The sequence below is a fragment of the Heterocephalus glaber genome, unplaced genomic scaffold, assembly GCF_053883595.1.
Source record: "Heterocephalus glaber isolate CG9 unplaced genomic scaffold, H.glaber_assembly_v1.0 deba00000281, whole genome shotgun sequence".
NCBI classification, from domain to species: domain Eukaryota; kingdom Metazoa; phylum Chordata; class Mammalia; order Rodentia; family Bathyergidae; genus Heterocephalus; species Heterocephalus glaber.
The window spans coordinates 30,806,744-30,867,691 of record NW_028258139.1 but is presented as its reverse complement, the minus strand read 5'-3'; the positions used below and the strand labels follow the sequence as shown (position 1 = coordinate 30,867,691).

The window sequence follows — 60,948 nt, the reverse complement described above, 5'->3', positions numbered from 1 at the left end:
AATTTACTATATAGCCCAGGTTGGCCTTGAACTCACAGAAATCCTCCCGCCTCAGCCTCTTGAGTGCTGGGATTATAGGTGTGTGCCACCATGCCTGGCAAGATCATTTAAAAAATATTTTTAACATGTTATCCATTTATAAGATGTTAAGATCTAAAATTACAAGATGGCATGATAATGAGTCTGCTTCCTGCATGGTGCCCTAGCCCACGGGTTACCCTCCTTTGTGCAGCAAGAGCTGAATGGGGCCATGGGAGCTGGTGGGAGAGGACGTCTCAGCAGGGAGCCAGGGAGGAGTGGTTCACACTGCCAAGTGTTTCCAGGAGGGTAAATTAGTGTCAGTCCTCAGAAGGTCACAAAACTAAGTGCATACTCAAAGCCTTTCTTTTTCTCTTCTGTTGTTGTAAGAGTACACAGAAAGGAGAGTGCCCCGAGTAAAGTGTGTCTTGATTTCAGGGCAGCAAATGGCACAGGCCCTCATGACCCAGTGTGGACAAGTGGAGGAAAGGGGCTGCTAAACTTGCAGCTGGGTATTTCCAGGCTTGTGCAGCTACAGCCCAGCAGTGTGCTGACTCAGGCTGAGAGACTTGCAGGTGGATTTGTCCCTTGGTCTCATCTTCTTTAATCAATTTGGCTGCCAACTTGAAAAAGCCCACAGGAAGTATACCTTTTCAAATCTAAGACGAAAGAGGAACGACAGAGACAAGATCTCAAAATGTTTTGAAATTTGGAAAAGGGATGGAAACTAGGCTAACAATGCACCAGGAATGAAACTGCAAAGCCCTAAATCTAGGTTAAAAGAACATTCAGTATAGGGAGAGCCAGAACTTCCGGACCTTTCTGTTTACAGGGAGCACCCTACATTTAATTCCATGTTTATGCACGCATTAAAATAATCCACATTAACATGTACAAAGTGTGCAGGAGGGAAGGGAGTGAATGGCCCCGTCGGGCCAGTTCTGCCTCCTATGTTTTGATGTCCTGGAACGCTTCTGAGGATACAGAACAGGGCAACGAAGGACTCAGACACTCACGGAGCTCCTGGAGGTGCTTAGTGTGGTTAGCAGAGAAAGGGCACAGTGCTCGAGGGCTGCGAGCACTTCTTTGAAGGGCAGAAGTGTGGAAATGAGCTATGTCGTGTGGCTTCTGGGCTCAGGATCGGACCAATGAGGAGAAAGCACAGAGAGAAGGCGCTTCCCTCCAGAGCTGTGTTCAGCAGTGAGCTCCTGGCCTTTGGAAGTTGATGTTGCTTGGAACAAAGCAGAGCCTGGATGACTATCTCTTTGGAGATGTGAAGGAGGCATTTCCACCACGGCCTGGTCCCCCAAGGGTGTGGGTGTGTCACATAAGCTCTCTGCAGCTGGTCCCCCATGGTCCCCTAACACAGCTCTTGTACCATCTGCAATTGCACATCCGATCACGCTACCCCGATATCACTGGGGGCTTCCCTGCCCTTGGAGATCTCCCATGGTCTCTGTGATAGTGGGCTTCCTTCCTGCTGCTGAGACCTTTGCTGCCGTCCACCCTGGCAATCTGCATGTGAGGCAGCAAGTGTTGGGAGAGCTGCAGACCGGAGGGAGGGGTGGGACCAAGGCCCAGCTGAGGCTGGAAATGAGTTTAATAAATGGAATGTTCAAAAAGGAGAGGGTAGGGTTAGGAGAAGCAACACAGGTGGGCGGACGCAGTAGCCAGGCCTTGACACTGGGGAGCGACAGGAGGCAGCATAGCAGCTCCTCAAGATCTCCAGCCCGAAGCAGCTGTTCCTGGGACCGCATCAATTTACATGGCAAAAACAACTTTGTAGATGTGATTTACAGAACTTGAGATGGGGACACGACCTTGGATTATCCAGGGGAGTTGAGTGAGGTACACATTGCTGATGCTCTGGCATCCTCATTGGTGTAATACAAATTTTATTACATAAATTTTCAGACTGATCAAATATAGAGAAAATACTACCAGGAATCTTCATTTACTCAGGACTCAGATCAATGATGGTCTGTTGAATGATAATAAACAGGGGAGACATATAACTAAATATGTGTTTTGGGACGATCTTTAGGGCGGCAAGTGGGTAGCTTGGCGGAGCTCAGCCAAGAGGTGAGGAAACACACTAAGCTCCTCTTACGAACTTGTGGGCAAGTGATGCTGCAGGCTCTAGCTGGGCAGCCAGGGAAGAAAGGACAGGGCTGGTGAGGGAGATGCTGAAGAGCAGAAGTGATGGGCCAAGCACGTCTCCACCCTGGGCCTGTGTTCCACTGAATCGAAAACGCTATGGGTTATAAAATGTGGGAAGAATTCAAAGATATAAAAATGAAAAAGAGTGTTCATCTTAGAACTGGTGAATTATAGCAGTCAGTTCTAGCTGGAACTGCCAGCCCCGAAGCACAGCAGTCCTGGCCTCACCTTGCATTAGTGTACAGCAGAAGCAGGGTGTGCCATCCGGTACCCTGGCGTGCAGAATGAATTAATGAAGTCCTGCTGTTCTTCATCAAATAATGGGTGGGGCGCTCTGTATGGTTGGGGACTTCAGAGGAGCCTCTCAGTTTAACAAAGTGCTGCCCAGATGCGATGATACCATTTACGAAGCCACAGTCATACTCAGGTTTGTGGCAGCCAGATTCTGTTTATTTAACAAAAGCAGACGTTTTTAGTGGAGCTACTAAGGGACCTGCACGATGCTCCCTTTTCCAGATTTCCTGGGTTTCCAGAGACAGCTTGGATTTCACAGGCAGATGGAGCTCTTCCCCACGTTTCCTCTGCGCTGACAGACTTGCCAGCCTGTAATGCAGGGCACAAGTGTCTTGTTTGGGAGCTGGGACAGTTGTATAAACACTGTGGCCAAGCACAGGTGGCCCAGAACCCACTTGGAGGACCCCAAATCGCCCTCTGGATAGTGTGGCACCCCAATCAAACCAGCCAACGGGAGAGAGCCAGGACTCTGCTCTCCAACAAGAACTGGGTGCAAGGCTGGAGGATCAGCATATACCAGTGAGCCTGTCTGAACCCCCGACTCCAAGATGGAATTTTGCCTTTTCTAATTTGAATTTGAATTGAAAATTTCATGTGAAAAAAATCTAGTGCCAGACTTCTGTGTTGCAAGTCATTTTAGGACATTTTGTCAGTTGCTGTTTTGGAAAAAGTACTGTACCTTTTGCCTCTGCATTCTCAGAAGGGCTTGGAAGGACTGGCCCCTCTTCACAGGGGATAGTGTAGTGAGACAGCCCAAGTTTGGATCCCAGTTCCACTGTGTGTCCCTGGGGAAGCCCCTTATCCTTCCTGGGCCTCACCTCCCTCCGGCAAAACAGGAGGGCTAAATAGTCCCCGTTGAGTAGAATTTCAATACAATCAAGCACTGATCATGTTCAGAATGGTGCTTCACTATGCAATGGAAAATTAATGAAAATAACTACAGTATGGAACACTAACAAGTCTTCCATGAACTGACAGACCTGTTTCTACATGATCTTTCTCATTCACTATTCTCAGCAGTCCTATGAGTACATGCTATTTTCATGCCCATGTTACAGATGAAGAAACTGAAACACAGCAAATGGCTCCAGTCCATGTAATTGTTGTGTCTCTGCTGAACCTGTGCATATTTGATTATAGAAGAGTAATTACTGCTTCATAAGCCTGGGTCTCCCCACAAGGATGTGTGTTCCTCGAATATGATTATGAGCTGTCTCTTTTGACTTGAGAGATCTAGTGCCAGGCACATGGCAGGTAAGTAATTTGAATAAATCGGAAGCAGCTTAAGTCTCAGTTTGGAGTGTAAACATGAAAAGATCTTATTCTTTTTTCAGTACTGGTTTCCAACCACACTATAAGGCCCTTTCTAGGCTCCAAAGCAATGGCTTCCCCCGATGACCTTCAGGGCAAATTATGCAGCTATCCAGCTCCTCAGACACACACCACTGGGGATTGAACCCAGGACCTTGCGCATAGTAGCAAAGCAGTCTACCATTGAGCTACATCCCAGGCCTTCATTTAAAAAAAATTTGAACAGGATCCTGCTAAATTGCCCAGGCTGGCCTCTAAGTTTTGATTTTCCTGCCTCGGCAACCAAGTAGCTGGGATTACACACATGTGTCACCCTGTCTGGCTAGGAGATACATATTTGACTCAGGTTTAAAAAATGTTTCCTGTGTGTCGGTTGGAGACCACTGGTTTAAACAGTAAGCAAAGACTCTTATTGTGGGGGTCACTGACTTAAGTCATTATGCCTCTCTTCAGAGACAGTGAAGGCTGCATGGTTGTTTTTGTTTGTTTTTCCTGTCTTACCACACATAAAGCCAAACCAGACAGGAAGTGGACCTGGTGAATAATCATAACATGTTTCTTCTTGCTCCGTGTTGAGCACTTTTTAAACCACACTGAATGGATCTAGCCAGCCTTGACTCAGTTTCTCCTCACGGCAATTCAATACCGTGGACACTGTCATCATGCCCATGGGTGTCAAGGCTTGGCACATTGCCCAGTGCAGCTGGGAAGTGGGGGGTGGGCTTCATATTCTGAGTTCTGTCTTTTGTTTTTTGAGGCAGGGTCTCCCTTTGTAGCCCAGGCTGGCCTTGAACTGGCGATCCTCCTGCCTCAGCTTCCTGAGTAGTGCTGGGATCATAGGTGTGTGCCACCATGCCTGGCTCTGTTTTTGTTTTTGATTTTGCTATCAGGGATTGAATTAGGGAACTTTTGCTTTCGAGGCAGGCAGCAGCACTACTGAGTTAAATCCCCGGCCCTCTGTTTTTGTTTTTTGATGCTGGGGCTCGAACTCAGACCCTTGGGAATGCTAGGCAGATGTTCCACCACCGAGTTTCAACCCTAGCCCCCGAATCTGAGCTCTTAACCACTGTGCTATGCCGCCTCTCTGAAGGAAATAGGAGCCCCTTGGAATAATTCTGAAATTAAGAAATAGCTAACTGGTGAAATGTAATTTAAACAACTGAATACAAGTTTTAAAGAACAGGAAAGGGAGAGCCACATAAACTTTCATGTGGCCAAGAATGACTGTTGTGCAGTTTATCGTCTGCCAAATATGATTTCTCAGGATGTGGTTGTCTGCTGGCTGCCTCTTGTAGCCACTAGGTTCCGCTCTCCTCTAGTTTTCTCCTTTGCCCTTCTGCCCTCTGGAGCCTTCTTTAGACCTTCCTTACCCTTGTTCTCTTTCTAGGAGTCTGTATCGGTCAGGGCTCTCCAGAGAAACAATCAAAATTTGTCTCTCTGTATCTGTATATGCAGAAATACATATATATATATATATATAAAATATATAAAATCTCTACAAATATATCTAGCTCCTATATCTATCAGTATATATATATTTTATTCCTTAGAATCAAATTTCTTAAAGTATTTTATTCCTTAACATAAGTATTTTGCTCTATTTATAACCTTTCTGTCTGTCTGGCTCAACTCTCTGTATTTACGTTAAGAAACTGGCTAATGTAGTTGTGGGACTGGCATGCCCACAGTCTTCATGCTAGCCCGGCAGACTGTAGATCAGAAGGCTGCAGATCTTTCTGGCTCAGTCCAAAGGGGGCGTGGAGGAACATTCCTTCCTCTCTGGGGGATCTCTGCATCTTTCTCTTGAGGCCTTCAAAAAACTGGACGAGGCCCACCATCTTCTGGAGAGTCATTGGTCTTCTCAAGGTTTATTGGTTTAAATGTTCATTACATCTAAAAAATACCGCCTGACTGATGTTTGGCTGAACAACTAGGCCACAGTACAGCCTAGACAAGCTGACACCTAAAACTGACTATCACAGAAGAGCTTGAAGGGAGCGGGCCCATTTGGCCTTGGGTAAAGTCTTTAGGCTTTGGCACTAGGACCTGAGGGACAGAGAGGGCTTCATCTGTCCAGACCCCAGGAAATCTGCAGTGTCTTGGGACCAGCTGGGGGTGACTCTGAGATGCTGGCTCTGGTCAGCTTTTGGGTGCTGACTGGGGAGGAGGTGCTGCAGTGCCCAGGGTCTTTGCCAGCTGCTCTCAGCTCTCAGGCTCAGCCAGCTCTGAACTCTCCCAGCACTCTGCACCCGACTGGGCCCTGGAGGCTGCGGCCTTCGTCAGAGGAGACACATTTTCTTGCTGCCTGACCCCCACCCACTCCACGGGGAAATTCCCGGAGGGGAGGGTATGAGTGTGCACTGGTGAGGGGCTGCTCCAGATCAGGCCACGGATGCCGAGACCATGCTCATGGGGAATCTGCACGCTGACTCAGTGTCTCTAGGCCAAGAGGATGATGGCAGCTTCCATGAAGCCTCTGTAAGGCAGGAAGGGAAAACAGGTGCCTAACGTTTGAAGTTCCACAGGTCCAGGGGTCAAAGAAAGTCTTGCTGCTGGATTAGGCCGTGCAGACCACAGTGGCTTGCTCCCTGCCAGAGCCTTGCCCACCTGGGCTGGGGCCGTGCAGCAGGGCACAGGTGGGAACTGATGGGAAAAAGCCTGTGGGGTGGGCTGGGGTGGGCTGGCAAGAGGAGCTGTGTTAGCTTCCCATTACTGCTGGGACAAATGATCACACACAGAGGGGATGAAACAATGCCAAACCGTTATTTTAGTTTACGAGGTCAGATCCGACACAGGTCTCACTGGGCTAATGTCAAGGCGCCAGCAGGACTGCTTCCCTCCTGGGGAGCCCAGGGCAGAATCCTTCTCACCTGCAGCCATGCTCACTCCCTGGCCTCTGGTCCACTTCCCCGTCTCTGCAGCCATTCTTCTGTTTCCCTCTTCCCAAGGGCCCTTACGACACTGAGCGCATGCAGACAGTTCGCGATAGTCTCTCTATTTCAAGACGCTTAACGAATCATGTCTAAATCCCGGTGGAGTTTAAAACATTATCTCTAACTGTTCTCATGCACCTTTTCTGTCATCTTCTAATGGACAGGGAGCAGCAGGATCAGGGTGTGCTCCATGGTGAAGGAGCCAAGTCAGCCAGCCACATGCGGGTAGGAAACTGAGGAAAGTACAGCTGACTGAGAACAGCACTTCCTAGCCCAGGACATAATCATCAACCCTCCCTGGACTTCAGCTGGGTTAGTTCACTTGACCCTCACAACCAGTAGTCAAGGAGACGAGTCAGAGAAGGGTTACGGTGGCAAAGGTCACACTGCAGGCAAGTGGCAGGATGGTGATCTGAACCTTGTACCAGCCGTTTCCTTTTCCTGGAATATTCTTGCCCTAGTTCTTCTGAGGCTGGCTGCTTACCTCACGCCTTCAACATCACTTTCACAGATCCATTCACTCAGCCTTCCTTAAGCAGGTTCCTCTTGTGTTCTATACCTCAGCTCTTGCTTATTCTTTTCATAACACTCATTACAAATTATTCACTTGCATTTTGGGGTCTTTCTAAGTTCCATTAAGGCAGGGCTCACTTCTGTCTCGTGTATCACTCTTTTGCTCCCAGTGGTTTGTACAAGTCTAGCATGTAGTAAGTACTCCATAATCGCCCACTGTGTAGATTCACACTGACTACAAAATTCATTTTTTCCTAATCACTGTATATACAAACAGTACACAGAAATATCCCATCTAACTGAAATGCTACTCTGGCTAGTATTCAGCAATAACCTTATTTTCTATGTATCCCCAGAAATTTTATGACACTGTAAAGGTAACAAGTTTCTGAGAGAAGGAATAGAAGTCTCAACAGGCAAAAATGAACATATTCATTATAATAGAAAGTTGATTTAAACTGACACACACCAAAAGTACACCAATGTGTGTTGTTGGAAAAACATTTATTGCAATTCAGTGTCAAAAAATTTTTACAAAAATATGCCACTGTCTGGTACAAACAACTGTAAAAATCAGTTCATCATGCAAGAAAAGTGTGCAAATAATTTATACAGGACTAGCTCACACAGTATTAAATACACATCTCTGCATGTAATTGGTCTAATCTTATACTTTCAGGTACGATGTTCAATCCTGTAATAGTTCGTACATTAAAGCCTCTAAGCTTAGGGCATGGACTGTAATATACATGCCCTTTAGCCAGGTGACTGGCACTGGGTGGGGTAAAGGTGGTGCCAAAGGTTCTCAGCTCAGAGAAGGGACTGGAGCTTTCTGTTTAACAGATTTGTGCATCACTAACTAAACACAGCTACACTCAAAGACAAGAAAAGTCAAACTCCAAAAATAATGTAGCAGACGGAGCTTCAAGAAGTGCAGTTTGGAGCAGCCACCCATTTTTTTGCCAAATGGAGCAGGGCCTCAGTTTTGAGAAATTTGTTGAGGCCAAGGACACTTTGAAAAACGGCAGCGGACAAAGTCACAGTGCAGCCTCATGGGGTAGACTCATTGCTTGGTGAAGACGAGGCTGGGCAGAGAATGTCCACTGCAGTCTCGAAGCTCAGGTGGTGATGGAGGAGACAGGATGGATGGAGTGTGTACCTCAGTCCAGGCAGACAGGAGCTGCTGCTGGGTATCATCAGAACCTCCGTTTCCAGAAAACAAGCACTGCTCAGCTCTTACCTTTTAAAATAAGGGCCACCTTTGTGATTGAGTACCCAAGGGAAAAATGAGTTCGTCTAAATATGCTGTGTATGTTAGCACGCCAGGTGTACTCACCAGAACGCTGTGCTCACGGCAGAGTCACAGATGTACAAGGGTTAAGTGGTTCCTGACTCGGTGAGAATCAGGCGTAATGGCCAGATCTCCACCATGAGGCAGCCCACCACAGTGAGGACCCTGAGAAGAACCGCAGGAGCACAACCTGGCCTGTCCGCAGCCTGCCACAAGGTACTCGGTGATGGGTGACAATATGGGGGCTCAAGACGCCCCAGTTTCCCATTCACTCTGCCACTCTGGACCAGTGGGGCCGAGGCACGCCCCAACACTAGAGACACGTCCCCATCTCGTGTGAGGGCAGTGTCAGGTTCTACCCTCTCTGACCACCCTTCCTGGCCTGCAGTCAGGGGTAGAAGTTTCCTCCAGTTGGAAAACCACAGCTGTTTCACCCTCCTGACCAAACAGAGAACACACCTACCCCCAAAAATCAAGTTTAAAGGAGTTATGACCTTGTTTGCTGGAACCATCAAAGGCCCAGGGTGTCTTCAAGAGCGGTTTCTCTGCCTGTGGCTAGAGGTCAGGGTACTTCTGAGGCCCGTGTAAGTACTAACAGCACTTCAGGCCAGCATCCAGTCAGACGAGGTGGCTGACAGATACGAATAGCTGGAAACAGATTTTAAAACCCCTCAACCGATGTCAACATAGAAAACGATGGCAGAGTTTAGTTAAAAAAGGCACACATAAAATCAGTTAAAAATTTCACACATAAAATACAGAGTGTTTGCATAGCAAGAAGTTATTATCCTATAGCCTGGAAGAAAAAAATATAAACTCAGGGGCTTCTTTTATAATAAACCCTGTATCAAATGTTAAGACAGATACACTGCTGAACATCTCTTCCAATCATTTAAATTCCTTGTAAATCTGACAACTGGCTTACACAAAAGAAATTTCAAGCTCTTTCTGTTCTGTACAAAAACGATGCCAGCTCCCATGAGAAGCTTCGCGGCCCCCAAAAGATGAGCACTGTGGCAGTAACACGATACAAACCCACTGTCTTACTTCATAGCTCTGAGTGGAATCTACTCCTGTTGAGATTTTTGCAGCATAAAAACTAACTCCTTCAAGGCCGGGGATTTAGCTCAGTGGTTCTGATGCCTGCCTCGCAAGTGCAAGGATCCAAGTTTGATCCCTGGTACCAAAAAGAAAGCTAACTCCCTCAAGTCACTTCGCTATGAAATTATCACTGTCAAGTATCAGCTCACCACTGGGGAATTTTTGACCTGGTAACTTTTTCCTTTTTATCACCCATTCAACTGTTTCATTTGCTAATAGCAACAGCATTGGGGTGATGTTACAATCTCATTTAAAATATCATTGGAGTTTTTTGCTGGATCTTGCCATAAAGTGAGCTCTTCTAAACTTTATATATTCTCCTTTCCACAAATGGTGGGCATTTGTCTGAAGAGACTTCACACTTACTTCCTGTGAGCCTTTGAGCTGGGCCAAATTGTAGCGTCTCTTGGATTTGCGCACACAGCTTGGTCAGAACCCTTTCTCTGGGAGTGCAAGTTCCAGCACAATGGACACTAACTGCTGGTTCTGCTTCACTGGTGTAAGATGGGGCTAGGCCGGTAAAGTAAAGGGTACGGCATTCTCCCTCTTCAGCAATTTCCGCCGTCATGCCCTAGCTCACTTTTACACTTCTTGTTCTGAGATAGGACTTCTTGGTTTTTTATTTTTTTGGTTTATTTATTTATTTTTGGTAATGGGGATTGAACTTGGGACCTCGTGCTTGCAAGGCATGTGCTGGAACCATTGAGCTAAATCTCAGGCCCCAGGACCTCTTTATTTTTGTTTTTTAGGCCCGGATGTCCTGCATGGGTTTGCCAATAGGAAGAATTCGGTAGGTTGTTAGTGCCCTGTGAGCAAGAACCTTGTTAACTCACTGTGCTTACATATACTTAGATATGAGGCTTTGGCCATGCCGCATGGACACCACACAGCTAAACACACACTCTGCCTGCTCTGCTTTCTCCACCTCCCCACCCAAACCATAATGTTCCGTTCCCTCTCCATCTCCACCTGCCATTTTCTTCCTTATGCTCCTCTTCCAATGAAAGAGACCTACAAATGTTGGTTTCTTCTTTTTCATCCTTAGAAAATTTCCTTGACTCTTTCACATATCACATCCACTAATACCAAAGAATACGGGGAGAATCTGCAGACACCATCTTGGTAGATATTTCAGAAAACTGTGCCTCTATCTCTTGGGGTGGGGTCATTTTGCAAAGATGCAGGTTGTTGCTGGGTGGCGGGTGTGATGTGAAATGTGTTTGCTGCTCACACTCTGCGGCTGGTTTGCCAGTGGCTTTGTGCTGACAGCCCAAAGCAGCAAGGCTTCCGGGCCTGTGAACCCAGAGGTGCTACCATATGGACCCTGCATCCCCTGAGCAGCACAGGGGAGCAGAGGTCATGAGTTGGTGGGAAAATGTGAAAGCCCACGAATCCCTAAACCTAAAAGCTTCCAGAGCCTTCCATGGCAATGGCAGACCCAGCTCTGTTATGTACTGTTGAGAAGTATTTGAGAAAATCTGAAAATTATAAAAGTAGCTTTCTATTTAATAGTCTATGCCCTGAATTCTCAACATAAAACTGAGTCAGGAGAAAAACCAAAAAAAAAAAACCACACAAGCTTCTTAGCTATGACAATGGTTTGTGGCCTTCCAAACTCAACCTTGTAAAACAAAAACTATTCACATTTCATTTTTCTCATTAGGGACAATTTAAACTCAGTTTGGTTTTTTTCCTTCTCAGGGGAATGGTCATGAAAGAAACACCGAGAAATCCTGCACAAATACTGCGAAGTGAGGAGCCTGGAGAAGCGTGCTTCTCCTCAGAATGCTGACCTGGGGTGTTGTTAGGGTCCTGGGGGACTGCGTACCACTGGCTCCCTCTTTGTTTCTGCACATGCTCAGCCCTCTTTCTCTCCTGCCCAGGGGCACCTCCCAGGTCAGGGCTTAGGGTACAAAGTGAATGCAACACCAGGTTCCTATTTCATGCCAAAGGCATGCAGGGTGGAAACTCTGGGGACATAAACCAAATACAACTGCAAATCTGTGTACATTGTTGTAGAAAAGCAAGTCTATAAAAAGTGAAAAAACATAAAAACATTCCCACCCTCTTCCAGGAATAGCTGATAATTAACTCATTAGATCCTGAGATTTCCTTTCTTCCACAGTGATCTGCTAAAATTTGCCTCACATGATCCCCTGGGATCTGCATGTTTTAAGTCTGTCCTTCTTAACTATCCAGCCCTGAAGCAAGTTTTAAGATGAACTCATTTATCTTACCTCTCTGACCTGAACTGCAGGCTTTGTTTTTAATCACCCTTGCAAAAGGCCCTAGCTCATGTTGACTCATTTTTAATGTCGGACTTAAAAGCAAGCTCCTCAGTTCTTCACCCTGCCAAGGGGAACAGCAGCTGGCAAAATGTTTTATTTCCAAAATGAAAAGCCCGCCTCACCAGCCTCAGCACTGGGCTCCAGTCAGTTCACAGATACTGCTTATCCGTGAAGATGCCCAAGGAAGCCAGGAAAGCCTGGAAGTCAGACTGGAAGAAGGAGGTCCTCACATCTGAGTTGCCTCATTCTGTTTTCTGCAGTATGGACTTCTCCAGAACTGTTCTTAATCAGCCTTCTGTTTTCCCAAATGAGCTCCAACAAGAAAGGAAAAAAAGGCACATACACTTGTCAGACTGTTTTAGGAAGGATCAAACTCCAAACAGGGCCCCCTCTGCCTAAAAAGGAAGTCTGAAACAAGATGAAGATTGCTTCCAATATCCTTTCCATTTTAAATCACTTTTTATAGTGATAAACTTACAAGAAACACAGACACTGCCTACTGGGTAATGCACACTGTCGGAGAGCACTCTATGCTGTGAGAGGTAGACCATTGTGTGGCATCTTCATGGGACGAGGCCTTCGCTGTGCACTTCAGCAGGGTGCTATTTCTTTGCCTTTTCAGCACACACACAATCAAAACCAAAAGCCCAGGAACTTCTCATATGTAGTTTGTCTTTCTTTCTTCTTGTTTTTTGTCTAAACAAATTTTCACATTGTAAACAAAGAGCGTTCTACCTTGTATTTGAGTTTTGCCTATTTCTTCCTAGGGAACAGCTATAAAGGAGTTTCTGTGAACTTTGAGAGAATTCCATTTTCATGGTTGACATAGAATTCTTGCCCTTATAGTCTTCCTGGTAAATTGTTAGGAAAAGTTTATTTACAGTATTTCTGCTTTTCCATGCCAGTTGTGAAATTAACATTCTTAAATTCCTGTTGGCAAATGCACCGTTCCCTCCAGCGTCCTCGGTGACTAATCTCAGAAGTCTCATGCCAATGTTTCGCATGTACACTGTTTACAAATGAAGTGTCCAAGCTCTGTGCTCCTAGCCATCCAGCCAGCAGGGCCCCTGTGAAGCGCCAACACGTGCTGGGATCAGAACTTGAACAAGTTGATAAAGTCCTGGGGTGAAAGGGAAACGGAGCAGCTCTCTGGGTTGTTGGCTGTGCATGGATGGTCAGTGCCCTGGAAAGGAAGATTCTGGTCAGGTTTGAGTTTGAACCAGCATCTCACAAGGCATTGCCCAACTTTAGAACAATTCTGTCAAGAATGCTACAGCATGGAGAAACTACAGAGCTGTGTCTGCCTGTGTACTACCTGTGCGCACAGAGCTAGGAGCATCCAGGGGCGAGGGGCTACAGAGGAAAGTAAGGAAAGGAAGGTCTTTCAAAGTCTCCTGTCCAGGCCCTGAAGCAGTTTTACCTTCTCCTAGACCTGGGGCTGAGGTGGGGAAAAAGCAGGAAAGGGTCTGACTTCCTACTGCCACCACTGCAGCTCATGGGGCCTGGGCCAGGGGTCTGTGGCAGTCACCCGTGACACACACCTTCCAGGAGAGGATGTGACAATGTCTGCAAAGCTGGAGAGTGTCTTCATACTGCTCTTTCCTTGGGTAACATCGGATAAGCTTGAAATACATCTTCTTCCAATCCAGCTGCCCTTTGTCTGACACAATTAATCGCTTACGGATCTAAAAATTAAAATGAATAAAAATAATTGCAGGAGAATTTATCAAGGGGATGGTTGGTGGGTTTTTCTGATTCGGAGAAGGTTCACCCTTCTCCTTTTAAAAATCTCCATAATAGCCAGTGAGGAAAACTGTCAAGATCCACAGAAGGGTGCTTTCAACTCTCCCCAGTTACACAATGGCTTTTAAACAGTCTTCAGGTGGCTGGTGACATCTCCCTAGTGGCCTCTACTCATTGTCTTGGATGGTCCTGTAAAGTTTAGGTCATCTCCGTTAACTACTTCAATCTTTTCTCTGCTATAGAATTGAGTGATTATTTCCAGAGAGACACAGTAAGTGCATGGCAGTGTGTCTCTACTGTGTATTTAAATATCAGTAGCTTCATAAGCAGAACCTACTGAATTCAAACACCTGTATAAAGAGATTGGAAAAACAAACGCAAAGCAGCATGTCAGGAGGGAGCAATGCTGGAGCTGGTGTCTGTTAGGTTTTAGACCTGGACGGTTCCCCCAAAGCCTCCTGTGCTCAGAGGTGAGGCTTCTGGAAGGGGACTGCATCTCGGTGTGCTGTGGTCATCAGTGCTGAGTTTGTGTTGAGCGTGCGGAGACACGGGGTCACTGGGAGTGACCTGGAAGCATGCATCTCCCTCCCTGCCTCTCCCTCTGCTTCCTGGCCACCATGAGGCTAGCAGCTTTCCTCTGCCAGGCCCTTCCACCATGCTGCTTCTGCTTGGGAGCCAGCCAGCCCTGAGCTGGCTCTTCTCCTTTAAGTTGTGGATGTAGCGTATTTTGTCACAGCAACAGTGTCTGAAGGTCAAAATTGAAGTTCAGCACCTGTTACCTCGCCTGGGAAGCTGCCTCAGTAATGTGGATCCCCTCTTAGCCGTGGCTGCCTTAGATTCCTCATCCATTTAAAGTGGGCATGACAATACCTACCCTTGCCCAGGTTATGCAGACCCAATGAAATAATGTCCGCTAAAGTGCCTTCACAAAAAGGACCATAAAAATGGACATTTTTTTAAGAAAGAAAGGACGCATATCTATTTGTGAATTTTTTGAGTTGCAAAATATGATTAGGCTAAGAATGCAAGTTTTTTTCATCAAAACTACCTGAAAATTGGTAAAGTGTGAGGTCCTGAGTTTGATCCCCGGTACCAAAAAAAGAAAAAACCTACCTGAAAATAAGAAACCACCTCACTCCCTCATGCAGAAATGCCTCAGGCCAGTGGTGGTGAATCTGTGGCACATGTGGGGTGTTTGTGTCGCTGAAAGCTCTAAAAGCTTCACCATCACTGCCTCAGACTGTCCTTCCAGGCACGCTGAGCAGGATGCCCTGGAGCAGGGCGGAGAAGGAAGAATTTCGAGGGGGCTGCTGGGCCCACTGACCTGCCGCTCGGAGAAATGGTACTGGCAGAGTCTCTTCCACAGCAGCCGGTCCTCGCTGAGCACGTGCAGCTCAGGGGCCACCTGGCCCAAGCTGACCAGGTCACGCCCATCGCTCAGCCTCTGCATGATGTTCAGTTGCAAGCACAGGGGCAGGTCGGTGAAGGTGAGGCCTCTGAAGGCAGGCTGGGGAGAGGACAACAGGTGGGGGGTCAGAGGGCAGCCGTTCTGGCCGGGTCTCAGGACGGCCTGGTGAGGCAGGCTCTGAATGGGGCTGGAGCGACGTCCTGGGAGCCACACAGCCTGCTGCTTTCACCCCAGACTCTGAAATGGCGCCCGCTGCATTCTTGTGCTTGGCTAGTTTACCGCTCAGGTGTGAGATGTGTTCCCTTCCCGAAGGGTCACTCATGCGAGTGCCCAGCGGCAACCGCCTCCCATCTCAGGGTCCCTGTGACCCAGAGCCTGCCATGCAGGTTTGCTCGCCAGCGCCCAAACATGCTGCAGGTCCCCTCTAGTCCCTGGACCCGGGCAAGCTGCGCCTCTAAGAGCCCCTTCTGCTTCCTGAGTTCCCTTGGCCTATTTACTGCACTTTCCTGGCGCTCCTGGCACCTCCCAAAGACACTTTCTGTAACACTCCCTTTCTTTCTTATGCAATAACACCTTCCTAAAAGAACCCCGAATGGAATACCACTGCTGGAAGTTAGGGTCCTCGAGGGCAAGAACTTTTATTTTGTTCCACTGCTGTGTTCCCAGCTTCCAGAAGAGTGCTTGGGGCATAGTAGGCACTCAATAAATATGAACTGAGTGGAATGAATGAAACCCAAATAATTAAAAAGGCAAAAAAAGGAACAACACGGAGATCCTGGGCTGCATGTATGTTTCTGCATGTGTGGTGTGTATGCATGTATGCGTGCATGTGCGTACATGTGTGCCAGCCCAGAACCCACTGGCCCAGCCCTACTATGGCCTACGCTGGAGCTTTGGCAATGAGCTCTTTAGACTGGCAGGTCCCAGAGACCCAGCAAGCCCATCTGCACACAGGCGGCCTCAGCAGGGGTGCTGACGTGTCTGGAACGGCACGTCCTATCTGCCACAGACAAGACCATGGCTCCTGGGACTGTAGACCCGTCCTCCCCTGCTACTTCTGGGTGGGTTCTCGATTTTGGATGACTGACATTTTTAGCTCAATGTTCTGACACCTCTGAGAGGTCACAGGAAAAAAAGCATGTAGGATGAAAAACTTCCCCTTAGCTCAGGGGACATGCTCCTCCAGATTTTAGGTAGAGAAACTGCAGCAGGCACATGAAAGGGCAAACACATGGAGGATTCCAGGGCCACTCAGTCCCAGCAGTTACCTCTGTGTGTCCTGCAAGGCAGGACTGGCACACGGTGGGAGGAGGGACCATTGAGAGGGACTGGAGATGACACAGGAGAACAGATGACACTGGATGGACAGGCGGCAGTTGGAGAAGACGGGTCTCAGTTTCCTGAGATCCAGAATGAGCAGCTCTAGAAGACAAGACCTCTCCAGCTCTCACAGCCTCAGACTTGACAGTCTCTGCCTCCTGCTCATCGGAAGTGACCTCAACTTGGCGGTTTATGCCACTATTTCTATCCAGGCTGTCAGGCTGAGCTTTCAATCGGTGCAGCACTCAGGACTCTGCAGGGCTGCTATCTGTCACTTATCATGTGCTGCTGATCATATGAACCAATAAAACTGCCATGAGATTTTCTTTCTGTTTCTAGCACTTCAAAGCCTCTACTTTTTTGGTTAAAGCTCCCAGGCCAATTATTACATTAACTCCTATTAAAGGCAAGTCCACTTGGCAGAGTTCAACTCTGTCAAACTCAAACCTGCACTTTTCCAAACTCCTTGCCCAGACGCCATGCCAAGCCCCACTCCTGATAAAGTTAACTGCTGTGAGCTTTCTTGTTTTTGAATATAAACATATATTATATAAGAATACATCACTCTTGCTTCTCCAGTCAAATATCTGGCTAAAATCCACTCACGTCTTCCCCACCCCGACATTTCAAAACACCGCTTTGGCCGCAGCACTGTAATTGTATTTGCTTCTCCTCCCATAAACCAGTTCTGTTAATTTTTCCTTCATCCTTTATTATATGAATTATATTTGCCAATAAGAATTGGTTCCAAAGAATTAGATATGAAAACTTTGAAGGAAAACAAGATTATGTCCTGGGAAGGCCCTGGCAGAACTCTGGCACCCAGAGAACATTCACTGTGAAAGTCACCTTAATATTTGCAGCGAATAACAGGCTTTCCTTTGGCCAGGCTGTTCAAAGGTACCTTTGCAAATGCAGCTCACACTGAAGTAATTAAGTCCTCTCTCTCCTCTCCAGAGCTGGGCATTTACACGAGCAACTCCTCAGGCTCCCTGAGCTCGGGCACAGCTCTGAGTGACAGAGCTCAGAGCCCAGAGGGCTGGGGCGGAGGATGGGCGGGAGGTGAGAGCCGCAGTAAAACCGCAGCCTCTGCAGACCCGCTTGGTTCAACCCGTACCAGCCACTGGTGTTGAGGCCTAGGCAGAAAATTACACCAGACTCTCCATGTCAGGGAGTCCCACGTCTTTGGATCCATCCAACCAACCAAAAAAAGTTGCGTCTACACTGAACATGTTCAGGCTGTTTTTCTTGTCATTATTCCATAAACAATACAGTATAGCAGCTATTCACATAGCATTTAGGTTGCAGCAGGTATTGTGAATGATCTAGAGATGATTACAGTGTCCAGGAGGACATAGGTTATCCACAAGCACTATGCCACTTTATAAGGGGCCTGAATGTGGATCTTGGTACCCTCAAGGGGTCTGGCAATCAATCCTCTGTGGACACTACTACAGATGACTGGATTCCTAACTACTCAGTCTAATTTTTCTCACTTATACAGCATATCTTACAGTGTTGCTTGGTGGAGCAGGGGAGAATTGATGGAAGTACAGTGGACCTTTAAGTTACGACCAGCCTGACATACGAACAAGTTGGGTTAACTAGATTAATGGAAGATTCATCTGCCTCTTTTTAACTACAGTCTGTACCCAGGTAAACATCCAGATCTCAGCTGTACTCACTTACAACCAACCTGAGTTAACCTGCCCTGGGGAACCGGTCAAGTTCATAAGTCAAAGGTCCACTGTACTTAGCACAGCACCCAATCAATTTAAGCTATTAGACCTACTTACAGTTATTCACTAGATGAGTTTGTTACCACAGGTAAAATCTTAAAGGAGTGTGTGCACAAAGTAAGCCCTTGATAATAGGAACACATGAGGCCTGGGGAGGTAGCTCAGTGGCAGAGCCCTTTCCTGGCATGACTGAGGTTCTGGGTTCAATCCCCAGCACTGCAAAACAACACCCCCTAAAACAAAACAACACAACACTTAACACATTTACCACCCCTACAGGCCCTTGTTCTACTGCTTTCTATAGATGAACTGGTAAACTCTCATACCAGGGCGTCACTGTCCCTATTTTCCAAAGTGAGGTGTGGAGATTGGATAATTCGAAGTTGGCAAACTATCATTGCCATCTACAACCCAGGGCAATACTTCCCCACTGTTCTCCTGCAGGCAGCAGGGTGAGACGGCATCCACGCACCCCACTAACATTTGCTGTCTCCTGCTCTATGCCACAGACAGAGAAAACGAGGGTATTACCCTTTCTTTGTGGATTTTATAAACCAGTGGGTGGTGACAGAAGAGTGCAGATGTGAGATGATTTCAGATCACAGATCCTGAGGAAGGTGATACAATAGTGGCTTTCATAGACTGGACAGCCAAGGAAGGCCAGGGGGCTGGAAGCCCAAGGCACGACCTTGAGCACGACCTTGCTCATGACCTTGGTCCGAGTGCAGACAACAGCTGGGTTTGGCTGCAGCACCTCGAGCAGAAGGGAGAAGGACAGGAACTTCAGGGTTTGATCTCTCCTGAGGAAGTCTTCATTGGATTAAAAAGGTTTAAACAAAGCGGGATCACTGGATAAATAGTTGAAAGAAAGCTAGACAGGAACAAGGTTTAGAAAGCACTGCTTTTCTGTGGGCTTTGTCACTTTAGAATGAGGGGCCAAGGCTCCCACCTCAGCTGCAGTCTCAGCAGCTGTGCAACGCTGGGACTGCAGCTTCTCGGGTTCCCACCCCGGCCCCATTCCACGCAGGGCAACAGAACCACAATGGCACTGCCGAGTGTCCAGGGACCAGCGAAGGAGGGCTGCGAGGAAGACAGCCCGCAGACACGCAAGGAATGTGGGTGCAGCGGCTGGGGTGCTCCCAGGTAGATGAGGGCAGAGGGACATGCTGGGCAGGCATGACCATCTGGATGGCTGCCCCAAAGCTGCCCCAGGGCGGATGTCCCAGGCACAAACAGCACTTGCTCACTTGTACCAACGGCTGGGTCGCCCTCTCCTGGATTTATGACAGGAAACACTAAGTCCAGGTCACACAGAATGCTAGAAGTCAGGTAGAAGACACAGGTGGGTTTTTTGGTGAACTAGAAAAATGGAAATTTGGTCTCCAATTTTTATTGTCAAACTAGACCTGAGAGATGGGAATGAGGCAAATCACTAGACGAAGTCAGCGTGCTGTTCATAATATGCCCACCTGAGACAATCAGACAGGTGAGATGGTTTCTGAAAGGTGGCCTGCATTTATGCTGCGTGCCACATGCATGAGTGTGTGATCTGGAGTTGTTGCCTAAGGGACTCAAAGGAAGTCACATAACTCTGATGCTTCTAATTATTCCCACTGTTTCAGAGCTTAAGGAATCAAGGCGTAGAGACGTTATTGACAATTAAGTCAAGGATGTGCATTTGAAAACTTCTTCCTGTGAAAAAGTTATTGACCAGAGGCCAGGCAGGTTTCTGCTTGTGGCCCCCTCCTGACGGGGTGCTGCCCCAAACTTAATCAGCCTGGGTCCCGGAAACCTCTCACAGCCACGGTGAGATTAGATAAGTGAAGTGCTACGTGAGCCGTCTCGGTGTGTCTGTCCATTAGTGAGCTCTGCGATTACACCAGCATCTCTGGCACTTTTTTTTTGGCATGTGCATGCCTTAGTCCTCCTGCTCACTAGTAAGAGGACAGGAGCTGAGGGCGAATGAGGTTGAGGTACACTTTGAAAGCCAAGAGAAGCTACTGACACATGTAGCCACATTTTGCTGGCTGTGTTAACAGGGCTTTTTCCAAATGGTAACTGCTCATCATATTCCTACATGCATGTGCAGTCTGTGGTCAGGGGCTTCCTCTGCCATAAGCAGCAGTCACGGGAACTAGAATGCTCAGATTGCCAAGTCCTACCAGTGCCAGTTCTCCAAGTTGCTGCCAGACAGCTCGGCTGCACTCATGGTGGCAGATGAGGGAGCGGGTAGAGAGATCTCTGAGCACGACTGAAGGCTCAAGCAGGACCCCCCAAAGCCCAGTTCCTGCATCTCCGCAATGCTTCAGCTGGCTGTCCTCTTTCATGTCCTCTGATCTCCATCAGTCAAGGTCTTCCTCCTGCCCGCTGTTTATCAGGAAGCCCCCAGCCAACCCTCAGCACCAGGATAAAGCTCGGAATCAGAACAGACCAGGTGGGGAACCAAAGTCCTAGCAGGCCATCCTGCCTCTGGGGGAAGAGGCAGTGGCCGGGGGTCCTTGCCTGCTTACCCTGGTGATCTGGATGTTGTTCAGCTGCTGCTGCCAGTGCAGGATCGTCTCCATCCGATACACCCACATGTTGATGTTGCCCACCAGCACGGACTTGCCAACCCTCTGGACCAGCATACACAAGGATGTGTAGAGGGTCTGCAGCAGTTCTCGGATCAGTCTGATGTTTTGCTGGTCTTCAAGCACTGAGTGGGGAAGAAAAAAATAGTTATGATCCTGGCACACCATGCGTTGTATAAGGGCCTTTCCTTCTGCCCCATCTGCTCCTGTTACCCAGGCACCGGCTCTGGGGATCAGGTTTTCTTTCTCACTGGTGTTTATTCTACACTTGGCCAGGCTTCTGCACTCGAGGCCAAAGGCCAGGGTTTCCAATATCTAGGTCACTCTTTGTTCTCTTCTCGCTGGGTTTCTATAAAGCTCCTTTCTCTTCCCATTGCTCTGCCAGCGCCAATGGCTCAGGTGATCGGAAAGCTGCTTCTTTTGCTCAGCAGTGGTATCTTCAGGTGGGAAGTGGGAGAAACACAGTGTGTGTGGGTGAGGAGCTCATGTCCTGATCTTGTCTGGCTGATCTCTGTGTGACTCTGGACGAATCGCTTGCTACAGGCCTCAGTTTCCCTGTGTGTTCAGTGACCTAAGTTTTCCTGTAGCTCAAACAGTCTATGAATCCATTCTGCCTTGCAAACAGCTCAATTAGGAATTAGGAGGTTCAACACCCAAGGGTGGGGCGTGTGCCCTTACCAAGAAGCTTGGGAGACTTGAAGCAGGGCAAGAGGACCAACCCAAGAACAGGAGTGTGCAGGTCACATGCTCAGCCATGGGCACGAGGCGTGTCCTTCTCTGGACTGGACTCTGGTGCCTGAGTGCAGCTGGAGCGATGCGTTTCAATCCACTCACATTATTTTAAATCTAATGACACGACTACTCTACCAGAAAAGCCACCTGCCCATCCCATGCCTCTAAGAAGGGAGAGCGCATGTGGGGACTCACCTTTCAGAACCACTTTTTCCAAGATGTTCATGAAGTTCTTCTGGGCGATGCCACTCAGGGATGTGAGCTGTGACTTTGCTATCAGTTCCAACAGCTGTGGATAAAAATAGAAGTTGCCAAGCTTAGAATCCAGAGATATTTTTCTCCTCTAATCTTCCCTTTGAGTCACATGATGCATAGATACAGGCGGACAGAGAGATAAATGGCAGGCAGGGCCACCAGGCAATCAAAAGCAGATGCTCAGAGTGGAAGACAAAGGAGGTGACTCAAGACCTGGGAATCGGGCTGAATATTTAATTGCTTTTTTCTTTTAAATGTAGAGCTTTGGCTTCAGTCAGGCTAATCCATTCTACTTGCCCTCCTTCGGCCAGTGATGCCAACAGAACTCGGCAGGGAGCAGAGCACCCACGAGCTGTGGACATCGGGGCTCTGCAGTCGCCTCCCAGCAGAGCTGCTCTGCGCCCACTGGGCTCCTTCCCGCCGGCGCCCACTGTTCTCAGGCCACACTCAACTCCTACTCAGCACCCTCGTGCATCTCCCAAGAAGCAGCAATTCTTTCCCGGGATCTCCTCCCTGTGCAGAGTGCCCAAACGCGCCTGTTAATGAGACTCTGGTGACCCTCAGGGGAAGGGAAAGTCACAGGGAAGAGCACTCCAGGGCTGTGCAATGCGCACACTCATCTGCGCTTGGAGGCCATGATGCTGCTGTGGCTTGGAACAAGAATCTCGCAGCTCTTGGCCCTGATCACCTCCTATTTGGACCATTTTTCAGCTCTGTGACATGGGCAAGTCACCTACTCTCTTGCGGTTCCAGTTTCTTCATCCCTACTGATTGTATCTAGAACTTCCAAGGTTGCTGTCAGCTTTAAACGAGAGAATGCACACAAAGCCCCCAAATTAGGCACTGCATAAAGGTTGGTCGGTTTGTTGAAGTCCTATTACTACCAAACAAAAAGAAATAAAGATAAGTAATAAATAAAGTTGGTACATCCTTTCTTCAAGCTTTCTTTCCTTCCATAGTAACATCTCATACAGGTATGGCGTGATTTAAAAAACAAAGAAAGTATTGTTGAAAATGAAACTTTAGACTGCAAAGGGCCTTAAGATCAGCTGCTCAACCTATTTCACAGATGGGCAAAGTGAGCCTGGAGAGACTAAATTTTATAAATCCTGCCCAGCCAGCTGTGTCCATCTCAGCACAGGAAACAGGATGATGCTGTGCTTTCAGAGAGCCATTCCGTGAAGGACTTCATGTGAAGACACTTCACCTCATCAGAAACCACCAGGCCCAGTAAAACTAACTCAGCAAACTGGACTCAGAAAACCAAGACTCCTCTTTCTGCCAAACCCGGGGTCTCTGCTCCTAGGAAAATGTCTAAGAGATTTTCACCTGGTCGGGCTTCTGCCCAGCTTCATTGTGGGCCCATAAGCACTGCCTATGACCCAATGCTGGGTGCTGGAATATGGGCTGAGTGAAGTGGCAAAGTGAACACTGAAACCCTAGGTTGCAAAGGAGAACTGAGGTATGGACAGGCACACTGGCGGTTCACAGTGCCCCGCTTCCAAGGTGTGTGCTGAAATACTTGGCCCTCCAAGTTCTTCAGGTGCGTGTCAAGCCACACACAGACTTAATTTCCTGAACATAATTTTACTTTAAAATGAAAAATGAACAACCCAACGAAACTCAAAAGTGTTTTTGCTGTCTGGCTCTTGTATCTCTACACCGAGGGAGAAACACAGGCACCTGCCTGCGAGGTTTTCTGGGACTGTCACTGGTGATCTAAGGCTGCGAGTCAGGAGCTGACAGTGTCATTGAGAGGGGAAAGAAATCAAAACTCTAGTAGAGGCCACCATCCACGAATGATGACCACACCAAATGCTCTCTGGCTGTCTGGTCTATCTCTGCCACCTGCCAGTATGTGACAGTCAAGAGAGGTGTGAAAATGGCACACAGGGACTGGCCAAACCTTCCACTTCTCTCCTAGACTGGCAGCAAGATCTAGAAAACTGAAGTGACAGTTTATTAATACCCAGAACCCCACATGACCAGTACAAAGCAAGAGGAAAGAAAATGAAAGCCTGGAGCCTGCCACTGTTGAGAGGAGGCTGGCCCCATGCCGGGGCTCCTCATGGGTGGGCAGCGGGGCAGAGAGGGAGGAGGCAGGTGCTCGGCTCCGCCTGAAACCAGCCAGCACGAAGGTTCCATGTGACTACTGCCTCACGAGGGTGTCAGTTTTAATCTCATCTAAAAATGCACCTATCCCAAGGACAAAAAGGATCTGAAGGCCATGACTATGCATTTAAGGGAAACACAAAACCCTCTGCACAGGCTGAGTTTATCTTCTTTGACTAAGGAGGGGTGGAATACAGCAGCATAAATTTGTCAACTGACAGCGGGAGGACATGTCAACCAACCTGCATTTCACCCGATCTCAAGAGAAAGTCTCTATTTTCACTGGCAGCTGTGGAATAGGAGACCTGGATTTCCTAGCAGAGTGACCTCTGCAATTGTCTTTCATTTGGCAAGTATTTCTGAGTGTCCACGCTGTCCCAGTGTTGTGGTAGGTGACAGGGTGTGCCAGTTAAGGCACATGATCCCTAGACTCACGAAGTTTACTGTCTAGTCAGTCAATCTCTCTGAGCCCGTTTCATTTGTAAAATGGCAATACTGTAAAAGGAAAATACTGCTTCATGAGACTGCTATGAGAATCAAGTGACATAAATCTATAAACATCCACCATCGATTCCAAATCCCAATCTTTAGTGAAGTTTAAAGTTGACATCTGGGGTTGAGAAACTTCTGTAAAGGGCCACAGAGTGAGTATCTAAGATTTGTGGGTCATATGGTTTCCGCAGTAATACTCAGGTTAGTGCAAAAGCAGCCACAGATAATATGTAAATGAATGTGCTTGACTGTGTTTCAATAACACTTCATTTACACAAACAGGCAGAGGGCTGGATGTGGCCTCCCTGCCATCGTTTGTCAACTTCTGCTATATGTCATGGAGTTTAAGAATCAGTGCTTCAGAGTCAAGCTGCCTGCCTCCCTTTCCCCATCTGTAAGAGACACACAATAACGGAGCCTGCTTCAGGGCTGCTGTGGAGATTAAATGCGTTCACAAAGCACTCACAACCCTGCCTGGCACCAAGAACATGCACAACATGAGTGTTATTATTGTCTTTATCACACCACAGAGAAAATTACAGATACAATTATTTCCAGGCAGAGAACAGTGAATTACCAGCTCATTTAAAGATCTCCTGTATTTAAACTGTATGTGCTGTTGACTAAATGCTTTCAAATGCTACTATCCTTTTCTGTCATTTTTATTATGTTTGTGATGCATATGATCGCTCCCTATCTGTTGGTAAAGGCTGATGCTGACAACTTTTATACCTTGCTCAGTCATACCTGCCATGAGGTCTTGTTTTCTCATAGTACAGGATGTTCACCATGTACCAGAGCCCAGGGTTAAGTGCTTCACATGCACAACTTTCTTCGGTCTTCAACAACAACCCATGTGACCGAAGAAGATGCCGAGGTGCAGGGAAGTTAAGCACTTCTCCTAACTTGCTTACACAGCAGCAGTAGCAGACGAGAGTCAAGATGCGAGCCCAGACATACTTAACAGAGAATATGTACGTTGGTACCCTAATGACTTCTGTCTGTCCAGGGCAAACAGTTTTGCACAGAGGCCCAATTCTTTCTCTAAAAATGGCAGTAATGCCCTGTATTACTATGTTTTGAGGAAACAGTCTGGAAATTTTCTACCAACCTTACGCTGTGGCTAGTAATCAGCGTCTCAAAGTAAGGGAGAGTGGTACCCACAAAGCGTTAGTAACATATTTAGGAGAAGGGAACTGCGTTCGGTCAGCCGTTACTGTTAGATCTACTGTCTCCACCAGTGTGCCCCTGCAGCCCAGAACTGGTAGGTGGTGTTGTGCAGGACCAGAAGTGAGGAGGACAATTTGTTAATGTCACTTCTGTGTTGAGAGAGCTGTGTGTGCCTGGGAGTATGTTTGTATCCAGCAATTTGTTTACCAAAATGACCGAGTCCATTGGATTCTCTGCCCTTAGCCACAGAGAAAAAGAGTGGTGAGAGATCCTTTTGGAAGTAGCTGCTTTCTGCTGGGCAGGTTGCAGCCTAGGTGCCAGTGATTCGTGGCTGTGCTGAGACGGGAGGGCAGCAGAGAAGGGAGGAGGGCTCTGGGCACCGAGTGCCTGGCGTCATTGCCACGGGCAGGATGAGGGTCTGGCACAAGCCGCAGGACACACTGCACACAAAGGAGGGTGCAGGCGCCCACTACATCCTGCCCTTGGCTTTGGCTCACGCTCATCCTGGAGCTGAGCTGGGGAACGCAGTTCGGCAGGGCCAGAGACAGTCTCAGCATGCAGGTCGGGCACACTGTGGAGCGATGTGCGGGAGACGAAGGCCAGAGATGCCCAGCTCAGTTTACTCCCATAGAAAGCTGGTTTCTTCTCTTCCCTTCCGCACATCCCAGCACAGTACCCATGTTTCTAAAAATGTTCCAGTTCATATGACTTTCCTGCTTAAACCCTCAAACGGCTTCCCTCAGCGCTTGGGAAGAGCCCTGAGCTCCTCGCAGTGGCAGGCAAGATCGTCCTGCTCGGCTCCTCTCCTCCAGCCTGATTGCGGAGCGCTCCCCAAACCCTGCTGCTCAGCTACACAGGTCGGCTTTCTTCCATGAATGTGGCCTGCTCCTCCATCCGGACTTCAGCTCCCTTGACCTGGCCCTGCTCTTCCCTCACTTGTTGACCGTCCAGGTAGGGATCCGCCTCTGGACAGCAGGGCCAGTGCTGTCCACCACTCTACCCTGCCTAGCACAGGCCAGGCATTCAGCAACCATTCAGTTGTTTTTTTTTTTGGTACCGGGGATCAAGGACCTTGCGCTTGCGGGGCAGGTGGCGGCACCACTGAGCTAAATCCCCAACCCCCAGTGGTTTTTATAGTTTTAGAATCTAAGAGTTTACAGCTGGGAGGGACCAAGAAAACAGTTTGCTCAAATTTGCTCCTGCTTTGGGTAAGGCAGTTCATGAGGTCAAGTGAGGGTTGAGGCCACAGGCAGGCCTGGGCTGTCAGGCTGCTGTCCGCATGGGGTCTGGGGTCAAACTGCTCCTCTCAGAAGAGCACCGAGGCCTGGGAGCAAGCTGCTTTCCATGCTGACACACTGCACACACCTCCCGGAAGGGCAAGCAGCCCCAGATCTAGACCTTCAGAAGTGTCACCAAAAACAGCAGCTTCCCCTGCCTGTTGGTTTGAAAAGGTCAAAACCACACTGAGGTTAACCCGAGAGGCTGCTGCCCAGGCATGGGATATTATTAAGAGTGGAATTTATGCCCAGCTTCCTCTGTCTCCGAGGATAGGGGCTCTACAGCTCAATCAGGAAATCCGCCAGCGTTGCCGAAGGCAGGGCAGGGTACCAGCCTAGGCGCCTGACTTGCATGCTCCACACCGCAGCTGGGTCCCGCAGGAAGGTCCTGTCTCTCCGGCAGCGAAGCCCTGGTTACATGAGGCAGTGCGTCTGCCTGGCCTGGGTGCTATATGCTTCAAAGACCCTTATTTACTCAATGGATAGCACAGATTACAGACATGGAAACTTCTGTCCTGATTTTGAGCTTGAGCACTGACAGGTTTGGAAGAGGAAAAAATTTCAGCAACATTAACAATCTTCAGGCATGTCAGATTGGGTAAATATTATTTGTAAGTAAAACACCTCTAACTGAGGGAGTTAAAATAACAAAGTGGGCCAAGTGTGCACGAATTACTTATATTCTCAGCCAGGAGCAACTCGCCTCTCATCTTCCACCTGTCCAGTTCTCACAGTGGTGCCGTGCTCTCGGCGGCATCAAGTGAGGCAGTGATGTCTGGCTTGGTGACGCCCTGATGCTCCATTTGCTCCGGCACCCCACACCTCTACCCCTTGGTTATGTCACCTCCTCTCCACCGATCCTCGCCTCCATCTCCCCATCCCAGCTGCCCATGGAAAGCCTTCCCGACGCTTCCGTCCGGCCCAGTCCTGGCATCCTTCAAGAGGGAGGATCAGGAGCTCAGCCCGCCCCAAGACACCGTCCCCAGTGCTCCTGGAAGCCCCGACACAAGCCGCTGGCCAGCACTTGGGCCTTGTCTCCCAAAAGGGCCCAGGAGCAGCTGACAAGCTGGGGAAAGACTCACAGGATTTCCAAGTGACCAGGGCACACTGGGCACCCGGCCTCACACAGAAATGTCTACTTAGGAATTCAAAAGAGTTCTCTTGGAGCAATTCGCCATCCGTGGACACCTCAGGAAGGTGGCGGTGGCAGCTCTCTGCTCCTGAACACTGGAGACCCTCTCCTCTAGTGCAGTCAAGAGGCTGCAGGTTCCTGGGCACAGACTCTCGGAGTACCGCATCAGACACCCTTGGGAGCATCCCTCCTCGGCAGGCCCAAGTCTGCTGACCTGGTACTCAGGACTCAGCTCACCAGCTGGGCACAGTGCTGCACAGCCATGAGCGCAGTGTTCTGGGAACTGAAGTAGGAGGATGAAAAGTTCAAGCCCAAGTTGGGCAATTTAGTGAACTTTGTTTCAGAATAAAAAGGGCTGGGAACGTAGCTCAGTGCAAAGGCCCTGCATTAGTCCCCAGTGTTGCAAAAAACCAAACCAAGCCAGACTTCAACTCACTTGTTGGCATATCCCTCTACCTACACAGCAAGGTACATTTCAACATAAAATACAAATCCGAGGCAGTTCGTGGTAGTACGTTTTTAGATTTTAAGTCCTCAAGAAAAACATACAAAAGCAAAGAAAACCATTATACACAATCAGCATACTTTTGATTCAGTGGTCTCCAAAGTGGGCTAAGAAAGAAACTTAGGTAGAAAAATACTGTAACATCACCACTCACAGTATTTCTGAGAGTCATTTTCCAGTGGGTCATGGCTCAGCTCTCTGGTTTCGTGGCCACTGCGGTGGCTGCCCCCCCCCTTCAGATTCCTCTACTTCAGATTCCACTGGCTGTAGGGCCTGGTGGCTGAGGCCACCCTCCGTCACAGGAAGGCCCCTAAGTGCGCGCAGCATCCAGTGAGTCCAAGGGCACTGCGGCACAAAAACCCGAGGGAGAGCCAGGCCACCCACGCACGTCAGGGCCCACCGGGGCTTGGCAGTGGCAGGCCCTTCATTTAAGGCGCTGGGTTTGAACCTGAGTCATCGGGCCATATTCAGCCTTTTGTTTGCCAAACCGCCAGTCAACTTAAACCAAAACATGTTTTTGGAAAATGCTTTTCAGGAGTGGTGGGAAGGCAACAACTTGCTGGAAATATTCAAATAGACTTGGGTTGGTAACGTGGAAAGAGTAAGAATGTGCACTGGTTTAGGCTCTGATGTCCTGGGCTGCAGAGGGGCACCGAGGGCGGAGGTGCAAGTTCTGGTTGTCCTTTCGGAGCCACCAGGACATGCCGGTCAGTGTCCTCTGCCAGGAACTGGTGCTCCAGGCTCTGCACAAGCTCCAGGGTGAATCAGGGAGCTGCAGTTACTGGAGAGGTGGGAGCAATGACCTAGGCCGGTGGCGACGGGCGGCCTCTGGCGCGAGTGCTGCAGCGGGATCCTTGCTGGCACTGACAGTTCCGAAAGGCTTGCCATCACTGCTGAGGTCCGCCTGGCATCCAGGCCCCGCCCTGTGCATGCAGTGATGCTAGAAGAGGGCAGCGCTGCACTCTCCCTTGTCTTTCTGAGCGCATGGTGCAGGGGAGCACTGGACCTGGAGCCAGAGGACCATGCGGAGGCCCCAAGTCCGCTCCCACCAGGCGATCCTGTGCAATGGCTCCGGGCTCCGTTCCCAGGCCTCCAAGATCTGCCCATCATGCTGTATGGCCTGACTGTTCACCAGAGAAGGGCAGGGATGCAATCAGTGAGGCAGAGGGACAGACTTAGCTCGACAGCACCTGGGAGAGCCGGATGTCAGCCGTCACACCCTTCTGAAACGCCTTTTCCACTGAGCTCTGGTCCTTGTCCTCTGCCAGGGCTCCTTCTGCCACCAGGCAATGGCACATGGAAAGGCCTCACACTCAGCTTCTCACGCCTGCACATACTCCTCCTGCAGCCACATGTAGGTGAGCAAGCTTCAGCAAGGGACGCCCGGGCTCTTCTCCTTGTGTGATGAGCGCAGTGAGCTGCTTTTCTCGTTTATAGTGTCCGCCACAGCTCTGCCGAGTTCCCGATCACCAGTCCTATTTGCAGGCGGTTGAGTGAGGCTCGTCCAAGGTCACATAAACCGGCACGTGGCAACCCCAGGCAGCTGCCTCCACAGCACAATGCGCTACTGTGGGGCGGACCTCGGGTCCTGCTCCTCTGTCTCTGACCAACCGAGGTCTGCTTCTGTCTATCCCACCTCCCTGGGTTCCACCCTACTCCAGACTGGTTCAAACCCGCCTACCCCTGCATGTCTGCAGTGACCTCACCTTCCAAAACTGCACAGGCACCTGACACACATGCTTAAACATCATCACATGGTTTCTCCTACGCAAGAAACCCAAAGCAGAAACAATTTAAAGAGAAAAACAAAAGGTGACAGGGAACAGGGAGACAGATCTTTTGCAGACAGGAAGGAGACCAAGGGATGCAGACAGGGAGGAAACGGGGAGGAGAAGGGAAGTAAAAAGAATTCAGATGTATTATGTAGAAACACCCCACAATGAATGTAATTATTATGTACCATAAACATGTACTAAAATTTAAAAAGTTAAAAAAACTTTCATAGGCCTGGCTTTACTACATCTCAGCTTTCTTCTTTTTTCTTTTTGTGGTACTTAGAATTAAATCCAGGGCTTTTGCACTGAGCTGCCTCCTCAGTCCTTTTTTTATTTTTTATTTCGAGACAGGGTCTTGCCAAGTTGCTCAGCTGCCCAGATTGGGTTCAAACTTTTGATCTTCCTGCTTCAGCCTCCCCGAGTGCTGGGATTATGATGTGCACCACCACGTCGGGTTTCCAGAGTTATTTCTGAGCTAGTTTACAGACCTTCAGACTCTGAGGTCACCCGGCAGGTATTCTGAAAGTGGCATCACCAGGGTACCACCTTCAACCCAGTCCACCAGAAGCTGTGGCGGGGACTCCTCTTTCCTCCAGCGGGCCTCGCAGGTGGGCCTAAGAGCAGCTGGGGCTGAGATCACTTTACCTCTGGCCTCTCTGTGCTCTGGTTCCTCATGACTCACCTTCTCCTGGTCAGCAAGGCCCAAGCCCACAACTGGCTCAGCCCCTGGGAGCCTCTGGCCCTGAGGCCGAAGGTAAACTATTATTTTTTTTTTTTGGTACTAGGGATCGAACTCAGGACCTTGCACTTATGAGGCAGGCGTGGTGCTGCTGATCTAAATTCCTGGCCAGGTAAACTATTTTTGTAAGTGGCCTTCCACAAACCACTGCTTCTAAATAACTTAAATCATCTTTAAAACACGGAGCTCAAATTGTAATTTAACTCATTGGGAGTGAGCAGGGACAAAGTACACAGTTTGAAGCTAATTAAAATAGTACGTAAATGTTATATAAAACCTGTCCAATTTATAGTTAAAACTTCAGAACCCCCAAATTCCATGCCATCCAAGCACTAACTGATACAAAAGGTAACATTGTGAGAGAGCAGCGTTGGGCGTCTCTTTTAGTTCTACCTGCCTCCTTCTGAGAGATGGGCTGCTGACATGAACATAAGAAAATTAAAGATGTGCTTTGTTCTTAAAAGGTTTAGGCCCCCCCCCCCCCAAACTGGTTTAGCTCCTTACTGAAACTGCGTAATCATGGCACTAAAATAGCCTCAGGTCAGAGTAGTAAGAAAAGCATAACACGCTGGCAAGCTACAGGACCGTGTGGGGTTGATTTAAGGATAAGGGCAGTATATGAACAGTATACTGAGTTCCTAAGAAGAAAAACCTCAAAACACACTGCCTATCATTAAAATGTTTTAAGTTCTCTATAAAAATAACATATTATTTCTCAAATTATAGAGGCCTCAAACAGTGAAGGGGGAAAACTGTTCTTTCCAAAATAGAAATATTTTTCCACTATTTCTAAACCTATCAATTTTGAAAGCATTCAGTAGTTTCTTTGACTTTACAATTCTTTAAAGGAAAGTGCTCATGATAGAACTGGATACCACCAGGCACAAGTTCTGTGTGCTGGGTTCTTGTTAATCATTATATTTTTAAAAGTAGAAAACCGATTTTATTAACTAACTTGAAAAGGCATCTTACGGGGAATCAACAACAATTTTGGTGAGCAGGTAACAGTAAGGATTAGTAGCTAACCTTGCAGAGTGGATTGTCAGGACCAATTCTACATAATTTTGGGGAAAAATCATTTCACAATTAAAATTATGATTAGGCCAAGCTTTCCTGCCTACAGCCAAGCTACGGCATGTGGAGACATAACTCCGTTTTCATCTCTGGTCACAGCTAAGACCTCAATGGTCCCCTGATGCTGTGATGCTCCAGGCCAGGATCACACCAGCTGAAGACATCCTGGGAGGAACAAATCTCCATCTGCATAGTTCCTCAGCCCTGAGTCATCTGTTACTCCCAAGTATCAAACAAAGGTGCAGCAAGCTCAGGGGCTGTCGTCTTTGCCGCCCAGGGCAGCACTGATCAGGCCCGAAGCTCAGCTTCTTCTCCACGTCTTATTTCTGTCTATATGTTAGTTAATTCGCCTTGTGTTGTCATGGCTCACAGGAGACCAGGACTCCCTGCAGGAGTTCTCGTAACGTCCCCTCTCCCTGTTCCCTATGGTGAATCCTGGTCTGCAGAGTATGCAAGTGTGTAACAGAGCCCCGTATCTCCACAGCTGCCCCCTGAAGTTGGGGCCAGCCATTCACAGAGGAGGACACCAAGTCTGCAGGAGGCTGAAAGAGCTGGAAATGAGTGGAGCTGGGGCCTCACTTTAGGACTCTTTGCTTGTGCAGAACTTGTTTGATTGTACACAGCAGTTCAGGGCACAGACTCTAAACTAGCCAGGCTTCAAACCTGCATTTGTCCCTCATAGCTTTGTGACTTCAGACAAGTCATTTACTGTGCTGCCATTTGTTTACATGGAGATAATAAAATTGTCTACACTGTATAAAGTTATTGAATGGGTAAATGGTGAGCTACAATTACATGAAATAGATTTTTACCATTATAATCCTGTCCCGTGCTTTATTTCTTTTGAAAGAAAAAGTTAGGAAGGAAAAACACCTAAAAACAGACCATTTTGAGGATCAGTTTGTAACAAGACATCAGATCTAGGTGTCTTCCTCTAGCAGAAGATGGAAACTATTCATATTCTTAGCAACAGAAGTTTCCAGATCTCCTTGGGCCCATTTCCAACCAGCTAGACTAGTCTGCAGCCGCTAGGAAGACTGGGTGACCTCTGAAACTGGGAGAGGCCAGCTGGATGATGGAACATTTCACCCAGGACTCTTGTTTTCATATCCTTTGGGTCAGAAGATGGGCTTAGCTGGAGAGAAGACAGATCTGCCCCCACGTCATGGGCTCGGCTCAGCTCTTCCCTGCTCTGGCAGCCTGGGTTCCCGGTCGGTGTCACAGCCCAGCCTGCACTACCTGACGACAGGTGAACATGCCAATCCTTGAGGGGGCTGGATGTCACCACCCTGGCTCAGTTTCTGCCCCATCTGACTGTGACACAGCACTGAGAAGTCCAGCAGCCCAGAAGGAAATAAAAGCCAAACCGAGAAACACAAGGGGAAAATTCCCTCCTGCTTCACAGCCTAAAACCCGAACAGCTGCTACTCCCAGGTCAAATCACCAACAGAAATGCTCAGGGGTGCCTGGGGTTGGGGGGAGGGGAACAAGCTGCTCGCCTGGAAAGAATTAATGGCTTGAGAGCCACGGTAAATTTCCTTCCCTCATCACTAGCATTTTTCTAAAGATCATTAAATTTCCAAAATGAGGTTTAAAATGGAAAGCAACAGTCCTCAACAGGCAGCTGAGGCTTTAGGTGGTTAGGTGACTGAATACTGTTGTCACATGGGCACGGAGATGGAAAGGAGTCAGAGAAGGCCACACCGCGGGGCTCTGAACTCTTGTGATTGTGGGGCTTAAACCAAGAATGCCTTGGGTCGACCAGAGTCAGTGGAAGCAGGGGAGGAGACTGAGAACAATGGGGAAGGTGCAGAAGCATTCAAAAGCCAGCCTCAGGAGCTGGGCTGCTCCCTGCTCCCTCTCTCCAGCTGCTTTCTGCCTACAAGGCATCCTATTTAACCAGAGGAGGCTGCACTGGCTGCACTTGAGGAGCTGGGGTTGTGGAGACCCATCTGTTATGGTCATTCACAGGGACGTCCTCACAGGAGCCCCAGCACCCTGAAGCAAGCCTTCAGGACAACCTGAACAGACATAACTCATGCATCTGGATGAGCCTCAGGCCCATGGGACTTACCCGGACGACGTAGCTGAACCTTCTGGAGTCCAGAATGGCAGTGGAGAAGTCCAGTCTGTTGAAAGCTTCCCCCAGTGTGCAATAGCCATGGCGCTGAATGGGAAACAGAGGCAGGCATGTGACTCCTGGCGCGCGGCAGCCTTCTAGAAGGACCCAAGCAGACTGTGGAACAGGGCGGGCGCCTGTCTTAGGTAACCTGGGCACTGGCTTCTCTCCTCACTGTGGATCCCTGGGAGCCACAAGACAGGCGACGAGGCCTGCAGCTACTTAGATCTGGGCCAAACACATGGAAAGTCCCATTTTGTGACTGGTTTTTGGGCGCCTGCTCTGCCTGTGCTGTTGTGGGAAAGCACGCCACGTGATGTGTGGGAGCAAGAGTGCTGCAGACAGTGACCCATGCCCGGGAGGAGGGTGTGGCCCACCTGGGACAACCTGTCACCGCCTGCCTGCCAGGCCCCCCCGAGTTGGACCCTGCCCGAGCACCCGGCTCCCTACATCCACAGGAGCAGAGCTAACAAGAAGCCAGCAGCACCCTGCTGCTCTCACCACTGCCCTGTATATCAGCCAGCCCAGGCCCATCACCTTGGGACTCTAAATTGTCCACCCTCTTGACCACTGCCCCCTCCCCTACTTAAACTCCCCATATCAACCACGCAACCCTCCTCTCAGTGCTGATGGCCTTCTCGCCCTTGGCCCATCTGCACCCAGATGGCAATAAACTAACTCATCACATGTTGCTTAGACTCTGCCTGCCTCAGTGGTCTCAATCGTGCTCGGTCTGACTTTACACTGCCTTGCACTGAGAGCTTTTCTCACTGCAATCATCACAAGTGGTATTTTTTTTAAGGCTCCAAAGGAAGCAAAAGAAGCTTTGATCTTTTATCTATGACTGCATAAAGAATTGAGAGCATAGCTCAACAGTCCTGTCCCCGATCTGAGTCTCTTGGTGGTTTCAGATGCATCACTGACCCTCTCTGGGCCTGCGATCATGGAGGGAAGCAGGCATACTCCACACCTGGTCCTGGATGGTTACAGGAGCCCCACTGTTCTACTCTACTGCCTCGCATCCTAGTTATCTGAGTGCCTGTGCAGAGAGAAATGTGTGCGACATGGCCTCATCAAGTACCTTGCACATGTCATTATTATAACACTCCCCTCCTACTTCATGCCAGGCAGGCACAGAACACTGCTAGATTTAGTGATCAGTCCTCACAGGACTACACTTAACCAAGCCGATGTCTGGAGAGATTTTAGAACAAAAGGGGGCACCGTCTTGTGGGAAAATCAGGGCTTATACTAGCACAGCTGAGATGGGCATACTAATCCTGGTAAAACACTTCCATGTATATTATCTCACTGAAGACTGGGGAGTCCACCAAACAGCTTCTTCTTCACTTTCTTGGTAGCTCCAGCATCTGAGGGCTGGCTTGGCACAGGCTGCTGACCACTGACACCCACATCCCAGAAGACAGCCAGGCCTGGAAGCGACCCCTTCCCAACTCACCAGCCTGGCTGTTCAGAGGACACAGGCTAAGCATGCTGAGTTACTATACTCACCTCTTTAGTACTTCCTTTGTGAACATAGATCCATTTTTCTTGGTGGAAATCTGCAGAGACAAAACAAAACAAAACAAAAAGCCGTACCTTTAAAATGTGTAACATGCCCAAGATTTTAAACATGCATCTTTTTCATTTGTTCCAAAATTTAAAAAGCTTTGACAAAATTATGAAGACTCTACTGACAATCTAAAAGGACTCAAATTCTTAATTTCTGCAGTGAAATTAAGTTCTAAAGTATTTCTTCCAATAAACACTGGAGCTATAATTTATCTTGTCTGACATATTTCAAAAAGTTGATAGCTGGATTTAGTATACCAAAGACCCCCCCCCCAAAACCTAGCTATAGTTTGTTTTAAATGCCAAATCCAAAACTTATATAAGGCCAAAAAAGTAGAAACAGAACAGATGACATGGAGAAACCATGCAGAACAAATGGGATAAATGAAAATAATCTGTAATTTATGGATTAAACGAAAATATTTGCAATTAGTAGAACTTTATACGCTTTGTTAACACTTACATTCAGCATCTAGAAATACTAATAATATTTATACAAGAAAATCCAAGAACACATCTATTTTCAAAGCCTCAAAACAAAGTTCAAAAATCAAAGCACACAGTGGCATGCACTGAGCTGACCACGACACTTGTAATAACTATGTCACTTATGGCAAAAACATGTGACAAGCAGGAGAAAATACCCCGCCTAGGAATGACTTATAAACAAGACTTTAAGGAGCATGCTCATCTCGCTTATAAAATGCACAGCCAGGTTTCTGGGTGCAAAGAGCCGGGAGATTGAGCCCGCCACACTGTAAACATTAAGAAACATGTCTAACACGGGTCATGGTTCTTTCTCCAAGAACTGATCCTTGACTATCTTAGAACAACTTTCCTCTCAAGTTTAAAGCAGATGGCTTACATTGAGTTTTGGTTTTGCTATTTAGTATGTCCTTCTTTCTCTTCTTGGCCGCGACATCATAATTCAGGCTATTGAAAAGGTTCTCCTTATTGTACACCTCCTTGCTGCAGTAACTGTGGGTGCAGAAGACAGGAGAGGGTAAGATGCGACTGCTGCACTTTTTTTTTTCTTGTATTAAATTCTTTTATTGGTACATTGCAGGTATACAACACAATTACATTTCTCATTGGGAATTGTACCTTTATATAATGCATCTTGGTTCTTATTTTTTCCCCATTCCTAGCCCTCTCTTCATGCCCTCCAACCTTCCCTATTTACAAAGACTTTATTTCCATTTTTTCCATTTCTCATCATTTTTCCTTTCCCTTCTTTCCTTTCCCTTGCCCCTCCCACTACCCCTACCCATTTGGACCTTTTCTTCCTATTTTACATTATCGATTATTCATTCTAATCATTGGTACATTTTAGGTATACAATATAATGACACTCATCATTGGAAATTTGCACCTTTACATAATCTCTCTTGGTTCTTATTTCTAACCCTTGCCCAGCCCTCCCTTCAACCCCTCCAGTCCTCCCTATTTACAAAGATTTTGTTCCTATTTTTCCATTTTCTCATATTAATCCCATTCCCTTCTATCCTTTCACCTAGCCCTCCCACTTCCTTCCCCTTTGCCCCTTTTCTTCCTATTTCACATTACCTATTATACATTTAGTCCTTATTTACACTTTCAGTTTCTCACACCAGAGAAACTATTGGTATTTACACATGTGTGTCCTATTTATTTCACTTAAGAGTATTCCCTCAATGTGCATCCACTTAGCTATAAATGTCTCTAATTTCTCATTTTTTATGGCTGAGTAGTATTCCATTTTATAAAAACCCCACATTTTCTTTATCCAGTCTCCAGTTGATAGACATTTGGGCTGTTTCCAAGTTTTAGCTATTACAAACTGCGCTGCTATGAACACGGGTGCACATATATCACTGTGGTATGATTCTTTTAATTCTTTGGGGAAGATCCCCAGCAGTGGAATAGCGGGGTCAAAGGGGACTTTCAGTCCTAGTTCTTTGAGGTATCTCCATACTGATTTCCACAGTGGTTGCACCAGTCTACACTCCCACCAGCAGTGGAGCAGGGTTCCTCTTTCCCCACAGCCCCGCCAGCATTTGCTATTGGTTGATTTCATGATAGCAGCCATTCTTTCTGGAGTGAAGTGGAATCTCAGCATTGTTTTCATTTGCATCTCTCAAATGACCAGTGATGCTGAACATTTTTTCATGTATTTATTTGCTATTTCTACTTCTTTGTCTGAGAAATGTCTGTTCATTTCAGATGCCCATTTTTGGATTGGGTCTTTAAATTTGGGAGGTCTGATTTTTTAAGTTCTTTACAGATTCTAGATAATAGACCTTTGTCTAGGGAACTGCTGGTAAAAATTTTTTTTCCCACATTGTGTGTTGTCTCTTCACACTGCTAGTGGTTTCACTTGCTGTGCATGAGCTTTTTAATAAGAAGAGATCCCACTTGTTGATTGTTTGTGCTAGTTCACGTGCAACTGAGGTTTTGTTCATAAAATCTTTTCCTACACCAAAGTCTTCCAGAGTTCTACTTAGCCTCTCTTCCAGCTAGTTTAGTGTTTCTGTTTTAATATTTAGATCTTTAATCCATTTTGATTTTAGCTTATTGCATGGTGAGAGATATAGGTCTAGTTTTAATCTTTGGCAAATTGAAACCCAGTTTTTCCAGCAGCATTTATTAAAGAGGCTATCTTTCCTCCAGTGAGGGTATTTGGCTCCTTTGACAAAGATGAGGTGGCTGAGTGTGTCTGGAGTTGTTTTTGCATCTTCTAATCTGTTCCACTGGTCCTCAGGTCTGTTTCTTTGCCAGTACCATGCTGTTTTTAATCACCGTAGCTTTGTAGTATAGTTTCAAGTTGGGGGTTGTGATACCCCCTGCCAAGTCTCTGTTGCCTAGAATTGCTTTTGCTATTCTAGGTCTCTTCTTGTTCCAAATGAATTTTGGGATTGCTTTCTCAAGGTCCATGAAGTATGCTGCTGGAATTTCAATTGGAATTGTATTGAATCTGTATAGCAGTTTTGGAAGTATGGCCATTTTCATTATGTTGATTCTTCCTACCCAGGAGCAAGGGATGTCTGTCCATTTTCTGATACCGTCTTCAATCTCTCTTTTCAGAGTGCTATAGTTTTCAGAGAAGAGGTCTTTGATTTCTTTTGTTAGGATGATTCCCAGGTATTTCAGTTTTTTGGATGCTATTGTGAAAGGAATTATTTGCCCTATTTCTCTCTCAGTGAGTCTGTCATTGGTGTAGAGGAAAGCTATTGATTTTTGTGTGTTGACCTTGTAACCAGCTACTTGACTGAATTTGGTTATTAAGTCTAGAAGACTTTTGGTGGAGTTCTTGGAGTCTTCTACATAGAGTATCATGTCATCTGCAAATAATGACAATTTGACTTCTTCATTACCTATCTTTATTCCTTTCTCTTGTCTAATTGCTGTGGCTAATGTTTCCAGAACTATATTGAACAAGAGTGGTGATAGTGGACATCCTTGTCTTGTTCCTGATTTTAGTGTAAAGGATTTCAGTTTTTGACCATTTAGTATGATATTGGCTGTTGGTTTTTCATAGATGGCCGCTGCACTTTAATATGTGCTCTTTCCAACACTCTCTCGCTGGACCGTAAGACACCAACCATACACGCTTCTCAAACAAAATAAAATGGTAAATAACCACTCAGAAAAGCCCATGCAAGCACAGATTCCTCTTTTACTAGGACTAAATATTGTCACCTACATGTGGAAGGTGGGGATCGGGTCTTCTGCTTCTTTTGTTTCCCAACAGGGCCTGCCACTGTAATCAGACACAGCACTGCACTCTGAGAGCAGGGTATTGTGATGTCACTTTAAACAATAGTGACGGAGAGGCCTGGGTGCAGAGTCACCATACCGTACACTGCCTTCATTTTGCAAAAGCACCTAAAATGCTGCTCTTTTGGAAAACAGCTTTACTGAGATACACTTGACATACCATGTGACTCTCCTGTTCCTGGTGTGCCCAAGCTGCTTTTAACTAGCATGCTATCATATCTAAAACATAATTCTATTTCCAAGAATCAGACTCATGTTCTAGCAGAACCACTTCTGGTACAAGTTTGGTGGATGGTGCTACTTGTTTGTTCAGGTCTCTAACCTAAGGTACCATGCTGTGAGATGAAGATCTTAGGTACTAAACCAAACAAAGTAAATTCATAGCTCACAACTTCAGAAGGGCTGAGAAGGCACTGAGTGCACTGGTCCAACTCACAGGCCACTGAGGTTCAGGCAGGCTCAGGCTGGGCCAGGCATGTAGTTCTTAGCAGGCTGAGCTACTGTGTATGCATGTGTGTGTGCGTGATGAATTTTATTCTTCTGTACAACGTGACTTCAGAGTAAATCTCAGGATAGTTCCCACAGAAGGGATGCAGGAGAAATATTATGGCATAGTGATAAGATGGGCTCCCCACATCCTTCAACCCCACGAAGTCCACAGGGCAGGATTTATAATGACATAAGTTAGGAGCTTTGCTGGTAACCTCAGCAGAGGGTCCTTTAATTATGTGAGTTCCTCTGCTGAATTAAAAATGTGATTTTATTTATATCTTTTTCTGGACTCATGCCTGTTGGGTAATATGAAGTACACCTGTTCTTTATTCCACACCTTGTATGCATGGTAGAAAGGAGGTTTGAAACAAGTCCCATGTCCAATATATAATAGTATATTGTACTGTATATCCATATACAATACTGCATATCCATACACAATAGTTTCTCAAGCAGCACTTCACTCAGTGTAAGTATCCTCTAACATGCTTACATGGCAACGAGTGGCAGTGTGCTCAAGGCTGCTTTCCACAGGGAAAACGTGGTGGCTCATCAATCACTTGTTAATCTTCCTTTGCAAGGTACGCTTAAGGCCATTTATTGAGTTTTCTTGCATCTTGAGCCTTCTCCTTTTTACTCAGGGAAACAGGATAGTTTTAGGGTTCAGATAGGGTATGGCAGGTGTCCTCTCTGAGGCACTTTCTTAAACAAGCCAAGGGCTTAGGTTTTGGGCCAGGCTTTGTGTAACACACAGTGTGTGTTTGTCTGCTTGCATGAGGATATGAGTCACAAAATCACTGACCAGTTATCTGCTCCCAGGTCAGTAGGAAGAAAGGGGCAGAAAAGGAACAGAACTCTGGAGCCCTGAGGCTAACTTAAATGTTGAGCAAAGCCAATGAAAAGAAGAAAAGATGGATGATCACTTGAGTGGTCCATGATGTGCCAAAGCTGGAACATTCCATGTACAAAAAATACCACATGATCCATGCGTGGCGGCACATGACTGTGATCGCAGCTATTGAGGAGGCTGAGGCAGGAGGACTGCAAGTCTGAAGCCAGCCTGGGCAACTGAGTGGGACGATTTCAAAATAAATAAAAAGGACTGGGGACATAGTTTAACACTCTCTGGGTTTAATCCCTAATATTGCAAAAATCAAAGCCACAAACCAATCTACCATACAAAAGCTTATTAAAAAAAAAGTACAACACACAGCACAAATAACAAAATCCTACAGTATCAGTTCCATACACAAAGGACTCTAACATGAAGCATCTTAGTGCACATCTGAGGTTCAGCAGAAACTTCTCGGAGCCAGGGCAATAGTTTGTGACCATTCCTTAGAAACTGCGAACATTTATATTTTATCTTATTCTTTTCTAATTGAGAGCATTCTTCCAAGGAATCAGCACTTGTTCTCCTCCCAGAAGGTACAATAACCTACTTCAAGCCTGACAGACTCACTTCAAAAGCCAGCTTAAGGAGCTTTCACATAACTGGCAGTGCTCTCTCACTGTACAATGCAGAAAAGTGTTAACTGAAGGGAAACCCTACCCTTCTTGCTTGGTATTAGGTTTGGAATTCCAGAGGTAGGGCCTGGAAGGAAGGGCTCTGGGGTTTGTGTTGTCTGCTTATCTGTTTTCTTTTAAGCATAATGTATTCAGTTAGACGGGTTCTCAGAGTTCAATTCCATCCATTTCAAGGAAATGCAAAACCAATGGAAAATTACTACTGCAATTTTTAACAAGAAAACCCACCACCACTTAGGAATCACAACATTAAAATATTTTTTAATAAGCAAAACCATCTCAAGGAGGCTGCTTTCCTCAATAAATTGAATAGGGTGGGGATTTAGCTCAGTGGTTCCGCAGCCTGCTACACAAGCACAAGGACCCCAGTTCAATTCCTGGTATCCAAAAAAACAAAAAAACAAACAACAACAAAAAAAATGGAATAGCCAGCAACTTGATATTTTGTAGTCAGTTCTTACTAATCTTGACGTTATAGGTCCAGGCCTAAAATAAGAAAAGAACTCCCCTACCTAGCCCGGTACTACCATAGAACCCATACCAGGGTACTTGAAGACAATTTTGGAAAAGATGGAAAATGTCAAAATAAGACCATTCTGGCAGCAGATAAAGAATGGAAAAAATAGAGCCCCATTTCTTATCTAACTGGCAGTAAAAGCCATTTAGTAAAACCATGTTCCGCTGGGAGTAGTCATGTGGCCTCACCTGAGGCCAGTGGGGTTCTGATGCTAAACTGCCCTAAGACGTCCAGATGGCCACTCACAGAAGCTCAAGCAGCGCTGCTCTGGTGAAACAAACGACCCGGTACAGAGAGCTTGCAAACAGTGCCTCGCACATAGTCAGCACTCGAAAATCTTAACACTGTTTTTCTCCAGGGCACGAAGGCAAACTTCCTGCTTCCTGATCCAGCACGCTACACAGTAACGCAACATTTGCGTGCCCTTTCAGCTGTGAAGATCCAGCCTGGAGGTGCTCCTAGATTACTCATGCTGGGGAGGAGGCTGGTGAGGGCAGTGTGGGCCACCTCAGCCACCACTTCCTTCATCCGATTCAGGCTCCATTCTGCCCTGAATGTCCAGGCTGCCTCCCCAAATTTAACCCTTGCCGTTCCTCTTCTGTCTTATATGGTGGCAGCTCGTTGAGAAGGGCCTTAAAGCTCATGTGAAATCCTCCCAGGATTGGGGGCACTTGGCTGTATGGAATGTGAAAGATTGTCCCGTGGGCGGCCAGAGTCCAGAGAGGTGTGCTGTGCACACAAGCTGGGGACCACCAGGGACCCCTCACCCCTCACGGTGCTGGGCAGCGCCCAGACACAGATGGCCTGCGGAATCGCAGGAGCACCCCAGGCCTCGGGGTCCCCTCCTGCCCCCTTCTTTAGGAGCCGCCTTTCAAGCTCACCTCTGCAGCCAGGCACTCAGCCCAAACCTGACATCACAAAGAAGCCAAGAGCAGAACAGTGTGGATATTTGAGATGACAAACCCAGACCTCAGAAGGCCAGCTGCTTTAAAGAAGTTGGCAGCCTCCTCCTGCTAAGTAAGGGAAGGATTGTTTACAACTTCTGGAGAAAAATACCCAGCAAACAAACAGCCAGCTGCTTTGCTAGGAGACTACCAAATGATTCCTCAACTGTGACTCATCAGAGCCGCAGGTGGTCACTGCACTGGTCATGCTGTGGTAGAGGCCTGCTGAGTGTGCCAGCTCCGGCTCAGGTGTGAAAGGGCAGGAAAGAGGAGGCTCAAGAAGGGGACAAATGGTGGAAGCCACCCTACTCCGGCCTGGTCTGAGCTTCTGGGGTAGGTCTGAAGGATCTGTCTCGGAGAGTGACACATCGCCGGCAACAAGGGGAGAGAACTTGAGTATCCAGCCTCCCCTCTGTGTGCACGCAGCTGACTCTGAGGCCACAGCCCTGTTCAAGGGCAGCCCTGAGACACAGCTGCTCCGACGCCTGTGTGACTTGCTGGAGAAAACCTGAACTTTTACACAGAAAGTACTTAGCAATAAGGGTGGAGAAAGCAGGCTTTGACTTCCACCCTTTCCACCTAGCTGAGGGAGAACAAGTTAGGCGTAATTGGTGATTAGTCCCTAGAAGACAGTCTGGCGACAACAGGTGACCTTTTAAATTTTTCGGTAAATTATCTGACTTTTTGTGAATGAGATTTCTTCATAGTGCTCCCAAGCCCCTGAGGACTGCCTCACAGCCTCTGGAACGCAAAGGTTAAAATGCTCGTCTTCCTGACAGCCCCTGCATTATATAATGCTTCTCTTCACTGAGAGACAAAAGGAATCTGCTGCATTACAAATCACAAACAAACGGGACGCTTAGAGGTCAGGCTGCCAAAATAACCACATTTTCTCGATATTTTTTTTTATAATTTATTGCCAAGTCTTCATCCAAACAACCACTGGTAAATCTCAGTCAGTGGGAACCTGGCCCAGCTACAGAATGGCCTCACCGCAGTCACTGCAGGGTGCAGCGGCCCCTGGCTTTAACCAGACCCGGGAAGGGTGACCTCCGCGCCCGGCTCTGTCTAGGCGGTCGGCTGACCGCACCTCTTCGCGGGTCCGCCTGCGCTGTGAAGCTGGCAGAGCCCAGGCGGACCCAGGTCCCGGGGCCCCTCTGCAGCTGCCTGGCGCCCGCGGGGACGGGGTCTGCGGCGCGTGCAGAGGCCGGCGGCAAGGCCGAGGAGGCAGGCGCGGGGCTGTGGGTTCAGTTGCCCCGTACCCTCACCCTCCCTGCCAAGTCGTGGTCGCTGAGCGTGGGCAGAGCCTGGAGCTCGGGGACGCGACCCACGTCCTAGGGGCCCGGGCCGGCCGGGCAGGAGGCGCGACTAGGGTCTGCGCGGGCAGGGCGAGCCTGGCTCGCACTTCGGGGTGGGCGTCCGGGACGAGACCCAGGCCGCCAGACCCTCCGAGCGGCCCGGCCCCCGACCCCCGACCCGCCCGCTCACCCGCTGAGGTCGCTCACGAAGCCGCCGCTCCTTTCGTCCAGGAAGCGCTTCCAGCCGTCGGCCGTCTTCACCCAGCTCTGCCCCGGGGACCGCCAGTCCTGCCCCAGGAACGGCATGGCAGCGCCACGAGGGGCCGGGCGGAGAGGGGCGGAGAGGGATGGGACGGGACGGGGACGGGACCAGCGGGCGGCGGGGAAGAGGCGGGCGCGGAGTGCGGCGCAGCGCCGGGCCCGGTATTTATCGCGGCCGGGCAGCGCTTTGTTGCCGGAAGAGCCGCCCGCACCGCCCCGCCGCCCCGCCCCGCACCCACGTGGCTGTGTTTATGGGCTCGGCCTGGCCTCCTCCCCCCGCCCCGCCCCCGCCCGGCGAAACCCGAAGCCGCGAGTCCGAGTCCGCGGGCCCCGCCGCTCCGCACGGCCACCGAGACCCGCCCGGCCGGGGAGGGGACCCGCGCCCTCCCCAGAAACCCCGCCAAGTTTGTTTTCCATTTCGGAGAGCGCCAGGGGAGGGCCACGCACTGCCGGCCTGCGACGCGGCGCCCCGCCGGCCGGGAGCGCAGAGCACGGGCCGAGGCCTTTCGTCCGGGCCCAGGTTTCTTCTCAGCCCTTGGCACAATCAGAAACCGCGGCGTTTGCTTTCGCTTCCTGTTTTTGGTAAGGCTCAGAGCGAGATCCCGTGAGAGCCAACCCCTACTCCAGCCACGCAGCAGCCAGGCCCCGCCAGGCCGAGCCCGCCTTCAGGAACCACTCCGTGCGCTGAGAAGCGAGTGGACCCAAGGCGGTGGCCCAGGGTGGCTCCTGGCCCTTCCTCGCCCCTGGTCAGACACTGTGACCCGGGTCCTCGGTGCCCAGCGGCGGCGTCTCCGACCCGCGCCCCGCTGAAGGCTCAGGGCAGATGGAGAAACTGCACCTATGCGCCCTTGTTGGAGAGGGAAGGAGATGTTTTCAATAAGGTCTGTGTTCAGGTAGCCAGGGTTTCCTGATTAAGGCTTCCCACCATGAGTAATGTGTTAGGGCACTAGTAGTAAAAATGCCTCGTAAAAACACTGCAGAAAGCCCCAAACAAATGTTAAACACTGGTCATGCAGAGAGAGGAGACTGTGTTGGGCCTGATATTTGGGGAGAGTCGATATCCGCGGGGTACCATACCTGGGGGACGTGATTATGAAAGCTGGATGCTAGGTACAGGTCAGCCACGTTGCTCCGGAAACCACAAGGGCGAGGAGCGGGAAGGTTCAGATTCTGCTAGAGCAGCACGCTGTCTGCCCTGCCTGAGCGAACAACAAATTCCCAAGATGCCATGTACATAGAGTCAAACACAAGGGTGCGAGTGGTGCCGGCCTTTCGGTGGTTCAGAAGTGAGGTAGGCAGCCTCTCAGTGGGACTTTTCCCTCCTCCCTAGTGGCCTCTTGCACCCTGGCCACGGCCTCTGGTAAGCGGTGTGTGCTTTTCCAGGGCGTGACCTGCTCTGGAGAATGGGTGCCCACAAATGTAGTGTGAGCAGAGGATGGTGTACATGTTGCCTGGACCTGCAGCCAGTGGTCCTCCAGAGTTTTGAGTGACAGCTGTCCTGGGATGTGACGTAGGGAGCACTACTCCAATTGCCCCACAGATGTGTTAGCGAGAAATGCATGTGTCTTGTTAAATGTCTGAGGTTTTGTTGGTCTTTTTGTTACACAGCATGATTGCATCAATACTGACTACTACAGGGGGTTAAATGGATCAAAGTTGGTGAAAGGTTTTTTTTGCCATTTAAAATTCAAGCACAATGGGCCAGGGATTTAGCTCTGTGGGACTGTGCCTGCCTCGAAAGCGCAAGGTCCCAAGTTTGATCCCTGGTACCAGAAAAATAAATAAAATTCAAGCACAAGTAGGAAATCACATTTTTTTGTCTTTGTCTTTCTGGCTTCTGAAATTATTACCGCATGTCTCTTGATTTAAAGTCAGATGGTATACCAATAACTTATTTGAAATAGAAACTATAGCTCCCTAAAGATGTCTACATCCTACTTGGGCATGATGGCCCATTCCTATAATCCCAGCACTCTGGGAGGCTGAGGCAGGAGGACCACAAGTTAGGGTCCAGCCTGAGGAATTTAAATGACTTAGGGGGATCCTCTCAAAACAAAAATTTAAAAAAGGGCTGGGTTCCATATCCATTACGAGGACAACAACGACAACAACAAATTGTGGCTGTAACTCTGGTTTCTTCTAAAATATTATCAACTGCTTCAGATTTCCTTTGGGGCCAGGGATTTAGCTCAGTGATTCTGCCACCTGCCTTGCAAGGATAAGGTCCTGAGTTTGATCCCCGGTACCAAAAAAAAAAAAAAAAGATTTCCTCTGCCATCAAAAGCTGACATTTTTCAAACACGTGGTTTCCACTGGGATGCCTTTTTATGCTGGGCCCCTCATGACAAAGTGTGCTGGCGGAGCCCACCTTCCCATCAGGTGTGGGTGAGACTGCAGCGACCCTGTGAGTAGCAGCTTCGTAACTGGGTACTGGAGTCACCAAGGGCAAAGTCCCAGAGTTCCCGCTTCAGGCTGAAGATGCAGGGGCTGATGGTCGCTGGGGAATCTGGGGTCACTGAGGAGTCCCCTCGGGCTGGGGGCGTGGGTGCTGCACACAGTGTGAGTGCTGTGGCCGTCCCTCACAGCTGACCCCGGAAGCTCCTAAATCCGCTGTCCAGGTTGCAGGCAGCGTGTTCGATTCCCACTTGTGCTTCCCCACGGGGCAGGGCCTTAGTGCTTTGGTGACCACAGTGCCCAGCAGAGTGCGCGCTGGATGGCAGGCAGTCACAGTTCACCGGCAGCTGAGCTGTCGTCACCAGCCCATCGCCTTTGACAGCGTGTTGCTTCTAAGGACACGGCAGGGTGGGAAGGAGGAAGCCCCTCCATCATCTGACAGCGCCTGCACAGCTGGTCAGGCGAGGAGGTAGGTGGATGGCAGGTGGCGCCCTAGGGAGGAAATCTTACTGTGGAGCCTCACCATGGCAGATGCCACACTCTGCAGACGCAGTCCGGTTTTTTGCTCTTCACAAACCCGAGAGCTGAGGGTTGTTATTCCCTTCCTATAGATGAGGAGACGGGCTCAAAAAGGTGAACAAAGCAGCCTGCCTAAGATCACCTAGCACCGCGATGGCAAAGCTTTTAGAGACGGGGTGCCTACACTGCAACCCAGAAACCACTTACTTGGAAAGTGCCAGCTCTGCAACTAGACCTGAACACTGAGGTTTTAGTTTAGAAAACAACTCTACATCCATATCTTTTGTCATAAAAGAAAAACAATATGTGTGCCATAGCTTCACCACCACTGGCTTAGCAAGTGTGTAATAGAACTCAAGAAGGTGTCCAGGTCTGGCTGTAACTTTGGCTGGAGCCAGGTTGTCAGGGTTAAAAATAGGCATGATCCTGGGTAAGTTACTTAGTCTCCTTGGGTCACACTTTCTTCAGTTGTAAAACAAGAATAATTGTAAAGTAGGACCCACTTCAAGGGAAGTCGTGAGGATTTATTGAGAAAGATGCATGAAATGCTTCTCAGGGCCAACACCAGCAGGTGTCATCGTCTTTGTGAGACTTCCTATTATGCCATCTTTCCTTGGTTAGGTACACACGTCCCTTCTACCAGGTGTCACACCTGGGATGCGGAGCAGTCACTCCACTGACTTCTAGATGCGGGAAAGGCTCTATGGCGGGGGTTCACGGCGTAAAAGTGTGACGTGGAACGATGGCTCGCATTGTTAGTTACTGTTTGTTGCACCTGAACACTGCAAATGACCTTATTCTGTGGAAAATGTGGAAGGCTGCATTTCCAAAGGCACAAATGGCACAAACGGGGCCTGTCGGTCTCCTCCTAGGACTGCTTGGAGACACTGTAGAAAGGGCTGTGAAAAACGTGATAAATATGAAGGGCTTTGTTGCTTTTAAACCAAAATGACATTCATTTATGGCTTTGGCTGAGGGACTATTTCTCACTGAGATGCAATGGTAATTTGGTTATTTCATGGTTTCTCTTTCTGAAAGTGTTTTTTTTTTTTTTTTTTTTTTTTTTTTTTTTTAAAAAAACAACTTATCAGAAGTAGTTGTGAGTTAAAAATAACTTGCTTGTGGTGTGGGCAGGAACAGGAATCAGCCAAATCTGTTCAAGTTAGAGTGAATTTCATACAGGAGGCCCTGAGGAATTCAGGGTACTGAGTTCCACCTGTCAGTGTTGTCACAGGAATATGTGTTTAATGTCACAGTGATTTGCATATGACCTTACAGCCCATCTGCCCAGGGCAGGGCACCCACAACAGTATGAAATCCACCTGTGAGGTGTGTTAGAGCAGGAACTGTCAGCTGTGTGTTATTTTTGGTTCTCTGGCTGCCACAAGTCCTGCCAACTAAAGGTAGTCAGACACATGTCACTGAAAATATGCTCATTACTTTAACGAGAATCACTTGGCTTTCCTCAAGTGTGAGTCTGGTCCTTTTTCTGAGAGTCAAGGGCATTGTGTTGTAAAACTTTCTTTCATAGACCCATTGCTCAGTTGCAATGAGAATTCTTTTCTTTAGCAAGTAGCAAAAAGGATTTGGAGACAAATCTGCTAACTTTTGTGTAGTTTGAGGAAAGGAATAAAACTGCAACATTTTTATCAATAGAAGCCTAAACTTTTAGTGTCTCAAACAAACTACAGGTTTTAAAATAAGGATGTGAAATTTGTTATGGATGCAGCTTTCAGTACAACATGAGCGCCTGAAATCGGTTAAAACCAGGCTGTCTGTCCATCCCTCAAGTGCTCTTGAGTGGCTGAGCCACACCTGTTAGCCCTGAGCTTTCACATGTGCAGTAGAGCTTGGGCTGAAATCCACCTGGCGTGTGTTTGGAGGCTTACTTACTTAATATCAATAATATTCACATGTTTGCAAGTTAAGTACTTCCCAGTCTCCATTTTACAGATAGAGAGTGAAGCTCAGGCATGGCAACAGTGTGCTCACAGTCGAGCTTCAAATTCAGAGCAGACCAAGAGATGACTTATCCACGACAACCGCTAAGGCCCAAAGAACACACTTACGCCAGCAGTCCTGGTACCTGGACACCTCGAGGCAAACCAGGAGGATTGGAGTATCCCAATAATCTCTACTCACCAGCTGAGAAATGCAAATTGTGAATTAAAGTCCACATCCCCCGAGTTATACATTCCAGGGACAGGATTTTATCAGAGCTTCTCATGAAATGAGTTTGATCCGAGGGCACAAGAGCAATACTGATATGGGGCCTAAGGAGGTTGGTCTTCAAAGGCCAGCAGGAGCCTGGGGACCTCGCATTTGAAAACTTGGGTGCCCAGACGCCTTTACCTGATGGTGAGATTCAGGGCCGATCAGCCCTGCCGCCCATTATTTTTGATGAATTGTCATCCCTGCCTGTTTTGCTTGGTTCACGCTGGTGACTGGAGAGGCCTTTTGTGATCCTGAGAAGTGTGAGTCAGCACCGAATTTGTCAAATCTTGGAGAAGTCATTCGACCTGTTTGGTGCTTGCTTTTGTGTTTATATGATACAGGTGTTACAGAGATGATTGTATGAATTCTGATGTCCTCAAAGGATGATCATTAACAGTAATCACAACTTTTCGCTGGCTGTTTTTATTTCTGCCTGTTGGAGCTGTGGCTAATATCTGTAGACGCACTCTGCCCCGCTCTATGCCTGGTGCCTGGCACATTCAATATGGCAGTGTGCGTGGAACTGAATCTCCCAGTGTAGCCAGGCAGCAGTGGCCTGAGAACTGCAAACCATTTTACTGCCTCTCTCAGATGATTCAACAAAAATAAAAAGAAAACTAGCCGTGACTTCTTTTACACAACAGTATGTTCACTTCAGGAAGAAGAAAACAATTTAAAGAGGTACAGAATGTTCTTTTTTCCATCCTGACTGCTGCCTGAGAGATTCAGTCCCTTAAGGGACATGATATTTTCTTCCAGGCTTTACTATTGATAGTAATTTAAGGAATAGTTTAGTATTTTAAACATCTGCTTTGCTCAAAATGGTATTCCATAAAATCCTTTGCTAAATGTCTTCAAATTGTGTATTTATTCACAAGATGGTTCATAAGTTAGATTCTTTCATCTGTTTTTTTTTTTTCCTGGTACTGGGGATCGAACTCGGGACCTTGCCCAATTTCAAGACAGGAGGTGGAACCACTGAGCTAAACCCTCGACTCCTCTCATCTGTTAACGAAGCAAAAGGAGAGCTTATCTTTGGTTCTGCTTTTGACCATCTTACAGGTAGTAAAACTTCTTACTCAATAATATCATCATTCATCGTCTCAGCAGGGATGCACCACACCCTCGCCACTCTGCTCCTGGCAGTGTTCTGTGCAGCTCTGAGAGGAACACAGAGCTACAGAGAGATTGTTGGCCACAAGAAGAGAATAAGAAGTGCGTCCACCTTACACCCGGGACAAGTGTAGCAAGAGTGGGGCCCTGCAGGCAGAGCAGAGTCCAGGAGCTGCTCTTGAGCTAGGTCTGCAGGCCCGAGTGGGTGGGAACAGGCAGCTGGGGGCAAGGGTGGGAGGGGTGGGCATCCAGGTAGAGCAGACAGGATGGACAGGAACCACCTGGTGCTGAGCAGGGGGTTCAGACAGCTGGCGGGGAGCAGTCAGTAGGGCTCTGTGGCCCCATGGGAAGCCTGGACCTGACCTGGAGGGTCAGAGCCCTAAAGAGCTGTGGAGAGGGACACGGGAGCAGTGGGCGTGCTGCAGGCAGGTGGCTCTGGAGGGATGATGGAAGCACAGGCAGGAGGCCGATGTGGTCCTCAGGCAGAGCTGAAGAGCTCAGTGCCAGGGCAGCCGTGGACAGCTGGACCCGCCTAGAGACACGCTGGCTCAGGGTTGAGGGATGCAAAGGAGAACGGTCAGGGTTCTGCTTTGGGGAAAAAGAAGTGAATAGTGGGTGAGGGCTGGGGACTAGAGGCTGATTGTTCTGAGGAGGCTTCACTCTCAGTGCTTTTGAGGCCAGGAGCAGATCAAATGCTGAGCTTCCGTTCCCCAGGCATGATCACCTTGTTGCTGGAAAGATTTCCCCCTCACTGCCCAGGCCTGCACAGGGGCAGCAGGCAGGGTTTCTCTGCCAGGGCTCAGTGCCCTCCAAATCAGTCCTGTCCACGTTCCACTCTCAGATACCCTCAAATTATCATCAGTGTATATTCTGTACTATTTCTTACTACAAACAAGTTATAACAAACAAGCAAAAAATGAAAAGTGAATGAGTATGTGGTGAAAAGATGTCTTCTGTTCTTTTGAACCATCTGGTTAGGACCTTTTTCTGCTGGCCTCACTGCGTGTAGCCTTGGTGGGAGGCGGCACTCACTTCCCACTTTGGAAACTGTAGGGGCCAGGTCATCTGCCCCATGCTGTGGTCCAGCCAGGCAGGAGGGTGACGCAGGTGACCTTTCCTGAGACAAGGGTGGGGAGGCCACAGTTACACATGGGGGGCACAGGCACTGTTCTTGCTGGAGGGGAGTGGATCTGGCTGGCCCTGGCTGCCCTGGTTTGCGACAGTCCTCATGCCTGGTCCTCTGGGGCTCTCTCAGTTCCTGTCTGTGCTCCAAGCCCATTTCTTTAGGATCTTGATAGTCTCCTATTAGCATCCCAGTGCTTAAGAGTCAGGGTTGACTTCTGTTGCTTGCAAGCAATAATTGTGACAGTGCAGACCTCTGATGTAGGACATTCCAGGTGGGTCACACACACAACCTGCCTTTGCCCCTCGCTCCTCTAAGCCCATACCCCAGTCTTAGCACGTATGTGTTTACCAGGATCAAGGGGGTAGATGCAACAGAGGAGTTGATTGGTAAGTATTAGGATTAAGCTAAGTATTAGGATTTACCAGAAGAAATCATCCACTGAGAGCACTGGACATAAGCCCAGAGGATAGATTTTGCCCTGAACTCAACTGGCAGATTTAGAAATGTTGAGACAGAGAAGAAAGTTGAACTGTTGCACTGTGACAGTCAAAGATGAGGAACTGAAAAGCTCAGCGCTGCAGAATTTGCTGATAAGCCAACAGCATGAGGGCAGTGAACCTGAGCCCAGGGAAAGCTTGTTTAGTGAACTGTTATAAATTTACCTAAGGCATATATTTTGTTATAAACAAGCAAGCATTCAACAAGTATTTGTTAAATGAATGAATAAATGTTAAATTGTGTTTGTGGGGCTGGGGATTTAGTTCAGTGGTTTCGCCACCTGCTGCGCAAGCGCAAGGACCCGAGTTCGATCCCCGGTACCAAAAAAAAAAATTGTGTTTGCATATGAGATGTCCACTGAACTTGCACATGGTCACAGAGCTAGTCAGCATCACTGGGAGTCACAGGCAGGTCCTCACACAGCGCCCATCCATTCCTGGTGGGCGAGGGCCCTACTCCTCTGTCACTCAGGGACTTTGAGCAGCCTCAGAAAAAGATTGAGGAAGGAAAAATGAATGTTTGGTTACTGCCAATCCCAAAAGATTATAATTTGATGACAACCAGTTAAAAATGATGGAGTAGGGCCGGGGATGTAGCTCAGTGGCACCATGCCTGCCTTGCAGGCACAAGGTCCTAAGTTTGATCCCTGGTACCAAAAAAATAAAAGAGTCACAGCTAAGTACCACCATGCCTGTAGAAATCAGTCTTCTCAGTTATGACTTAGGCATTTTTGCCCTGAATGTACTGGAGGTAAGTCCTGTAAATTTGCTCCAGTTTCTTAAGTAAAATGGACTTTCAAAATAGCCCCTCTTCATCATTTTGTGTTATTCGCGGAATAACTTCCTCTTGGAAGTCTGCATATAAATCAGATTCTATCCAGCAAGTTGATTTAAATATCATAAGGACTCTTGCTTTTTCAAAAAGCACAACTACATATCCTTGGGGTAGCGGACACTACTTCAATGAGATGAAATCAGTCCCGGTTTGTATCACAGGGTCAGGCAGGTTTCAAAACTCTGCTTGGATGGTTAAATTAAGAGGTGTGCGTAGGGCTGAGGGGACTCGCCAGCAACCAGCAGCTGCAGGTCACGAGGGGCAGAGGAGGAAAGTGACCTCCCAGCCCCAACAGGCAGAGAAGCGGCATGACAGCCAGCTTTGGGGTCATCGAGACACAGCCGTGACAGAAGGGCTGAGCACAAGTCTGGCCAGTCGCCCTTGGATTCAGTGAGCGAAGTGTTCAGGGCACGTGACCCAAATCAGGCCAGTCGGCCCGGCCCATTTCAGGCTCCTGCTTGCGAGACTATGAAACTCGGCAGGAGTGGCTGGCGGGCCACAACTCTGAGGCTTTGGGCAGCCATCTTGCCTTTGTGAGGGAAGAACCCAAGTGGAACTAACCAGCGAACGGCACAGCTGAAGATGTAGACCAGGTCGACCAACTCGTCCAACTGGTATTGTCTTGATTTAAAAACCTGAAGGGCCACGACCTGGGAACCTCTCAGTCCTGGGAAGATGGGAACGGCTGATACGCCTAACTAGAAAGCAAGAGTGTGCTCTGATGAATCGCAGCCCCAGATCCAGCCCCACCTGTGAACTTTTCACTGGTTTCTTTTTTCTGGTACTGGGAACTGAATCCAGGGCTTCAAACATGCTAGGTAAGCATTCCTCCACTGAGCTACATCTTTAGCTCTTTTAAATTTAATTTTTACTTTTACATTTTGAGACAGGGTCTTGCTAAGTTATCCAGGCTGCCCTTGAACTTGTGATTCTCCTGCCTCAGCCTCCCAAGTGGCTGGGAATTATGGGCATTCACAACCTGCCCAGCTTACTTTTTTCTGTTTGCAACTGAATAGAGCCTCAGGGATCCAGAATTGGCAGTTCAGAGGACAGGAGCATTTGTGTGGCTTTGACCAAATCAACTGAAGCCCTCCAGCCAGTTCTTGATTTTCTAATCTTTAATGTGAGCAGCTGAATCATTTTGAACATTCTCTTCCAGCCCCATAAACTCTATGCATCTGTATCAGCCCAGTCTTGGAACTCACTTTCTCCCTTTTTGTCATCAACTCCCCCCACCCCAAATGAAGAAGATGAAGAAGAAGAAGAAAAAGAAAAACGACTGCTGTGCAGAACGTTCCAAGATGCAAGCAACAAGCTGAGCTGATCTTATCATCCCTCAGCACAGTTTTACCAAGATGAAAGCAAGGACTATTAAAATATCTGCTTGTAATCTTTATGTGAGAAGTGGCTGGAACTAGGCATGAAATGGTACTTCTTGTGCCTGTGACACAGAACAGCCAAGAACCGTCAGAAGTCAGGGCTGTGGCAGCTCTTGGGGCTGAGCCTCTGCAGGGCAGAACCCGGGGCAGAGTGATTTCTAAGTCCCAACTCTCCAGAGCGGAAAGGGACTTGGTCTGGGTGTCGGGGTTCCTGGGTCCTGGAATGATAATAACATGTTTGCTGGGGGCTTAGAGTTGATGATTGTACATGTGTTGTCTCCCATATTGTGCTACCCGTAGCAGTCTTCCTCAGGTACCGCATTTCTACTCATTTTCTCTGGCTTGTTTTAAATATCTTTAGGGAGGGTTTTCTAGCACCTCAAAGCAGGCTTGGTTTCTGTAGCAGTCATGGTGCATTGAGATAGACATTAGTTGTTAAGCACACCATTTCACTTCCTTTTTTGGTAACAGCCCCTCCTTTCTTTTTAGGGAAAATTTTCCCCTTCCCACGTAGTTCTGGTGGGCTGTTCATCACAGTACCCTTCCCCTCTCCACACTGGTTGCCAGGAAACCAGGGAAAGCCTATATGCTCCCTCCCCAGGGCAGTGATTGGTCCATCTGTGGTCATATGACCTAAGTAGGGCCAATAAGAGTCTTCTTTGCTATTGATCTACAGATTAGGAGACAGGAAGGGTGTCTTTTGGATGGGACTGCTAAGTGAGAAGGACTTGCACCTAGGGTTACCAGAGTCTGTCTTTTATAACACTGTTGAGGAAAACTGTGAGTGTTAGGAGAGACAGAAGCTGGGCATAAAAGCAGTGAAGAGGATGGATGTAATATAATCCACATACCATAAACATCCTTTTAAAGGGTTCAGTGGTTTTTAGGGTATTCATGAGTTTATGCAACAATCACCATTATCTAATTCCAGAACATGTCCATCACCCTAAAAGGGAACCATGTAACTGTTAGCAGTCACTCCCCCTTCTCTCCTATCCTAGCCCCTGGAAACCACTAATCTTTCTGTCTATGGATTTGCCTATTCTGAACATTTCATGGTGATGGAATCATATGATATGTGGCCATTTGTGCCTGCTCTCTTTTCCTTAGCATGATGTCTGCACAGTATAACTATATTGTATCATATACTAGTACTTCATTCTTTTTTTATGGCCAAACAATATTTCATTGTAAGAATGTAGCACATTTTGTTTCACTATTCATTGGTTGGTGCATATTTGGCTTGTTTTGGGCCATTATGAATAATGCTGCTATGAATTTTTCATTGAACATTATGTAATGGCAATACATTATTTCTGTAATGATTTAATATTATTGTTTGTCTTTCCTATCTGAATATATATATACGGTATGGGGAAGGGGACATTGCCGGAACCTCTGCTGTGGGTCCTGGCCTTCTGTGAGCCACTACAGCACAAGGCAAATTAAAGAATAAAGACAGGAACTGGACTTAGAATGAAGAAGCTGGGTCTTGGGGCTGATCAGTGCTGCTGATGGCAGCAAAGACAAAGGCCCCCAAGAGCATCCAGTGTTTATTGAATACAGTCATGGGAAGGAATAGGGAGTAGGGTGTGCTTTGAAGGCATCCAGTGAGACACTGCTGAACACCTGGCATGACGGTGCCAGGCAGTGCTGTCAGGGAGTCGGCACCACTTATCTGGCTTGGATAGAACAAACTGGTACTGGGACCAGGTGCAGTTAGCAAGCAACCCAGCAGGTCAGTGAGAAGCCATAATTCAGGGGAAAGGATTTTAATTGGGGTCACACTGACTTCAGCTACACATAATTCAGCAGAGCCCTGCCACCTCACAGACCAAGGCCTAGGTTTCCATGGCAGCCATTGAGGGAGGGGCTATGCTTTCATAGTCCACCATCTGACACTCCCATCTGAGTCATGTAGAGCTTTGGTCTGACTCCTGATATAAAACAATACAGCCAAATTATGGAAAGCAAGAAACAGGTGTCACTCATAGCCTGCTAGTACTGGGCAGGGATGTCTGCTACAAATATAAATCTGTGAGTGCAGAAGAGCCTGGACAGTGCTACCATCTAATAGGTGTTCAGTGATTGCATATTTGCTGAGTATATAAATGGAAGACAAGAGTATGATCCCATTTTCCAGAGGTGGAAACAGAGTCAGAATGATTAAAAAACTTGTCCAAGTCACATAACTAGTGTATTCATCAGATTCTTAATAATAAACAACAGAAATCAACTTTGGATGATTTGAAAAAAAAATAAAAAGGAATGGCTACTGGAGAGTTCATGGAAGGAAGACTCAGGCTTAGCAAATGAGCTGGAATAAGCAGGGGAAGAAGGCAGCTTTGACCGTGGGTGAAGGAATTCCCGAGAAGCAGCCTGGTGAGGATACTGCTGACATCTGCTGAGTAGGGGACATTGCAGAGTGTTCTGCTGTGGCCATCACTGTCCCTGGGTGTCGGCACTTGCTATTTCTGCTGCTGGCTTCAGCAACATGACTTTGCCATTGGCTTTCATTGTCTGCATCATTAGTTTTTGGTTAAGTCTGCTTGGTTGTGACTTAGCTGCAAGGGAATCTGGGAAAGTAAGTATCTGGCCATTTTGGCACCATAAAGTAGGTTCACCTTGCCCTAGGACTAATAGAAATTTTCTAGAGCAGGAGGGCTTGGTGTTAGGTAGAAAAAATTTTTGTCACCCTAATTATAGAGGGAAAACCAGGTCTCTCCAAATTGAATACATTGTAGTTGTTTGATGGCATTACAGTTGTTTGGGCACTTGATAAAAAGCCCTGTTTGCTGAACCTTTTGATTAAGTGAGAGCCTTATGTTACTTTCCATTTACTCTCCACTCTTCAAAAATCAGGTGTCCTAAAAAAAAAAAAAAAAAAAAATTCAGGTGTCCTGTGACAGGTCTTCATGTACTCAAGAGGCCTATACTAATTTCTTGTCTGTCCTCCACATTTTGTTTTTAAAGCAAAGCCTGCGAGGACACAGTGCCCTTCTAAATGTAAGCAGAATTGATTGCCTTAAAAAACAAAAGCCAGGGGCCGGGATTTAGCTTAGTGGTTTCGCCGCCTGCCTTGCAAGCAGAAGGTCCCAAGTTCGATCCTCGGTACCAAAACAAAACAAAAATCTCTGGAGGAAGCAGAGACTTCAGCCTCTGATGTCATGCTTGTGGGATCCGGAGTCTCCCTGTTGCTTCAGACCTCGAGTTACGGCCCAACAGACCTGCCCCAGAGGGAATGCATGGAGAAACATGGCTTTTCCTGGGCCAGGGATCCTGGGTTTCTCAGGTGTGAAGTCCTACAGCACCTCAAGGAGACCTGCTCTAGCCAACCATCTGTGAAAACATCTCATAGAAACAGAGATGTTGCACTAGTTGAGGGACCTTGCCCTGAATCAAGCAGCTTTTGATTAGATCAGTGTGAAAATGCACCCACTGTCCCTGGCCCTTGGGCACCTGGATAATGAAGGTGCATAGTTATCCATAACCCTGGAGAGCTGCCAACCTCCTTGTAGTTCAGCCAAGACACCTCCAGTTTGCCAGAGCAAAAGGGAGGGACATTCCAGAGAACAAGGCCATCTCTCTCTATTATCTCAGGTATCTGAGCCAGAGGGACCTTAGAGAGACCCTAGTCCCAGCCCTCCCACCTGACAGAAACTGGGGCCTAAGGAGGCAGGATGCCCACCTGGGATTCCATAGCGCAATAGTGGCAGGACCAAAGCAAAACTTGGGTTCTCCATTTCACAAATGGAGGTGTAGAAATGATAAAATATTCTCCTGTGAATCAAATACAACATCAAATAAGAAAACACGTGGAAGTACTGCGATGTGAATATTAGGTAAATTTAGCAGAACCTGAGCAAGTGCTTAATAGTTCTTTGCCCCAGTTTCATTACTTGTGCAATGGGAATAATAAGTTTAGCCCCCTCACCACTAGGTTGAGTGGGATTCACTAAATTAAAATAGCTCGGGACAGAGTTTGGAACACTGTGTGCGCACCATGAACACTGGTTGTTGTGTTGGTTTATTGACTCCATCTCCCAAAGGAAACTTCAAATAGGCCTGCTACTTAACTGAAAACTTACAAAATTTAATTAAATGATTAACTTACTCCCTTCAAATTTTCTTATTGGAAATCTGTCCCCCCAAAAGTTCTCATTGTGCTATTTTTAATGAGTCCAGGGACAGTAGGAAAGGCATCGTGGGAGATAGGGAACTTGGTTGTGACATCATTTTTATGACCTTGGGAAAGTTAGTTAAGCACTCAGAGCCTCAGTTTTTCACATTTGTAAACTGGGTTGATGGGAAGATTCCATTAGACAGTGTATGTAGACTACTTGGCACTATGTCTGGTACCCCGTAAGCTCCTAATAGTGACTGACCACCATAATAATGGCTGCTGGAAGTTTTTGCTTTCAAGGTGTCCCCTGCCCCCAGCAGCTTTTGTATTTTCCTTTGAAGTCAAGTACACAGCTATGGAAACAGACATGGCTTGGTGGGCAGTGGTCCCCTCTGATCATAAAGGCCAATCAGGTGTGGGAGACCCAGGTCAGGCAAGATCCTTCCAGATGTAGAAGTGACTTTTTTAGAACAAGAAGATAAAACGGACATTGTGTTTTGTCTGAATGCACCAGGGATTTATTTTCTCGGAGATAGATTCACATCCACACAGAAGTAACCCCTGTTGATAAAATCTCCTGTGAACTGCTGCTTCTTAGTAACCGGGTCCTAGAGATGGGTATTCAGGGCCAAGGGTTGAATGAGATTTTACATGAACCACATAAGAATACAAGGAACGTGAAGACGTGGCTATGGATTTATGACATGTCAGAGGCAGAATATGTGCTCCTGAGAGCCTGCTTCCCATGCCTTGTAAAGGGAAGGGGCTCCAGAGGAAGTTCCCCCAGGGCCTCCAGGAGGCAGAGGGGCTGCTCATCTGGTGACAGAAGAGCGAGGGAGGGGTGAGCTAGCTCAAGGGCCTCAGCCCCTTTGCCCAGGAAGTTGACTGGTGTCAGATATTTTACAAATATCGCCTCAGATACTCACAAAGCCCAGAGAGATGGGTATTTGTAGCTCCGTTTTTTATAGAAGATTAAAGTTACTCTTGATTACTTGATGTTGTGGTCTGCCTGTGCTGCTGTAACAAAATACCTTACACTGGCTAACTTATAAAGAATGGGAATTTATTTCTCACAGCTCTGGAGTCTAGCAAAGCCCAAGATCAAGGTTCTGGCAGCTTTGGTATCTGCTGAGGGCTGCTTTCTGCTTCCAGGGTGATGCCTCATTGCTGGGTCCCATATCATGGAAAGGGAGGAAGAAACAAACTTATGCCTTCAAGCCAGTAATCCCAATGGTCTCCTGAAGGCCCCGCCTCCTGACACTTCTGCACTGCGGGTTCAGCTCCATCATGAATTTTGGAAGAGACACAAATGTTGGCTAAGGGGCTTTTTCTCAGAATAAAGTCACCTAGAAGACAGATTAAAGCTGAGTGCCAGAATGGGCACTCTTATTACATGCTTGCAATGAGTCCTTCACTTCCAGCAACCACTAGACACATTCTACTTATTCGGTGATTCAGTGGGATAGAGTTGTTTTCAAACACACACCTTTTTGTTGTAATTGAGATCCTGGGCACCTAACTTACCCTTTCTGATTTTGTTAAATGGGGATTTAGTTATGTTAAAGGAAGCAATGGTAGAATGTTCATGGGGCCACTGTGGGAATGGAGGTGATTACTCCGATTTCACACTTGACTTTATCATGATGCCAAGATCACAAGGACTGACTTCTCAGTGAATGACTGAAGTGGGTGTTGGAGACACCAGACTTGAGATGCTCCAGCCTTGCATGGTAGAGAAGGCCAAATCCACTCATGAGAACACAAAGGGCACTGGGCTGTGTGTGAGTCGGGAGAGATGTGCACATCTGCTCTACTGAGCCACTCACACTGCAGGCTCGAATTCTGAAATGGGACACTTAGTTAGTGAAGTGGCTTCTCAGAACTTTGTAAAATTCCTTAGCTCCAGGGCCCTTTGGCAACTCCAGAGGAGCTCTGATTCTGACATTTTCCTTGGCAGTGGATGGCCAGGTGATATTTGTTTCTCCTGAATTTCTTTCTCAATGACTGAATTCCCTGAAGGCAGCATTCTGCTTCTAGGTGCAATTCAGAATGTGTGTTTCACTTGGAACACAGCTGAGAGCTGGACCTCAGGCAGGACTTAGACCAGGGAAAGCTGTGCCAACACTGGGGGTGGGTGAGAGGGAAATACCTTCGTTCTCTTCCGGCTGGGCTTGAAGAAGGCAAGCTCTTTCTTCACCCTCAGGCGCTCATCCTCCTGTTGCCACTGGTTTCCTCATGGATGTCCTCCAGGAGCCTTCCTTATGGAGGTCTGCAGTCATTTTGGAGTAATTGGCCAGGTGCTCTGGTTGT

At 47.9% G+C, this 60,948-nt stretch overlaps 1 protein-coding gene and 1 long non-coding RNA gene across 3 annotated transcripts in view; both read right to left on the bottom strand.

The window, feature by feature from the left end:
• Positions 1–7,716: 7,716 nt before the first annotated feature.
• Positions 7,717–44,659, bottom strand: Fbxo32 (F-box protein 32). 2 transcript variants are annotated; one of them, XM_004837993.4, is made up of 9 exons: positions 44,368–44,659; positions 36,509–36,621; positions 35,584–35,633; positions 34,027–34,119; positions 21,617–21,710; positions 20,630–20,814; positions 14,977–15,159; positions 13,451–13,594; positions 7,717–13,092 (listed from the first exon to the last, which is right to left on the bottom strand). In XM_004837993.4, the coding sequence occupies exons 1-9, from the start codon at positions 44,481–44,483 to the stop codon at positions 13,003–13,005; spliced, it is 1,068 nt and encodes a 355-aa protein (XP_004838050.1). In that variant the 5' UTR covers positions 44,484–44,659; the 3' UTR covers positions 7,717–13,002. The 2 variants fall into 2 exon arrangements, with proteins under 2 accessions (XP_004838050.1, XP_021108073.1); XM_021252414.2 differs by lacking the exon at positions 44,368–44,659 and adding an exon at positions 39,326–39,353 and having other exon boundaries at positions 10,588–13,092.
• Positions 44,660–60,489: 15,830 nt separating this feature from the next.
• The window catches only part of LOC101718260 (uncharacterized), a 5,030-nt gene continuing 4,571 nt past the window's right edge, over positions 60,490–60,948 (bottom strand). Inside the window, exon 3 of the long non-coding RNA XR_002392208.2 lies at positions 60,490–60,948. This exon is cut by the window's right edge and continues 499 nt beyond it. This is a non-coding gene — a long non-coding RNA (uncharacterized LOC101718260).

What these genes read in the sequence shown, in the direction of transcription:
- Fbxo32 (XM_004837993.4), bottom strand. Translation starts at nt 44,483, where the DNA reads ATGCCGTTCCTGGGGCAGGACTGGCGGTCCCCGGGGCAGAGCTGGGTG. An exon ending in TAGCAAAACCAAAACTCAAT is followed by an intron (nt 35,634 to 36,508) that starts GTAAGCCATCTG and finishes TTGTCTCTGCAG; the next exon opens with ATTTCCACCAAGAAAAATGG. An exon ending in GGTTCAGCTACGTCGTCCGG is followed by an intron (nt 21,711 to 34,026) that starts GTAAGTCCCATG and finishes TTTTATCCACAG; the next exon opens with CTGTTGGAACTGATAGCAAA.